Raw genomic sequence first — 72089 nt, forward strand, 5'->3', positions numbered from 1 at the left:
ACAATTTCAGACAAAATACTTTTCAACTTTTATTGATAAGAAAACAGTGGCATCAATATTAACAAACTACAAAGTCAAAAAGAAAAAAGGATGTTCAACTTTCCATTACAAATTATGGCAGAGTGTGCAATTTAAAGTCTAAACATAATTGCCCAGTTGAAAACGTATAGATTCTTACATTTTTTACAATTCAAAGACGTAAATGACAATCTACATATTTTTTGCTATCCAAGGCAATCTACATACATTTCAGAAAATTGTTAAGTAGATTCCTGATCAATTTCATCCAAAAAATTTTCTTGTTTGATGGAAAATATTGAATATAAATATATACCGAAGACAGCACCAGCTAAACATACACCAGTAATAATATTATTTTTCCGTATGCGTTTCAATTTCATAACTCTTTCAGCATTTTCCTTTTCTATCCTCTTCATATAAAGTTGCTGCGCAGGGTGTAAATCTGAAGTCACATTATTGTTATTGGTCGAAGCATATAATTTATGCTGCTTAAATGTGCACAACAGCTGAGAAAATGGTTTAATATTATACTTATTTAGTATAAACATTTTAATTTTTGTAAACTAATGTCTGTGTATTTACTAACATTAAATATTATCTCAGTACAAACCGTTTCTGCCTATCTATTTCTTCTTAGTGAAGAACCTAAAAATATTTTGAATAAATGACAAAATATTGCTATATATATATATGCAATCATTATTTTAAACAAATTTTTATTTAAAATAGATGGAAAATGTTCCAATTTAAAATTTTTAAACTGTAATACAAAATTAAAAGAAAAAGTATATGCAAGCTGAATAAAGTATGAAAGTGAAAGAAATAGGTCACTCGAAACGTTATATCAACTCAACTACAACTTCAACTACGCCGATGTAAACTTTTGGTTTTGACGTGACGAGTCATAGCTTTGGCTAGTTAATGTAAATTTTCATTTGTAATTTATACTTTTATTGGATACAATGGGGGCTAGCGCAACCGATGTTCTTTCAACTTTTTTCAAAGATTACAGAAATAGCACTCCTCAAAAGATAAAGATTATAGATGCGTATCTCTTCTACATTCTCTTAACCGGCATCGTTCAATTTGGATACTGTTGTCTAGTTGGCACTTTCCCATTTAATTCCTTCTTATCAGGTTTCATATCATGTGTTGCATCATTCGTATTGGGTGGTAAGTACCGAATAAAGTTTAGTTGGATAAAAATACTCTATGAGATTTTTTATCATAAAGAATTTAAAATAAAAAAATTGGTTCCTATGTGCCGGATATTAGTTAAAATCTCATCCTATGTCCTAGTGCCTTTACACTACGTGTAAAAAATAGAAAAAAATTCACAGATTTTGTACTGTGGTGACTATGAGTTATAGTCTTCGTATTGGTTCCCAAGTAATTTTTAGTGTACCGTTGACCACTGTCCTTTAGTCACGAAATCATGTCGACTGCCTAGGCGCATGTAGCTTTATGACAAATATTTCTATTTGTCAGGCAATATTTCTAATTTCCAAAAGAACAAATTATTAATTGGAGGGGAATATTTCTGTATTGTGATTCCACCAATTCCAACCATTGTCCACTTTTTCTGTAATACAGTGTGGCAAATGCAATGAGATGAAAATATGTCAGTCAGGGGATATTTTTGTGTTGGTGCCTGTTGGGAGATTTCCGTATCGAGATCTGTGGCAGAATAATCGCCAAATCTTGGTGACTCACAGGCCCACAAGAAACTAAAAAAGAAAAGAAAAAAAATAACAGAAAGGGACCAGCTCAACTGGTATAACTCCTAGTCTCCTCTGGGCAAACATATACCTTTTTTTCTTTCCAAAAAAAATTGCAAGTTTAAAACCTATTTGGCACCATGGTGATCGTAGTTTGCATGACAGATCACAATACGGAAATATCCCATACCTGTTCATGCAAACTACAGTCGCCAAAAGATTTTAATCTTGCAAAAGAATTTTCATTATTATTTTACTTAACTGAATATAATTAAGAAAAGAAAAAAAATCAGCTTTACAAAACTCATGGTACAGTATAAAGTAAGCTAGTTTCAAATTTTGCTTTTCCATGTGTCTTTTCGAACAAAAATTAACAAGTTGTAGAAGCTGTAAAACCTATTTCTAATAAAAAAAATGTTTTTAGCTTATTCTTTTTTAAAATACCCCCTAAAATTTGCCAAATATTTGACCAACTGAATATTCCACTAAAGAACCAAGTAAAGGCCAAATATTCATTTCATCCCTACTCAAAAATACTGTTCATGTATTTGCATTTTTGTTTAATGGTTGCATTAAGTATTAAAATATTAACTACCTACTGCTTTAGTGTTTATTTAATATATCTGTCTTATTTAATTTTTGTGGTTACAATTTAACAGCTCTACTTGCATAAAATTTCAGCTGAATTTGGTTTATTAATTGAATGTTTAACTTTTTTACTGTGAATAACACATTTGACCCAGTTCTCTGAAAAATAGCCCAGTATGACTATGATGAGTTAGTTCTTTATTTTGCCGCTAACAAAGCCATAAATGCTGGTTTCCAAGATTTAACAAATTTCGCCAGTCCCTGTTAATGCCTATAATAGCATGACAGCTTGTTTAATAATTCTATTTAATTTCCAATGTATGTTGATTTTGCTGTTAATTTTTCTTTTTTAGTTTGTCTTCGATTGCAAGTAAATTCTCAAAACAGCAGTCATTTTGGCAACATCACTCCAGAAAGAGCTTTTGCTGATTTCATATTTGGCCATGTTGTTCTTCACCTTGTTGTCATGAACTTTATTGGATAAAAGACGAATTGTAATTTGGAATTTACGTTTTGGATGTAAGAAGTTGGTTCTAACATGGTATTGTCCTTGCATTATATATGAAATAAATGCTTTTTCTACTTATATTTCTATTACTTTTTTTTGGTCTCTTTTATTTTATTATTCAAGGTTGATATAGTTTAAATCACTTTTACATAAATGCCAACTGTACTAGATTTTTTAATAGACTGGATTTTGCCGGTTTCTCCTGGTTTTTGTACATTTTAGAAAATTCCCTAAAATTGAGTAAGTTGCCTTAAAAAATACCTCTTCAAATGAAATTTTTTTGGAGATTATCGCTTGCTTGAATATTTTATTAATATTAAAGTGTCACTAATACATAGTAAAGAGAGCCTCATTTATAAAATTCAGTTAACTAGCTTTGATGAACTAAGTGCCTATTACTAATCAAAATTAGGATTAGACATAATATATAACATTCCAAGATTATTTAATGTGAAATCATAACTGGAAAATATTGCTGTTTTTCTATTTTGATGACTATAAAAATCCCTAACATTCTCTTAGAGTAAAATATTTAGCATATTTTGGAACAATTATCATGAAATTTATGTTATTTCGTAAAATCTACTGGATTTTTTCCCTATCCGTTTTGGCAGCTATCCTTTTATTTTTTTAAAAAAAATGTCATGAATTTGAAAATATTTTTTTATAATATACTCTTATGTGTATATATATATTTTATTAACTGTGATTTTCCTCCAAAGCCCAATTTTTTTTAATGTTAAAGGGGTTTCATTTACTTAAGAGTTTCATATATGTAAATTATTATTTAAAATTTAAAACTAATAAATTTCAAGTTAAAACAGAAATATATTTCAATTTATTTTAGTTATGATTTTAGTTAATTTGTTTGTTGAACATATTGCAACTATACCCACTTAGTTTTATGTTTATTTAAATACCAGTGCTTTTAAAACTTTAAATNATTTGGCCATGTTGTTCTTCACCTTGTTGTCATGAACTTTATTGGATAAAAGACGATGAATTGTAATTTGGAATTTACATTTTGGATATAAGAAGTTGGTTCTAACATGGTATTGTCCTTGCATTATAAATGAAATAAATGCTTTTTCTACTTATATTTCTATTACTTTTTTTTGGTCTCTTTTATTTTATTATTCAAGGTTGATATAGTTTAAATCACTTTTATATAGCTGCCAACTGTACTAGATTTTTCAATAGACTGGATTTTGCCAGTTTCTCCTGGTTTTTGTACATTTTAAAAAATTCTCTAAAATTGATTAAGTTGCCTTAAAAAATCCCTCTTCGAATAAAATGCGTAGATCATCGCTTGCTTGAATATTTTATTAATAATAAAGTGTCACTAATAAATATTTAAATATTTAGTTAAATAATAAATATTTAGTTAGGAGTTTCATATATGTAAATTGTTATTTAAAGTTAAAACAGAAGAATTTTTCAATTTATTTCAGTTATTATTTTAGTTAATTTGTTTGTTGAACATATTGCAACTATACCCACTTAGTTTCAGACCAGTGCTTTTAAAACTTTAAATGCAGCTTATGTGTAATTAAGAATGATTTGTTCGGCCAAAAGTAATTTTGAATAATTTTTTTTCTTAGATTTTTAAATAATTTTTTTAATTATGATTTTGTCTGCTCTGTTTTTATTTTAATGCCATGCAATGCTGGCTTTTATAAGAAATTTTCTAAATAATAACACTTTGAACTCTTTCTTTGTGGATCTTGAGAATAATTCATTGAAAATGAAAACTAAGTACATTGCTAACAACCAATTTTTTGTTTCTTATTTTTTTACTTTAAATTTTTGCCAGCACTTTTGCATTTTCTAATAGACTGTTGGATTTCTTTATCTTATCTTCTTTTATATATATTTTATAAAAGTTATTTAGTAATAAGTTCTTTTTTTTTATTAAAAGAGCTTCAATTTTCTTGTGTGATATATATATAACATTGAATTTTCTTTTATTTCTTATAAAAATTAAGCTTTTATTTTCTAAAAAGTCTTGTGCAAAATTTATTTTTTAAGTTTTGCTAAAATAATTTCTGGATGACTATGTAGTCCAACAAATATTTTTGTTCCACAGTTTGTTTGACAAATGACTTCATTTTAATGCTTGTTTGTTCAATTTATGTGTTGTAGAAATTCTTTTTTCATGATGAAAAGCACATAAAAATGTATAAATAATTTACAAAATTAAACTTTCTGTGTTTGGTACAACTTTAAGAAAAAGAGTGTCTTATTATAACGCTTAGATAATTATAAACGCAATATCGCTATTGTTGTGCAAAAATGTAATTTTTTTCTCACTTTTTTAAGTTGCATAAAGTTATTGTAATAAAAGTATTAGGTTTGCAATTATACACTGAAATAAAATTTGCCTAATATTTATTTGAGTAAAAAAAGTCAAAGTGAACCATTCTTTTAATATAAATCCTTATTAGTTAAGAATATTTGAGAGTTCCCATTTAAAAATACATAAAGGCTTTTATAGATTTTTACATTTATCTCTTATTTATTATGTTTTATAATAAGTTATTTAAATTTAATTTTCAAAACATTTTTCTAATGATTTTATTTTGAACTCATAATTTTCAGTTTTCTGACCTCTCTGTCTCCGTAACATTAATTTCTCTTCCATCTTTAAAAGATGGATTGCAATTGAAAGCCTTGTTTGATTGCAATCAAGCAAGGCCTCGAAACTATCGTGACCATCGAACGAGCGTGACCATCGAGACCTTTTGATTCTTTCAGATTGTCTTTGACACCTTAATAACTGGATTAAAAAAGTTGGAGATAAAACTAGCTTTTCCATCCTTTTTAAACTTGTTTCAAAGCTCATGTCGGCATTTATGGCAATGGGCAAGCAGATCGCTTTGCCAATGAGAGTTGTAGTCACTCCTTTCGCCTTTTACCTACTCGGAGCATCAATCTGAAATTTTAAAGGAGTGTGAGTCCTTTTGTCACCACTGGTATGAGCTGGGCTCTTCATTTGTTCTCGACTGTTACGGAGCCTCACGAACAGCATTTTCAAGATTGGTAGTTTGATGCACAAAGTCTCTCCCTCTCTGAGGGCAAGAGAATCTTTGCAGTATGCTCTAAATGTCAAGTTCTGCAGAACTCTACACTCTTACAGTCACTCTACACTCTTATCTACAGTCTACACTCTTCTCTTCGTCTCTTACCTACTCAGAGCATCAATCTAAGATTAAATCTGAAATTTCAAAGTAGTGTGAGGCCTCTTCCTGTCACCACTGGTATTCAGGTAAGGAGCTGGGCTCTTCAACTTCTGACAGAGCCTCACAAACACAGCGAGACTGACAAGTGAACTCATCGTCTCTCGCTCTTTGAGGGCAAGAGGATTTTTGCAGTCTGCTCTAAATGTCAAGATCAGCAAAACAAGTCCTGGACTGCTTAGGTCTTTCCAGGAAAGACTTATATGCTTCTTTCTGCTTCTCGATTTTCTGAGGGTTAACTGTCTAAAGGATCTTGTCCAACTTCGTTGGATAACAGGCCGCAATAACAACAATTTTGACACTGTGCTGACTATGTCAAAATACCCCCGTCCACAATAACATCCTTGATTTTTTTTTTGTTGTCAAATTTACTTTCTGACACCTTATTTTATTCCAAACAATGAAGTAACCTTAAGATCGCTTCTCCACTTTTATCTATAATTTGTAAAAGAAGACTTTTGTCACTAAAATTATGAAAGTTTTCGTCTGGCTTTTGTTACTAACAAACTGAGTAACAAAATTTGTGAAACATTTCAAATATAATTTGTATACTCTGTGACGCCTAGCCATATAATTTAAAACTGCTTTTGTAAAGCATGGTCGCATGGAGTGCTTTTTTGCAAATAATATGCTATTTTCATAACTGATATAAGTTTGAAACATCTACTCGTGACCGTTAGATCAAGTTTAGCCTATTTTTAGCCAGTGCCCTCTGTGTTTACTCTGAAAAAGGTGCAAAGCATTAATGTGGCAAAAAGTCACAGTTTTGAGATAAAGAGTTTGTGATCTAATTTTCTAATATTTAGAACTTTACTCCAATGCTGCATTACTTAGGTTCATAGAAATTTGCAAAAACAGGGAATAAATCATAGATTTTGATAATTTTCATCTTGGTGTAAAAATGTTGCCTAGTTAGTGATTTTTAAAGAAGTTAAATAACTTTTGAAATATTTAATTTTTGTTTGTTCAAAAATCCAGATAATTCTTGACAGTAAATTGGCACACACAGTTTAAAATTATGGTTTTGTTTCAAGTGTAAGGCATATAAACTATGGCTTTTTTATTTTCCTTGTGAGAGAGCCATTTCCTTCGAAAAACCTTGTTAATGTCAAAAATGTGAAAACTATTTCTGAAAAAAATGCAATCTAGAGCTTTATAATTTAATGAGGATTAATAACTATATTGCAATCAGAAGTATATAAAATTTAGGAGCTTTAATATTTGAAAGAGATTTATTTGGGTTCACAGTAGGGAGATTTACTAGTGGTGTCCAAGAAATAATTGAGCTGAAAGGGTGGTTTGACAGCATGGAATCCCATCCTGTTCGTGAATGGAGTGTCTTTGCAGAGTCCAGCCTTAAATCCTTCATAGGAGAAGCATGCGTATGAAGTGTACTGACAAGTACTGATGGAAGACTGAAAATTGTCCAGAGCTCGATCGTGGCTGCACGGATTTGGAATTGTCTTTTTATTATGTTTGCCTTTAACTGAAATAACAGAATAGTTAATTACAAAATAGTTAAGTTTTTGAGTTCACCAGTGCAAAATGTTTAGATACATATTTATTTAGGGCATAATTCAAGATTTTAAGAGAATGCTATATCACGGAAGGGACTGGATTAATAGTTGTCCGATATTCCTGATGGAAAAATATTTTGTCCTGATATTTTTGATTCCTTGTGTGTGTTCAGTATATCCTATTTTCAAAGGCGAGTTTTTAACATATAGATTTGAATTTTGGATCCAATTTTTTATTTTAATATCTGTAGAAATTGTAAGATTCGGCAATCCCAATTAAGGGGTGTCCTCTAATTATATTCAGACTGTCTTATCCGCAGGATTCATTGCTTAAAAAATTTTGGGAGTTCAGTTCAGTCAAAAAACTTCAATTAACAATTTTTAAGTCGTCAAATTTTTTATGGTGATGAATTCAGAGGTCATATGCTTATTTATAATTTTTAACAAACCTAGTAACACCTCCTGCAGGATTTACTTTTATAGTTCCACAGTTATTGATTTGTTTATAATATTTGTCTATGTGGTTTGGTTTAAAAATATAGATTCTTAACAAAATAGCGTCATATCATAGAATTTTTGAATTATGAATTGATTGATCATTCTCTAAAATTTTGTACAGTATTTAAAGTGACATATTCATTGTATTATCGCTCTAGCATAATTGCGGCGACATTGTCGCAGAGCTTTAGAGTTTTTGCAGAAAAATTTTCTTTCTGCGTAATTTCTCGAAAAAAAAATTTTTTTTGCGGAATTTTTTTTCAAAGATGTCTATCTTGCGCCTCAGAGAAGAAAAAAATAATTGTGATTTTTCTATTTTCATTGAAGATTTTAAAAAATATCAGTAATGTCCGAATTCAGCTAGAATTTCAAATTAATAATATAAAATACAAAATTCAGAAATCACGAAAGCTTAAAAGATAGTTTGTTCTTGAAACTGTGCTCTTCCTTTCATTTTTTTCCCATTAAAGAACACCATGTTTTACATACTTATTTAAGTTTCTCTTTTTTTTTATACAGTATCATTCGCGCGATTTTGTCGTCGATCTTTCTTTTGGGAGTTACTGCACGGATTTTACGAATTTTAATTTGTAATAATTTACAAAATTCGAAAGAAGAAATAATTAGTACATTCCCCCCCCCCACAAAATGCAAGAATATCGCACATAATATGAGAAAGAATTCTTTTTTAAAATTTTTATTCTGTACTATCTGCTGTAAACACATTTCTGTTACTTTAAATTAGTAATTGTTATAATTAAAAGTATCTTAAAGTTATATATATATATTAGCGCTGGGGATGTTAGTCGCAGAAAGCCCCGAAACATTCTGCCACAGAGTGTATTATCATTTCAAGATTATTGAAACTCTACTTTAAAATTATTTAATTAAGGAAATTTTGAACTAAATTGCAAATTTTAAGAATATCAACAATATACTATGAATACTTAAGAACTAATATACTAAAGAAAATATCAACTAATTAATACTGTTTTTTTCTTTCTTCTTTTTAACGAAACAGAGTTATTAAATTTTTCCATGCATTGGTTTGACACTATCATGCGTTGTTCAGTATGGATAAAATTCTGCGGGAAACTTACAGAACTTTTTGTTCTAAACTAAGTAATCCTAAAATTAAAAATAGTATATTTTATTTTTGCATAGTATATTTTCTATTTCCTTTTGTGATTAAATTTGCTTTTATTATATATTATATTATTACAGGCACATTATAATTTTTTTAGTTTGAAATTTTTGAAAGTAGTTTATTGCATGTATGATACTGTGCCTGGCCGAAATTGGAGGTTGGTGAATTTCACCAGGGAATGTTGACAGTCACATAGTCGCTTTGGTAAATGTCTGAAATATATACTAGGTCAAATTAAGTGCTCCTACTCTGTATACATTTTCCCGGTGTGCCCTACATCAATGTTCTTTTAAAGTCAAGTGCCACTGCCGAGTATGCATTTGCCGGTACTCCGAACACTGACGTTTCTCCTAATCTATCCACATCAGATATTAAAATATTGAATAAATATAATAATATCAACAAATAAATTAATATCAAATCGGATATAACAAATATTTCGGACATTCACCAGAGCAACTATGTGATTGTTGACATTTTCTTGATTTTTGACATTTACGGTAGCCTGTGTACTATTCCAAAAAGTTCCGGATTTTTTCTTTTGCCCCCTTGCAAAACTGGGTGAATGCTGAAATAATACTTCCATGCTGAATTGAATGCTGAAATAATGAAATGCAATCGTGGCAGAATTATGCAGTTGGGAAGTAACTCTGCAATAATTAGTTTGCATTTTGATATTTTGTAAACATTTCATCAGCATTTGAAACTTTCTGGTTTCTCTTGGTATAGCTGAATTCACTTTCTTTTAAATTTTAAAATGCCAATGGTCGTTAAACAATCTTTGCCATGAAAAAAGTTTCCCCACGATATAGTCCAAACCCTCTTTGAACATCACACCCAATTTTTGGGTTTACGGCTACTAATATTGAACTCCGTAACCTTGTGATTTTGAGCGCAATCCAAAAGACAAGAGAACTCCTAGATCAAGTATTGGCAGAAAATTGCCGTCGTGGAGGACTTTTTGATGCACCTAATTCGCATTTGTGTTACACGGAGAGGGAAACCACAAAAACCTCCCACGGTTAGGCTGATGGCTAGGGCACTCTAAACCCATGATCCGTCCACCACTCAGCATATTTTCCTTCAGCACTGTGGTTCGTGCGAGCGGAATTTAGTATGGACCAGCCATCTCTGGGATTCGAATTCGGTTCACCTCATTGCGAGGCGAACGCTCTATCCACTGAGCCACCAAGACTAAGTAGTATCCTAAAACCCGTTGTGAAGGTATTTTGTTCATAGAGCACAAGATCACGTGTCATCCCTCCTAAAAAAAACTTTGCAGACGTGAACTTTCGCAATCGAGATTTGGATTCCATTCCAACGGGCTAACAACAGTAAGAGAATATGCAGCCGACTTAGTAAGCTCAAATGTAATTGAACCAAATTTAATGTTTAGGTAAAAAGATAAATGATTTTATAATTTGATGATAGCGGCTGTGGGTGCTCAGGGGAAAGAGCACTCGCTTCCCTATAAAGCGAACAGGGTTTGAATCCCAGTGATGGCTGATCTATTTGAATTCTGCACCCGGCTCGCCCCGACCATAGTGCTGACGTAAAATATCATTGTTTATGGGTTAGCCTTCCCTTGCAGTCAGGCGAACCGAGGGAGGTTTCTGTGGTGTTTTTCCTCCATGTTACGCAAATGCTAGTTAGTTCCATCAAAGGAAAAAAAAATCTCAATGAAGGCAAATTTTTTCCAATACTTGTTCTAGGAGTACTTTTTACTTCCAGATTGGGTTCAAAATCACAAGGCAATGGAGTTGATCATAAATAGTTGATGGTGGTCGTAAACTCAAAAATGCGTCGGCTGTTCAACGACGATTTCAAAATTTGATATTAGCTTCTACTTTTAACCATATTGTCCAGTTGCTTCAATTTTAAATTAATATTTGGCGATCGAAATGGGCTACAGGTGGCGCAGCACGAAACTATCTATCTGAGGCAACACTTCGCATGCTTTCACCATTATATTAGTGTGTGGACTTTCACAGGAAAAGGAAGAATGTAAGTTCTGTCTTTATTTTGAAATAGATTAAAAACTTTTTAGAGCTTAAAACTACATTAAACGTAGGTCTTAACACTAGATTGTCTGAGGAAGTCATTTTGACTGTTTTCTAATATCAATTGGAGAAACAATGATGAAAATGACACAATATCTTAGAATTTTGTGACTTTTTGCACAACATAGAATTTTTTTTATTGTTAATATTTACTAATAACTTGTTATATAACTGTAAATAATGTAAAAAATTAATTTCAAACAAATTTCTTTACACATTGGTTATTCTTTCACAATCTAGTCATTTTGACTGCTTTTGGGCAATATAGGGATAGACTAAATTTCCGTCTTTCTAGTGTTAAAGAGAATATCTTGGAAATTTTAGAAAATATTTTAGACAGTTAAATATGAAAGAGAAAAATGCACTACAATCCCATACAACTGAGGAGAGGAGGAAGGGTCAAGACATGGAACTGATCTCTCCAGGGCATCGTATTCGACTGTTGCTATCGCGAATTGTGATTTTAGTAAATTGCTGAAATTCTAACCAAGTTTTAAAGAACCATTCTCATTACCGGCGGTCCCGCAGTGGACTGATCGATAAGACACGGTTCCCAGCAGATCACCGAAGTCAAGTTCACTGGCTGCGGTGGGTGACCACATGGATCAGCCTGCTTAGGGACCGAGGGTGTGCGGTATTGGTCCTCGTTAAACTGTGCTACCGTAAAGTGCTCGACTTCGCGCGCAGGTCGTCGGGCTACCGAAGCGGGGGTGCCATCCCCTCCGCAGAGGATCAAAATTGTGATGGCATGTCTTCGGATCATCCTCCGGAATGTTTCCCAGACCGTCGCCAATAGCCCATTGCGCAGCTCTAGTGCGACGTAAATTAACAACAACAACACTTTGAAATTGGCTCCCATGATCAGAGTTAGCATGCGAGTGAAAACCAGCAGTTTAGGGGAAATTATTTACCCTTAAAAAATTCGTCAGATTCATTTTCACAAGCGATATTTTACGCATACGAAAAAATCTTATCCAGTGAGAATGGTTTAGTAGGCGCGGTAACTGTAGTCAGGAATGGGCGATCGAAATGTGCTGCAGGTGGCACCTCTCTACCAATGGCAACATTTCGCATGCTTTCCCCATTAGCGTGTGGAGACTCACAGAGGGAGGAAGTACGTTAGTTTCTCTCTTGATTTTCGTATAGATTAAAATCTTTTAAGTTGGAAAACTATATGGAACNCATGTGAAATACTGCAAAAGATATGATGCAATAATATGATGGCGCGTTTTTTCAATCTGCGGCGTAAAAATATATCGGAAGCAGTAACCCGGAAGTCTTGAAAGAGCAAATTTACCTTTCAATCTAGCGCCACTACCCTTAGCTTTACACGATCACCCATCCATACAACTGAAAAGAGGAGGAGATGGGCCAAAGGCACGAAACCGGTCTCTCCCCAGATGGCGTATTTGAGCGTTGTGATCGCCAATACGGCTATTGCGTCAAAAATGCGTTCATCACTGATTTGTTAGTGTAAGGTACTTTTATTTACGCCGCACTAAAGCTGCGCAATGGGCTATTGGCATTGGTCTGGGAAACAGAACTGAGGATGATCCGGAGACAAGGATGATCCGTCACATCCTGTTTTACAGGGAGAACACATTCACACACCATCCATCCGCAGACCGTAAATTTGACCTGGACCAGAGCACGATCAGTCTCCCATACAGTACTCCTAGAGGTATTGATTTGTTATGAGAACTTGGAGTACTTTGTCACCTTGACAGATTCAGTGTGCACCAGTAACTAGTTAGAAGGGGCTGTAATGAAATGAAAACTTACGTTTAATGACAGATTTGTAGTCGCAGCCAGGTTGATGACGACCACCGTTGATCGAGAAGACAGCATGCCCAACAACCGGACCTACACCAATGCCTTAAAGAGATAATTTAAAGGAATTTATTTCATGGATTCGAGTGAAATTTTGGAAAATGAGTTTTAGTTTTCCTCTTTTAACGGGATGCTATGGTATAGTTCAATCTTTATTATAACAGCTATTGATCAAATCATAAACAGTTTTCTGATCGAGGTAAGTTTTTTCCGGAAAATTTTCTGGGACATTTTCTAAGCTATTAAATTAATAAGGTATTCTAAAATTAAACTCTCCTTCATTGGAGGCTACAAGTAAGCACAACTGGAGTATTTTCTTCTAAAGCCCTGGATACTTTGAAGTATACTTAAAGGATGCTTGGAAGTATCCAGAACTTTATTTTCATCTACTCTGAACGTGATGATCTTTGATAATTTTTCCCTTCCATACGAGGGAAAAAAATATTGATGCGTAGAAAATGTGATTTAAAAGTTTTTAGTCGTATTTTAAGGTGATATGTTAAAATATATTTCCTGATTGACTATTATGCATAGATGTCTTAACAATAAAATTTCTGTATTGAATCTATGAATTTACTAAATTGATCTGAGAATATCTAAATTAGTAACAAAATATGTAGAAATAATTGCGTATTTCTCAACAAAGAAATAAAATAAATATTGTGCAAAATATTTTAAGTTCTAAATTGATCATGAATGTTTGAAATGAGATCATAATATATTTCTAAAATAACTGCATATTTTGCTATAAAAAGTAAAATGAAATTTTTATTTTTATAAACGACGCATTTCATGAAAAGCGATACGATCATTTATACAATAAAAAACTTGTGATAAAAAAAAGTAAGTATAATACGATATTTGATCTCTAAACACTTTTCTTATCGTGTCAGTATCAAGATTATTTGACATTGATCCTCCAATTATCTGAGTCATAGTCACTCTCAGTCATAGTCACTCATTGGAGAGGTTAAATAAATCAGAGTTGCTGCCACTATAAGTGAGGATTCTGGGTAGAAATTCCTTCCATACTTGACAATACTTTTACTTTCATTACTTGTAACGAAAGTTACTTGTTTTTTCTGTTACTTTTTTAAAGGAACAAGTATTTGTTACGAACATGTCAAATAAAAACTGAAAAATTTTAAAACTTTTCTTTAAGAAAAGTATTTTTAGAACTGTTTTAATTTATAAACTTAATGCATTACAAATTCTAGTTAACTTCTTTTTCCAAACACATTTAAGTATTGCAATTTCTTGAAAGGAAGAGAAGTGGATCTTTTGAACACTCATTTTTTTCTTCTTTTTTTTTGCAAAAGTCACTTCAAATTACGAAAGAGATAACAAAATTTCCATAGACTTGGTAGTTTTAAAATTAACATAATTCAGAACCTTTTAAAATTAATTAAAAAGTCTTTTAACTATCTTTGACGAATTATAGCCTATTAATATTCAAAATTATGAGTAAACATGATAAATATCATTTCTAGTTTATTCAATGTCAGTCATAACCGGAAAATATTGCAGGAAAATATTGTTATTTTGATGACCATAAAAATCCCTAAAATTCCCTGAGTAAAATGTTTAGTACATTATGCAGTAATTATCATGAAATTTATCTTTCGTGAAATCTACAGATTTTTTTCCTGCTCGTGTTGGTAGCTATGCATTGTGATCGCTTTTCACTTGACAGAAAAGAATGATTTTTATCAATCTAATGCGATTAACAGAAGGAGAGTTTCCTTTATAACTGCAGTAGCTACTACAATGGCGCCATCTTCTCTTTCTAACTTAAACAGATAGTGCAATGGTGCTATCTTCTTCCCTTATTAACTGCAGCAGCTAGTGCTAAATTGCTTAACTTCAGCAGCTAGTTCAATGGTGCTATCGTCTTCCCTTCATAACTGCAGTAACTAGTGCAATGGCGCCATCTTCCCTTTGTAACTGAAGCAGATAGTGCAATGGTGCTATCTTCTTCCCCTCATAACTGCAGCAGCTTGTGCAATGGTGCTTAACTGCAGCAGCTAGTACATTGGTACTATCTTCTTCCCTTCATAACTGCACCAGCTAGTGCAATGGTGTTATCTTTTTCCCTTCATAACTGCGGCAGCTAGTGCAATGGTGCTATCTTCTTCCCCTCATAACTGCACCAGCTAGTGCAATGGTGTTATCTTTTTCCCTTTATAACTGCACCAGCTAGTGCAATGGTGCTATCTTCTTCCCCTCATAACTGCAGCAGCTAGTGCAATGGTGCTATCTTCCTCCCCTCATAACTGCAGCAGCTAGTGCAATGGTGTTATCTTTTTCCCTTCATAACTGCACCAGCTAGTGCAATGGTGTTATCTTTTCTCCTTCATAACTGCAGCAGCTAGTGCAATGGTGATATCTTCTTCCCCTCATAACTGCAGCAGCTAGTGCAATGGTGTTATCTTTTTCACTTCATAACTGTACCAGCTAGTGCAATGGTGCTATCGTCTTCCCTTTATAACTGCAGTAACTAGTACAATGGTGCTTAACTGCATCAGCTGTTATAAAGGTGCTATCTTCTCTCCTTCGTAACTGCAGCATCTTGTACAATGGTACTGTTTTCTTTCTTCTGCCATTATCTTATTATTTTGTTTATCAACAAAGAGAAGTGAGTGATTAATTTTCTGAGATTCTCTTTTATTTTGGAAAAGGATAAAAAAAATTGACTTGTTATGAGTTGCAAACTAAACAATATGACAAATCTTAAGCAATAAATAGTCAAACCTAAGAGCCATTAAAAAGAAAAAATCTGGCAAATCAGGCAAGGTTGGATACTTAACATTTTTGATTTTGTTGAAATTTTCAGGATGTGTTTTTTTTACGTAAAACTATTATTTGCACGTAACTTCTTAAGGAATTTTTACATGACCTCCTGATGCAAAGGTCCACTGAAAGTATTTCCGTCTCAATATTTAGATTGGAAGCAGTAGTCGAATACAAAATAATGGTCAGTATCGTATTTCACTCATTTCCCGAACAGTGGGGTACCTCATGTAAATAAAGAAATTTTCTGTTCCTTATAATTCTAGAACATCTTAAGTTTTGATCCGCTACTCCAAAAAATTTTTTTTTCGTAAAAGAAAGAAAAAAAAAACCGATTCGAATACTTTTGTATATATAAAACAAACATATCCTATAAATTTTCATCAAAATCACAAATGTCAAATATTAAATAAAAAATGCATAAAGTGCAATTATATCTGATAAAAATATACCAAAAAAACTGATTTGTGACATTTCAAATTTTCGAAAAAAACACAGTGGAATTTTTTCCTCCGAAAATTTCTTTCCTCTCATAAAATTTTTTCTCTCTCATAAAACTATTGAAGTAAAATGTGAGTAAAAAAAAGGTAAAGCAAAATTACTTTTCTATTCAAAATAAAATGACAAAATCAGGAATAAAGAATTATGTTTCTCTCATTCTCAACATTTAATCGAGTTCTTTGTCGAAAACCATGATATTTTATTTATTTTTAATAAATGACACCAAATTCTGAGCGAGACTACGTACCACTCTAGTCTTGCAAATTCAATTGCTTGACATATCATCGTATCATTTTAAAAGTTTTATTGATAGGACGATGATAGAGAAAAGTTTCATTTTTCACATTAATTATTATCAAAATAACTAGTGTTCTTTGTTTGGTTAGTACGTACACTGCCTCTAATAAATTTTATATATTAACTTAGAGTTCACCCCCGAAAATGTTCTTTTATTTAGGGTTCCGATGCCGTAAAAAATTGAAATAGAACACGCAAGCTAAATAAATAAATTACACAGAAGAATAATTACACAGAAAAATAAATTTTTTTTCCTGTTGCGTGAGATTTCTTAACGGATTTTGGATATTTTCACGTCACTGATTTCAAATCTGCAATCGGCTTCTCTTCCCAATCTACAGTTTTTTTAAATGATATTTATTTTCATACCGTCGTAAAATAGTCGACCAAATTTTTTGGGGATACGACTACTAATGTTCAAATCCATAGCCTTGTAATTTTGAACCCAATCCAGAAGACAAGGGAACTCCTGGATAAAGTATTGGGAGAAATTTGCCCTCGTTCAGGACTTCGTGGAGAAAATGCGGGTTAGTTTTATCAAAAAAGCCCTCCATGTTAACACTCTACGCTCCAAACTACGGAGTTGAACAATGAATTGCAACGGCTGTTCAACGACGGTTATAAAATAAAATCTCCAATTCAGTACCCCCTGAGGTATGATTTGTTTTGGGAACATGGAGGAATTTGTGGCTCCACCGATCTAACTTGCACCAGTCACCATTTACTACTTCGGCTGGCGGGGTTCGAACTCACGGCCTCTTGGACATGGGACCGACGCTATACCAACTTGGCTGTCCCGTCCCTAGGTTTGGCGTAATATAGCCGGTTCCAGCCTCTGTGTCATTTAACTTTATATTCAATTGGAGGAATTTATGGTTGGACGGAAAAGGGGAACCCTTTTAGGAAGATTTAAGAATTCTCGGTTGGAACATCTGCTGAGTATGATGTGAGGGTATGATGCTTACCTGTATAAGCACTATATCCATAGTTCGTCTGTAAAACATCAACAAAGATAGCATCACTTCTATCTAAACAGACTTCATTGGGTGCATTGTCAAAGTATGGACCTCCTGGATCCAAGGCTAAAAAATAAAGAAAAACAAGTAACGAAATTTTATGTATGTGCGCGAACTTACCAATTTTTATAAAAGTGTAAGAGTTAATGATATTTTAATAAAGGGTATGAACTTATTAAACTTCATTAAAATATGAAAGTTTATGTATTTATCAAATTTTTTTAACAAAAATATACGAGCTTGTTAGATTATATTAAAGTGCACAGAACTTTTCAAACTTTATAAAATTGAATAAATACAATAAATAAGTATCTCATTAAACTTTATGAATGTTGAGAACGTTTAAATTTTTTTAAAGTGAACGAACTTATCAAATTTAAGAAAAGAGTATGAACTTATCAAATTTTATAAAATGGTATGAAATTATCAATTTTCATTAAGTGTAAGAAACTATCAAATTGTATAAGCAGTGAACATTTTATAAAGGTGTAGAACTTATCAAATTATATAGCATGTCAAAGCTTATAAAATTTTATTAAAATGTACCAATACTCACTAATTATTATAAAAGTTTATGAACTTATCAAGTTTCATAAAAAAGTATGAGCTCATGATGCGACCCTGCACCGTTTCATAAACATTTTTCAAAGAGTAAGAACTTATCAAAATTTATAAAAGTGTTTCAATGAAATCTAATAATAATGTGCAAACACTTATCAAATTTTTGATTAAATTAGTTAAACTGTCAAAATATTTCATACTTGTACAAGCTCAATCGAAACTATTTTAATTTACATAAAACAATATTTTTTAATGCCAATAACCAACCAATGATCTTTTTTTTTTCTTTCAAAAAAACATTTATTCAAATTCGATTTTTATAGAAGTGGTGACAAGGTTTTAGTATACGTGTAGTAGCTATGTCTTGTCCAATTAAAAAAAGAAGAATAAAAAAGAGAAAAGAATGGAAATTGGTTAGAAATCATCTTATTATTCTTTTCTGCTGCTACTTTTCAAACATAGGCACTCCAGTCGAAAAGTGTAAGAACTTATCGAAAAAAAGCAGTAGTAGTACTTTATTTACGATGCTCTAGAGCTGCATGATTGGTTATTAGTGACGGTCTAGGAAACATCATTGAGGATGATTCGAAAACATCCCACTCACAATTTTTACCCTCTGCGGAAGAGATGCATCCCCTACTTTAGTAGCCCGACGATCTGCGTGCGAAGCCAAGCACTTTATGGTAGAACAATTTATCAAGGACCGATAGCGCACACCTTCGGTTCCAAAGCAAGCTGATCAAAAAGATGACCCATCCACTCACTGACCGCTGCCAGTGATTCTTAACTGGTTTCTACTGGGTAGGTAGATATTTTATTTACGCCACACTAAAGCTGTACAATGGGCAGTTGGCGACGGTCTGGGAAGCATTCCTGAGGATGATCCGAAGATATGCTTTTTGATCCTCTGCTGAGGGGATGCCTGCTCTACTTTAGTAGCCCAACGACATGCTTTCGAAGTGGAGCACTTTCCGCTTTAACGAGGACCGCGATCCCTTTGTCCCTACGTAGGTTGATCAAAGTGGTCACCCACCTGCTTACTGACTGCCGCAGCCAGTGATGCTTGACTTCGGTGTTCTACTGGAAACCGTGTCTTTGCGATCAGTTGACTACTAGATTGTTCTACTGGGAACCGTATCTTTACAATCAGTTCACTGCTAGACTGTTCTACTGGGTACCGTGTCTTTACGATCAGTTCACTGCTAGACTGTTCTACTGGGAACCGTGTCTTTACGATCAGTTCACTGCTAGACTGTTCTACTGGAAACCGCGTCTTTACGATCAGTCCAGTGCGGGACTGCTCTACTCGGATTCGTGTCTACGGTCAGACTACTGTGGGACTCAAAAAAATGCATCGAACTAGTTTTGATCCCTTCCGATGCAACTTTTAATTACATACCTGTGATTCTGCCCAAGTTGTGAATTCTTTCTCCGACATAACCAACAAGTTGTCCTCCGAGGCTGTGTCCAATGAGATGAATGTCTTCTGCTTTCAATCCAGTTTGAGACTATAAATAAATATGTATGAACCTGACTGAAAAAACTATGATTTCCAATTATTAAGCCAATAAATTAGCCAACTATCAAAATTGTTAGTCAAATTTTAAAATTCTTAGCCCTATGGCAAATCTTAACATTTTTTAATGATTGTTTTTTTCCCGTAGAAAACTTCGTATCAAAATACAAATTTACTACAAATTGAATTATTTTATAAATTGCAAATTCAAATCAAGAGTCCTTTTTTAACAAAAATATACGAGCTTGTTAGATTATATTAAAGTGCACAGAACTTTTCAAACTTTATAAAATTGAATAAATACAATAAATAAGTATCTCATTAAACTTTAGGAATGTTGAGAACGTTTAAATTTTTTTAAAGTGAACGAACTTATCAAATTTTAGAAAAGAGTATGAACTTATCAAATTTTATAAAATGGTATGAAATTATCAATTTTCATAAAGTGTAAGAAACTATCAAATAGTAAAAGCAGTGAAAATTTTATAAAGGTGTAGAACTTATCAAATTATATAGCATGTCAAAGCTTATAAAATTTTATTAAAATGTATTAGTTGGGAAAAAATAAATGAACCATGACTTTGAAAGAGGATGAAAAATGTAGATGTTTTATTGTCTTTGATGAAAAGAAATACATAGGAATAGAGAGGATAGGGTTAGTTTTTGATAACTCATTAGAGCAGCAATGTAATGATAAACTTGAATAAACATTACGTTGTTGTCGTGTTATTGTACATGTTATGGTCACGAGAAAACCTATTTTATGCAAAAATAATTCTATGATAATATGCACTTTGCTTTAACTTAATCTTTTTTATTGGCACAAACTCTGGGAAAGAATTTCATGACATATTGTGTGATCCAGCAACGAACGTGGTAATTTGTATTTTACGTTAGTTTGTCTCTCGCTTACGTAACCCCTCTTGTTGCTATGCTTAAATTATCTGTAATAAATATAATTCGAATTGGTTATGCGACATATCTAACGGAAATTACTGAATTCGAATAAAAACTGTTGGATTTGTTCAAAATTTTTTTTCTTGAACGTTTGTTTTCCCGAGGAACGAGAGAAATATATATTTTTCTTAAAATGTTTTCGCCGAAGCACAATATTTTTCGCCTAATTTACGATTTTATTGCATTCAACGAGGTGGCGAATGCTTAGCGAGAGTTCGTATCGCAGAGTTCGTGGGTTCGATCCCCGCCGGCCTAAGACTCCACGTGTAGTAAATGGTGACTGATGCTCGTTAAATCTGTCGAGTCGCAAAGTCCTCCATGTTCCCATTACAAATCAACACCTCTGGGGTTACTGATCCAGGAGTTTCCTTGACTTCTGGATTGGTTCAAAATTACAGGGCTACGTAGTTGAACATTAGTTGTCGAAAAAATAAAATTGGGTCATTTCCAGACTTAGTATATTTGTTTTCTTTACTTTTTCAAAGGCAGGTCTCTCAAATTTCAGCCTNATATATATATATATTCATATATATATATATTCATATATATATTCATATATATATATATATATATTCCGTTTTGTCTGAAAACTCAGTCACTGAAATAAAATAATTATATCTATTTCCGATTTGATTATAATATATCGAAAGATATATAGAAAATTCAAACTACGTAGCTGCCAACCCTTCCGCATACTGCTTATTTCAGCTATTAGCTTTTAAGAGCAGAAAATAAGATTTTTCTCATTTTTACCCGTTCCCTAGTTAGCTCGTATTTACCTGATTTTTATTCACGCAATTTCAATATCGTTCATTACAGTTCTTATTTACGAGATTTAAAAATCCAATATCGCGATTTGTATTGGCATTTTTAAAATTCTATGCAACGATTCGATTTAAAATGCAACGAGCGATTTAAAATCCAAAATAGCTATTTGTATTCACGCAATTTTAAAATCCTTTATCGCGATTCTTGTAAAAGGTAAGTTTTTTTTCTTGAATTAGTTATATTATAAATGCGGCAGTTTTTCTATCGATGATTCTTGCTATATATAGGCATTACAACATCAGCGAAACTGGATGAGAGTATGTTACTGATAGTTTTGCTATAAATCATGTAAGATTTACTGGCGTGAAAATTTAGCTTTTTTGCCATTTGGCCAATCTCATCCCTGAGCTTCATTGAGAAAACACATTACTATTTGAAGACTAAACTGAATTAATTATCGCTCTATTCTTTCGTCTACTCGGAAATAAGAATGATTTCCAAAATACTATTTAATTGTTCTGTTTCAAATTATTTTTCAATTAGAAATCTTTGCAAAATAACTAAATTTAAATGTAAAAAGTTGAAAGTGTGGAAAATGTTTAATTTATACTAAACCATTATGAAACGAAGAAGTTTAGCTATATAAGCTCCGGTCAATCTGGCGTTGGCAACTGCTTGATGTAAAGGGTCTTTGTTATCACGTGACCAGTCAACAACGATTAGGTTGAAGGAGAAGTTCTTCAGCAACTCTTTTACTATTCCCTGGTGGGAAGAAAAAAGATGAATGAAAGGTTTTTTATAATCTGTCTGTGGAAAGAACCACCTTCGCCATTTTTCTGGAGCAGTGTCGGTACCTAGGTTACGAGACCTATTTCAGGTAAGTGTTGGGTTAATATTCAAGACAGGTTTTGACTCGAGTTGGCGAGGGAGCAAGAATCGGGAAGAAAGAAGCTACATGGACTATTTCTTGCTTTCCATCACAGCTGATGGCTTTAGACTTGGTGTCGAAGGTAGTTCTTACTGTAGACAAATTGTACACTATAAAGGGAAGACATTTAATGTGTCCTTTAGAGTTTTTACTATTGTAAACAGTCGCTACAGACGAGGACAATGTTGTCTGCGAGTAAAGCGTATGAATGACTACGCTGTTTTTATACCTTTATATTCTATTTCCAATGGCAAAGTATGGTACAAATATAAAAAGAAATGCAAACACAAAAGGAAATGAAGGAATAAAATATAATTAAAAGTGACATAAAACATTGCCTTAAAAATTCTCCATCACGCGGTAAAGAGCTGTCTCAGAACCACATTGAAGTTATGCGTATCGACGGATATGGTGCCTTTAAGATTCAAGATTTTCTACCGAGAAGCCAAGTCCAATCAAAAGGGAAGGGGGGGTCGGGATAGCCTGGTAGGTAGGGCGTTGGACTCGTGCTCGTGAGAATTGAATTGAATGTAGGGTTTAATGCTCAAAGTCCACAGAAGGACACGCTGCACCAAACAAAGGGTTTCAAAATAAACCCTAGGTAAATGTATATTATAAAATTTTTCTAACTACATACGAAATGGGGTTCAAAATGTATAATTTTTTTAATATAAATCAGTATGGCACAAGGTGTGGCTATTCATTTTCTCGATGCAATAGCTCCTGAAAATATTATGTGAATTATGTACTAATTTAACATGTTTCGTAGTAATCTTCACCTAATATGTGATGCACTTTTATAATCTGCTGCAAAAATGTTTCAGTAAACGACTTTTAAAGTCCTCTTTTCGTATGCTCTAATGTTCTTAAAGTTTTTAACGTTCCTGAAAACATTATGTGAGTTAGATACTCTTTTAATATGTTTCGCAGTAATCTTGCTCTTTTAAAGATTTTAGATTCGGCCACAAAAAGTTTGCATCAGACTTTCCGGAAGAATATAGGGTGAGTGAATTCTCTCCATAACCTCTGAAACTAAAACGGAATTCTAAAGGTACGAAGCTTTAACATTTTGCTATCGTATCAAAATTCAGCAAAATATTTTTTAAGTTGTATTTAAATGTCATTAACAAAATTCCCCCTCATTATTTTGTACATTATGTTCTTCCAATTGATTCCATGTACTATGGCAACTATGTACAATGCGCAAAAAAATATACTAACCACCCTACATAACTTTTAATCTAATGATTGGATCTGCACGCTCTAAAACTCAATCTTAATGGTTCAAGGGGGTGACCTAAAATATGCTAATTAGTTCAGACGATATTTAAGTTACGAAATTAGAAACAAAACTATGCATTCTCTAAATAAACATACCTTTTCTTCAATGGATTTGAATTTATGACTCTCGAAGTATGGTCCTAATAGTTTGAATAGGAGAGGGGTTCTAAGTTAACCCCTTAATTTTAGGGGACCTGTTAATGTTAATTTTACATTTTGTATGTATCACCATATCTCGAGAATCTTTAAAACGAATTGAAAAATTTTTGCTCGCAATTATAAAGTTTATTGCAATTAACTCCATGCAAAATGTAACTTTTAGTAAGTTTTAATTATTTTATTTAATAAAAGTCGAAAAAATTTTGAATTGCTTAATATCATTTTTATTTTTACATAATTTTAAAGAATGCAATTCTGAATAACTAAATCCAAAATTTAAGCTAAATCGGTCAAACAGTTTCAGTAAAATCGAATTTCGAAAAAGTCATATTTTTATATTTCAGTCATATAAAGTAATTCAGGTCGATCAGTTTTTTTTATTTTGCTCACTGTATAAACTTAATACGGTGCAGATTCTGAAGTCATTAAAAAGCCCCAACGTTTAAATTTAAAAGTATTCCAAAAGAAGATTTCTGTTTGTTCTGTATGTCATAAAGAAGTTTTCTTTTCTGAAACTTTTATATCAAAGTGCATTACGGCAAGTAGTTATATAATAATAGTAGTATATAATTATAGTTATATAATATATATAATAATTATATAATAATTATATAATAAATATATTATATATATAATAATTATATAATATAATTCACACAATATTTTCAATAGTTCAGTCTTGGAAATTTATACCCGCACCTAGTATTTTCCCTTAGGAAAATTTGCCAGAGGTTTGGCACAAAAATTACCATAGGATATACCTATGGGGTTTCGCCTACGGTAAAATTTTACCATAAACGTATGAAAATTTTTTGTCATACGTTTGGCAAATGGCAAATATTTTCCATACGCGTTTGGTAAGTTTTTCCCATGCATATATAGGTAAAGTGTATGGTAAAATTTTACCATAGATGAAACCAAATTGGGACATTATATGGTATTTTTTTTATACAGTGGAGTTATAGTGTCTTATAGTCTTGATTAAATTTTTCCATAGGCTATTTCAACATTTCTTCACAGGCCTACGGAAGTTTCATACAACTATACGTGGATAATTTTATAAATAGAGCAATATTGAATACATAGATCAAATTTGAATAAATAATTTTTTTTAACTATCTTACTGTAAACACAATTGTATTTTCTTCTTATCCATGAATGAAAACTTTTAAAGTTGTTAAGATAATAAATAAATAATAAAGATAAAAAATAAGATAATAAATAAGATTGTAAATCTGTCAAGATAATACAAACAATGAGACCTTTATAGTTTCCTTACTGAAAAATCTGTTGGATCACCTAAATATCCGTGAATGAGTACTTTTGTTTGTGAATTATCTTTGAAAGGAGACTTTGACAGTGATTTTGGTGTTGGTTTCAGATGGTAGGGCTTCTTTTTATTGGAGCGTGTATACAGCAAAAACTTTGTGTGCAGTTCTTGCGGCGGTACAGTTACTGGTCTGTACAGAGGATGATACCAGGGTGGACCGGTATAGAAACAACCCAAGTCACCAAAACATTTTGTCGTGAAGTTCACTGTGGGAAAAACGGGCCATTAGAAAGACGCCAATTCACTTTTTCACATTGCACATGTTCTTGTTTTGATAAGAATTATAACAATAAGTAATTATTTTCAAATATTATGCTTGCAAAAGAGAATTATATAGAAAGTTCTCTATAAAAAATAAAAGTCAACTCTACAGATAAAAAAAAAAAAGCATAATTTTTGCAGAAAAAAAAACTGTTTAAAGATAAATCTAAATTTTTTCTGTTTTTTATCGCTATCCGTGTTTTGCGAAAAAATTCCCTTTTTATTTAATTTATATATTTTTTTACAGACTTTCTTCGTATATTTACCGATTTGAAGCTGTTTTTTTTTTACGAAATTCTATTTTTCGCTTTTATTATAACCGAATTTAAACTATCAATTCAAATTATAGTTTTTCCCATATAGTTCTGCCGTAAGATAACTTAATCTTTTTTTATTTATGTATCATTTTACGATTAGTTTCTATACTTGTTTTTAATTATTGTATATTTTTGAATATCGTATAACTAAAATTGTAATTCAACTTCACTGTTAAATTGATATTCTACCTGATTATTATTTGCCTTTAGATATTATTTTTCTCTAAGTTAAATTGTCAGACGTTTTTATAAGGGTAGGGCAATATAGTTTTAAACTTATTTATTGACTTAATTGACTAAACGTGTTGACTAAGCGCATTGATTGACTTAAATATGATTTAATACGTAAGATTTTTAAGATAAAAACAGTTTAAGATTTTTCTTCTTAATCAAACAAAGCTGTCGTGGGCTCAGGAGATAGAGTACTCGCTTCCCAGTGAGGTGACCCAGATTCGAATCCCGACGTTGACTGGGCGTCATTGATAGTTTTTTTCCCTGTAAATTTAACAGATGTTTTTTTACAGGATGTTCTTGTCTACAGAGTAGCTGACCCTTGGTATACTGGTATAAATATGGGTACATTAAAATACAATTAATATGAATTTACATTCAAAAAAGGAATTTGGCCTTGTAAAAGTTTAAATTAGGTATGAATTTTGCAGACCAACAAGGTATCTAACTTTTTTTATATTTCAATCGCCGATATCACCCGTACAGAAATCAGTTCAAATATCGGTAAGGTGTAAATTGAGGGATTTTGTTTTACGACTCGTTCTTACTGCAGTACTGAAGCGTACAGTTATATCAATTAATGGTGACACTTTTCGAACAATAACATATCAAAATACGATTCTCAAGTTATGGCTCGAGAGGTGCGTGAGGAAGTAGTGCAGTACGCAATAGAGCATTAAGATTTTTATTTATTTATTTATTATTTTAATTTTATCTTATCTCGTGACAGAGTTGGCAATAATTTCAATACTTTTGTTGTCTATAATACTGATGTTTTAATACTGCGCAATCGGCTTGGTTACTATTAAAGTTTATGTGTTGTACAAGATAATTTCGAAAGGGGACTAATCAGGTCGCCAAGGGCTATTTATGCTTGCTTATTTGCTTTTGCTAAAGATAATATTTTTACAAGGTAAAAATATATATTTTTTGGTCAAAAATTAGTTTCACAGTTAAATTTTTTCAAAATTGTTAACAGCTGTTTTTCTTCTTAAATCACGATAAAAAAAAATATAAGTTCTGGCTATTATTTAAGCAGAAATAAACCACTACAAAAATTTTTCATAATTTTTCTCTTTAAATTTTCTCTATCATTTTTTTTTGTAATATCTAGAAAACATTAACTTAAAAATCTATGAATAATAATACTATTCTGGTAATATATATGGTTCATCTACACTTTTTCAAAATTTACTAATTTACTTACTGTGATTATTCGCATCGTCTGGATACAGACTAGTTAAGTTATCCGGATAACTATAACTTAAAACTATATTAACTAATGCGGCTGCAAACGATGCCGTCAGCCACATTTTAACACTTGAAACTAAACTTAAAAGAATATTGTTTGCAAGCTAACCTAATGGAAATGTTCACCAGAATAAAATAAATTATTTTTTATATATTTTAAAGAAAAAACTGTACTGTCATGAATTTAAATGAATTTCAATTATTTTTAAATTTATACATATTTAATCATTTTATGTTTTACTTAATGTTGGCTAGTTAAATAAATGATGCTTGATACTTATCTGATGTCATATTAGTTTAAAGTGCAATGTAACGAAAACTAATCTGGCTTATAGTTTATACGAGATCCGGTTCAAAGATAATTCACGATAATATGCACCTGTCTATACAACTACACTTGTAGTTTATTGTATCGAAATCTGCAAGTAAATTATCCAGTAAGTTCTGTTAGCAAAGGACAATATGTTTTAAATGAGAAAAATTTGATAATTAATGATAAGATGCACCTATGTATACAACTATACTTGTAGTTTATTGGATCGTAATCTGTAAATAAGTTAGTCAGTAACTTCTGTAAGCAAAGGACAATATGTTTTAAATAAGTAATATGTAAATTTTCGGATAAAATATAAGGTTAAATAACTTCTGGTTCCCTCTGTTAATTTAATAACAGGTTAAAAAAAATTTGAGCAAAAAAAGAAGAAAAAAATTAAAAACTTGTTATAAATTAAAATTAAGTACCGATTTAGACAAACTAGTGTTTCAGTTTTCTAAATTAAAACCTCCTTCACTTTCTAACCGTAACTTTACTCAGTGTTCCTGTTTCGAAAACTGAAACTATAGTACAACCATTTCTTCACTTTATTTGCACTTAATATACATTTTTCCTTTAGTCTACGTAATACAAGCTATAAAATATCCTTGTTTTGGATTGGGGAAAAACTCATTTTATATCCTATATAAGTATATTAAATTTAATCGAGAATCTATATTTGAAAAGACTTTTTTAATACGTTTTTTTTGAAAGCTTACATATTTAAAATATAAGTTGGATGCAGATTTTAAAATACTAATGATTTATTAAATCGTTACTTTAGTTATATATCGCAGAAAAAGAAACAAACACTAAAAATAATTATTTTTTAAACGAGCAAAAACTATCGTTATTTAAAAAATGTAAAGGTTTAAGTTTTAAAACTTTTTTAAAGTTTCAGTTTTAAAAATATTTCTGCAGTTTTTATTGATTTACATGTCCGATAATTATCTTCCGAATTTAAGTTTTGATAACGTTTTGAGCTTTCATCTATTTTCTTTTTCCTTTTTTTTTTCTTTCTTTCTTTCTTTAGTGAACGGTCGCTTGTTATGGATTTAAAGACTTAATTCCGAAAGTTCCTCTTTCTTGAACTGTGGCTCATAAGAAATCCATGACTAAGTTATAAGTCGATCTTGGTGAAAATCCTCGATATTTTTTTAAATGTGAAAATTAAAGTCTAGTTAATTTTCACTCTTGTAGAATGAAAAAGGTAATGAGATAATTTTAGAGACTTTACACTCATTTGAAAGTTTTTCAGACCGCGCTTTTAAATGTGATTTTATTTGTCTTCAATTCGATCATTCCTAATTTTAGAATTTAGTTGTTCTTTTGATAATATCAGTTTGTACAATAGTAGAATTTTTTAGGATACTATTTTTGCTCCCACGTCCGCTGCCCTCGTTAGCCGGATTAACCGTTGCCCGGGCGATACCACGTGGAGGTGAGGGTCAGCAAAGATGTTGTTTTGTGGGAGCTTTACGAGTGTCTTCCAGCGAAATAGTTTNTTTTTTTTTTTTTTAATTACAGACTTATTTTAATATACAATTCAATAAGTCCTTTTTAATGTCATAGTCATTTTAATATCAGACATTTTTCAGTCATTTTAAATGTCATAGTCAATTTTACTGTCTGTCATTTTCGAAAATCGCTTCGATGTCAGCCATTTTTTTCTCAAAATCACACCATGGAGATACACATCCTTGAAGGAGCTATGCAAGTGCTTCCAATTCGATTAGAAAGCTTTGGCTCCTCTCCTTTACCAAAATCACTGGTTTTGGCTACATCAAACTTTTTTTCTCCATCAACATTCGCACAATACATTTTGGAGTGATCTATGCGAGCACTGCCAATTCTATAACAAAGCTTTGGCTCCAACTCGTCGCTATAATCACTGCCTTTGTCTCCACCAAATTTTTTGGCTTCATCCATATCCACACAGTTCATTTTAGAAGGAACTATGCGCGCACTTCCAATTCTATAAACACATTTTGGCTCCTCCTCCCCGCCAAAATCACTATTTTTGGCATAATCAAAGTTTTGTTCTACATCCATATCAAAACTATACAATTCCGAAGGAGCTATGCGTGCACTGCCAATTCTAACACAAAAATCTGTCTCCACCTCACCGCCAAAATCACTATGTTTGGCTCCATCAAAGTTTTTATCTCCATCCATATCAAAGCAACACAACTCGGAAGGAGTTATGAGTGCACTTCCAATTCTAACACAAATCTCTGGCTCCTCCTCCAGTATTATTTTAAAATAAATTCGTCTTACAATAACAATTTATTTCTGCAGAAACAACAACAGCAATAGATATTTAAATGGTTTATGGTGTCTATATTCCTTTTTAATATTTAGGACACGATTTTAATGAAAAACAAACCATATTTGCAATTAGTTATAACAGAGTAATGATACATATATATTTAAAAATAGTACATCAACGTTTAAAACAATACCGCATTAAAATAAATTTCTTCTAAAATAAGTAAGTTTAAGCTAGTACCAATAACATTTTGTGGAGCTTTGATGATAATTAACGGCGATGGGAGATGCTTAACTTAATGTTCTAAATTTTTATCCTGCAGAAATAATTCAGTTCTTTTATGAAAAATTAAAACTGGACTGACGTATTGTATGTGCAGCATTAAGTAGATTTAAGCTTGAAATTATAAATACAATGCTTTTTTTAGATGACTAAATTGAATAAATAAAATAGATGTTACTTACAGTTTTTTACGAATGTACCTGAAAAATCTCGAGAAAAATCTCGCCATAATCAATATAAATTGAATCGCAAAGAGCAGTTGAATAAAAATCGCCCAACTCACTCAGAAGCTTTTTACAAAGTGAAGTTTTTCATTGTTACGTGCCTTATGTATATTTCTTGCATTGTTTAGTTTCTTAAAAATTTTTATTCATTGTTAAGAGTATGACACAACAAACAAAATTTTAATTGTTTAGAGCCTTTTGAAACAAACCACTCTGTTAAAGTTGGATAGTTGTTTTAACAATAAGCACACCAACATAATTCTTTTAATATATATATATATATATATATATATAGTACCTCCTTAGACCATTTGGCAGACTGTTTTATTTATTTAATATTTTTTATTTCTCCTAGAACTTTACCAGNTTTTGACTTACAAAAGAATTCTGTGGCTATATATATATATATATATTCTTTACAAAAAATACAATATGTGCATTATACTTCTTAAATAAAATACATTTAAGAAAATGTATAGAATATTTAAAAAAACAAACAAAAACAATAGTATTATATCATAGTGCCCTTAGAACAATTCACCTAGATGAAAATAAAACAAATACTTTTTTTGTTGCTTTACATGCATACTATTTCGTTCAAAATCAGTATTAAATTTTCAAAATCAGTATTAAATAGTATTTGTTTTTATTTTTGAAAATTTTTAAAAAATAATCTTGCATAATCAATACATTGATCGCTGCTGAACAAATGTGCTTTCATTCGCATATTATAAAAAAAAAGAAATTTTTTTGTGGTAGTGTGCAATATTGAAGAAAAAAAAAATAACGAAGGCACAGATGTACTATTCAGTGGAAATTTTTAAAAATTTTTGAACGCTTATGCTGTGCATATAAGTATTCTTTGCCGATTTTTAAAAAATTCATGTCAAAGCTTGAACTTTAAAAGGAGAAAGTCTTTGGGTATTCAAGTAACATGCAAACAACAAGAAATCCCTTATTTATCTATCGTCTATATAAATCATCTATATGAAAAACTCTTCAGTTTTCTAACTCAATTTTATGTATGATCCAGTCTTGATAGTTGGAGAGCCTCATTTGAAATATTCCAATCAATTAGTGGAGATGATATTTACGTATAACTATCTCTGAAGAAATTTATTTTTTCTAATTATTCGAATTTCTTACCTTCAAAATAGGGTCATACTCGCAATCTGAGAAATAGGTTCCGAATATTTTGCTAAGAAGAGTGGTCAAAAAATTCATCCACTTCATGTTAATTTAATTTGTTTTGCATATTTAGCAATCTGAAAGAAGTCGTATTTTTAAAATTTCATATCTCATGAGTTGATCTACCTTATAAGTTTGGTTTATGTCATTTAAAACTTCTTAGATTAAATTGCTGTAAAATTAAGATAAATTATTTTTGCTCAATATAAAGTGAGCAATAAAAAAATTATAAAAAATAAGTAATTTTAATCCATTATTTTTCAAGCAGAATTATTGGATAAGGTCTTTTATAATCGTATTCAAACATTTCTTAGATCACTACATTAGTTCCGGAGCATCATTAATTATCAGAAAATGGAACGAAATTCTCACGGATCAAAATTAACCCTAAGATGAACCCAATTTTTCGATCGATCTCTGACTTAACCATTGGAAACCTGTTTTCTTAATTGCGGCTATTTTAAGGGTCATACATTCAAAATATGATCGAAAGCATGTTTACTTAGAAAAGTACAATTTTGCCATGTAAAATATCGTCATCACTAATTTCTCAACATATTTAAAGTTAGATTCTGGAACTATTAAGATTGAGTAATAGTGAGTGAAAATTCTATCATTAGGTCACACATTATATTCAAGTAATTAACTTTTTTTTCAGCACTGTTTCATTTATTTAGTGAGCTACGTGTATAATTATGTCATCTTTTTCATTTTGGCTCTTTAGTTAGTAAGGTTTTCCTATTTTTCTTTTCAAATACATATCCACTTAACATTTTATTTTAAAAATGCTTCACGCTCTGCTGCATTTCCTATAATCTAATTTCACAGTAAAAAAGAAAACTTAGTATCTCAAAACGTTAAGGAAGTATCTCAGAAATGATGAATTTCTTTACAGTAATGCATAACTGAGAGATAGAGCTACGCAATTCGAATAGTGTTTTGAATCATTGGCGATTGCATAAGATCACAATGAAACCATTGATCTACATTTTAATTCCTAGATCAGGAACTGTAGAAACTGCGAACATACAGTAAAAGCTCGATATAACGAATACGGCATAGTACAAGATCTCCGCTATTGCGACATATTTTCAAATAACCGTCAAAATTTTAAGGTGAAATATAAAAAAAATATATGTTTATGTTTAACACGAGTTAAAAATTACTATTCTTTCCCAATTGAGATAATTGTTTGTGAGGAAAGTGCATTATTTATGGTGTTTGATTGAGCTACATACAAAAAATGTTTTAATGGAAAACATTTTTATTTATTTATAAATTTAATAATACACAGTGGTGGCCAAAAGTGTGGACACTTTTTGAAAGTTTCATGTTTTTCAACTTTGTGTGCTTGTAGAATATATTAATTTTCACTTAAAAACAACCGTTTACATATCAAATTAAAGGTAATTTAATGTAAAATTTAATAATAAATACAGTATTACAATATCTGTATTACAAAAAAAGTTATGCAATTAATAGTAAGATCTATCTTAGATTTGCATTTTTTTGAAGTGATACTTACACAATCAATACTTAGTAGAATAGCCCTTAATTTTTAAGACAGCTTCACAGCGCCTTTTCATCGAGTGAACGAGTGTTTGGAGTTCATCTTTCGTAATCACATGGTGCCAAGAATCAATTATAGCTTCACTTAGTTGTCTTTTATTGAATGGACGTTTTTTTCGTACAAGAATTTTCAAACGTTACCACAAATTTTCAATTGGATTGAGATCAGGGCTGTTTCCTGGCCATGGTAATATATCTATGCCTTTATTTTGAAAGCATGCTTTGCATACTTTTGCTGTGTGGCATGGAGCTGTGTGGCATGGTTCTTGAACTTACTGCAATACCAGCTGCATTCATTTCACATCTAATGGCATCTGATGACATTTTTCTATCTTGAAGGCATAGCCATTTAATTTTTCTATCGGTAGTAGCACTTGTGCATCTTTTTCGACCTGATTTGGCATCCTGAATGCCAAAAAATACATCGAAACTGTCCTGAAACCAAAATTGATACCTTTCATCAGGGATCTCTTCCTCAACAACGAACCATTTATTTTTCAGCAGGATTCAGCTCCATGCCACACAGCAAAAGTATGCAAAGCATGCTTTCAAAATAAAGGCATAGATATATTACCATGGCCAGGAAACAGCCCTGATCTCAATCCAATTGAAAATTTGTGGCGACGTTTGAAAATTCCTGTACGAAAAAAACGTCCATTCAATAAAAGACAACTAAGTGAAGTTAAAATTGGTTCTTGGCACCATGTGAATACGAAAGACGAACTCCAAACACTCGTTCACTCGATGAAAAGACGCTGTGAAGCTGTCTTAAAAATTAAGGGTTATCCTACTAAGTATTGATTGTGTTAGTATCACTTTAAAAAAAATGCAACTCTAAGATAGATCTTACTATTAATTGCATAACTTTTTTTGTAATACAGATACTGTATTACTGTATTATTAAATTCTACATTAAATTACCTTTAATTTGATATGTAAACGTTTGTAAAGTGAAAATTAATATATTCTACAAGCACACAAAGTTGAAAAACATGAAACTTTCAAAAAGTGTCCACACTTTTGGCCACCACTGTAAGTGAAAAACGAACATCATTTTCTTCTTACAGTTTTAACCTTACATTAATATGAAGCACTTGGAAAACGACCCCTTTTAAAATATCATCTAAAATAGAAATTCGTTCGCTATTTTAAGTAAACCTGCTGTGGACACATATCTAACTCGCAACCCTTTATTACCCTTCTTCGCAACTTACTATTAATCCAACAGTCAATTATTATCAAGGACGTCAAAAGGTCACCTCATTTCCTTTTCTTTTGGCAGAACTTGTCACGAATTGGAAACATGTTCAAACATTTCTTCCGAGAACTCTTGTGCCTTCCCTTAGAAAAATACCATAGGATATCCGGATGGAATTTTGTTTAAGATAAAATTCTACCACACGCTTTTGCCATAAACAAACGCATATCAAAATTTCGCTATAAGCGTCTCGCATATGCTTGTTACACGTATATGATATAACTTTACACTTGGTAAAACCCTATTGGGAAACCCAATAGTAATTTTTTGTAGCAATTTTAGTCATAAAGTTATGATATGCTAGAGTCATGATTGCTTTTTTTCCATAGTCTATGGAAACATTTTTTACAGCTTTACCGAACTTTATCATGAAACCAATAAATAGGAGAATTTATGCATAGGCAACAATATTCAAGGGCCATTGAATTAGGGTGAGATGTTGGAACTTTTCAAAAGATTGATTATAATAACAAAAGGTAAGGGGAGATATTTAGTAATTAAACATATATATGAGAAATATATATGAACATATATATTAATATATATGAGAAGACAGTAATTATGTAAGAAACCAAAGAACACTTCCAGGACAATACCCGGATAATTCAAATCTTTGCGACGAAAATTATTTGGAAAATACGTAATAAGAAATAAAAAATAAATTATAATGGATTTACAGATTTCTGTTGGATCCTTATTGTTCATGAATTTAAAAATTAATCAGAACATCGAAGATTGAGCAGAATATTGTGGAAGGTAACAAAATATAACATTTGGTATTCACATAATTCACATAATACTGTTGTAGCTAATACGAAATTCACATAATATTGTTGTAGCTAAGAGGGCAAATTTGGTTCTACATTCTTCTAAAATCACTTGAATCGAAAATCAAGTTGCTGAAATTTTTAAAACCGTTGTCTAAACTAGTAGGACACCGATAAATTTCAAGAAGTTTTAAAACTCGATTTAGTCGGAAATTTTATTAAAATAAAATGACACAGTGCAAAAATTAAATTTAAAAAAAAGTCTTCCAAGTCGTTTTTTTTCCCGGATAGTAATCCGTCCGGCTATCCGCTTTACGCTTGGTGGCTGTCGTCCTGACAAGCAGTAGAAATTGCTAAGCTGAAATGCTTTTTTTTCGTTGATATAAACAAAAAGAATTTTAAATAACTATAAGTTTCTATAGAGTGAGTAAAATATACTAAAGAATTCTTTTGATTTTTTTTATCTATTAGTTTAATTAACGCCGGATCTGGTTTGTGGGAGTTGCCCACCATGGCTACTCTCCCATATGAATGATGCATGCGTAGAGAATGTGTCTACGAATTTATGTATTCCCATTTATCTATGATATTTTTCATAAACTTACCATTTTGTTATGATGTCCCACTATATTATACCATAAAAATTTCCATAGTAATCATAGGCTTATAGTTTCTTGCCATGCAAATGCCATACAAATTTCCATAGTTACAAAACGCTTCTGGTGTCTTCTCCTCTATAAGTTATCTAAGTTTCTATGATTAGTATAGATTAGCATAAGTGTGCCTATGGCAAACTTTGATAAGGTATACAGCCCCGGACCTGTAGCACGAAAGCGCATAGCGCTACCCCCGAGCCACCAGATCTCATATTTTGCAGCTATATTAAAATATTTAAATACCTATCGAAACTGCACCAATTACATTAAATTGGGAAGAAAAATTACCAAAATTAATCATCATTGGCATTAAATTTTTTTTACTTATTTCCTAAATAAATTAATCCCATTTGTCCATTAACTTTGATTTTAAGTACATAGATAACTTTTTTTTTGTCTGAGTTTGTACTTATTGCCAAATATAATTAAGAATCACTGGCGTCATCATCTGTTCATTCATGAAATTTCCTTTTTAGAACATAACTTATTATTTTTTTAATTATTATCTACTATTCAGTCAATTACCAAAATTGATAAAGCATCATTGTGGTTAATTAATATTTTTTTGCGGTTGTCTTAGAAAAATTTCACCATAAATTTAGTTTTCCTTTACATAGCTTCTTTTTAATTAGTACCTTTTAGCATAAGTAATTAAGCATTGGCATCAATAATAGAAGGACGAAAAGTAATTTTTCAAAATAATTTTGTGACTTTTTTCATTAGGTTTCTCCCTTTAGCTTATTTTGTTTATTTCAATTTAAATTCATTCCCAAAATTATTAAGCATCATTGATGTACTGTGATATACTGCTATACGACTATATCATCATGATATACTGCTACTACAATTAATTGACTTATCAGTCTATTGAGGCAATTCATTGACTTAAAAGTCAGTTACCAGAGAGTACCCTCTGGTACACTCTATACCTCTTAATTCTGGGCTTTAAACTTTCAGCTCTTAATTTCAACTTTTTTTTGTCCTCCTCAACCTCTTCCAACCATCTTTTCCTTCGAATTCCACATGATCCAGAGCTTCCATATTTTGACTCAAAGACCTGTCTCACAACTCTGTTGGTGTTCATCCGATGAATATGATCCAATTACTTTTTTCTGCTTATCTTTAAATCAGTGACTGTATCAATGTCTTTATACTTTCTCAAATATTCAGGCGTTCATGTACTCCGGAACTGAGAAGAAACTGATCAAAAATTGGCTCTAGGTTGTTTTAAAAATAAAGAAAATACCCTCATTACCAAAAACTCTTTTCCTAACAGTTTTACAAGTGTACAAGTGTTTTACAAGTGTATTTACAAGTGAGATCTCTTTCAGCTCTAATTTTTTTTAAAATGGATTGAAGAAGTTGTCCCATTAATTATAAAATTTTCACCATAATTTACTTTCTTCTGGATAAGAAACAGTCTGGTATACATGTCGAAACTTTTAATCACTCTTCGTAAGCTGGGATATTTTTTGGGATATTTTATAATTTTAATTTGCTATTTCGTTTCATAATTGCTACAATTATAGGCTGCATAAATAAAATGAAATCAAACTATTTTCAATTAACTTATTTTTTTAATAAAATTCAATATTTGTATATATTTTACAGTACCTAAAAAATTAATCCTAAAAAAATGATCCCGCAACTATTCCTGGAAAATGAAATTAACATTCTTGTTTAATTTATTTAATAAATAACATAGGTTATAACTCAGTTCTTAAAAGCTTCTATGATAACATTCTAGTAACTAAATTGTGACGACAATTCTCAATTAAAATGTATTTTCTCTTTTTTATAGTTTCATAGTTTTAGATAAGTCTAGTTGCAAACCTTTTCGCAAATAAGCAGATGGTTATAAATGTAAAAACACACAAGCTTTTCACACAGACTTCAAAAAGCTGCCAAAAATTGCCTTTCGTAATAGGTTAATGGACAGAATTTTAATGGTATCGTTTACAATCGTTGGGAGGTGCTGATATGCCACATGATTCTGTTTTGTTGAAAATAATGTTTGCATCTATTTTTTTAAGGTATTTTTCCGATACGAGATAATGCTAAAAATTAAATTGGTGTTCATATATAATGGATAAAAGTTGTAAAGCATTAACATTTCAGAGATAAAGAAATAAAAAAATAAAAAAGTGTTGCTGTCAGTTGCATTGATACTAGTCAGCCATAAAAAAGATCCTTGAATAACAGAGAACATGGAATACGATTCTTTAATTTCATTCGCATCTATAATCAGTAAAACACAAACTATAAAATTGATTTAAGAATTTAATTTCACTCTAAAGTCATAGCGTTTTAGAAAAGCAAATAAAAAAACTATGACAGTGATGCTCCTTCAAGATATTTACAAATTATTTTCAAGTTTTTCAAATTAACTTACCAAAGATAACTCTTGGCAGCCATAAAGGTACTAGGAAGAAAATTTGTTTCACTCTCTTTCTCATGCAAATTATCTAAGGTGCCAACCCTTAAGCAACAACTTCAAATGCTATTTAAAGCGATATAACAGATTAAGGTTAACTCAATCTTGTCCACATTGTGTAATCCGCTGCATGAAGAACCGCGTAAAAATATTTTCGACAAGAGGGTATATCAGGGCTAAAGAGAAGATACAGAAATGCTGGTTCATTCCATACTCAAATCTGAAGCTATGATACCACACCTCATGACGTCACGCTGCACACAGATCTCAAAAATCAGAACTAGAGGATATGAAAACTTTACTGCTTATACTTTCAGTAAGAAATGAGTTGAATGATCAACGCTTTTCTGAGCTTCAACGCTGATAATAGCTGTCAAACTTTACACTGCTAACAAGTTATTTCTTTTCAAAAATATAGTATTCATAAGTTTTCTTGGTATTCCTTACAGCATTAAGAAAAATTTTTTGAATTTTGAGAAATATCTCTATGGTTGCTGTCATCGTTTTTTTTAATCAGTTTGTAATTTTAGTTTTTAACTTTTACTGTAAAATAAATGAAAGCATCTAAGAACACTTTTATAGAAACACATTGTCCAAGAATAATATGTACAACTATAAAAGTATCTTTATGTTTTATTAATTTAATATTTTATTAATTAATATTTATTATATTACTCTTGCTCATATATATTTAAAATTAAGGCTTTATAATTAAAACACATATTTTGAATAATGACATTAAAAAATATCTTATTAAATTTAAAGAATTTTTAAGCGTTAATAACTTTTATTTTTGAAGTTCAGGATTTTCTTTTTTCGACCTAGTAGATTTTTTTCTTCTTTTCTGTTTCAAGTTAAGAGACAGTATAGTTTTCAATGGCGAAATTAAAAGTTCTTAAACGCCTAAACGAAAAAACATGAAACTTAATGATTTTATTCACAGCAGGATAAATTCTTTTAGTACATTTTCTAATTTTTTTGATGTCACTTTTCTAATTTCTGATATAAAACATGGAAAATTGCTTTTTCTCATTTTGTGTTTCATAAAATTATAACTATGTTTCACGTGTTCATGTGCAAGGCACTTAAACTTTTTTTAGAAATTTTTTAATTGCCTACAGAACACTTTCATGATTCTTTTTAATTTTAAAAGTTGCCAAATTGAGCATTAAAAAGTAATATATGACAAAGCCATGTCCTGAAGGGGTTTATGTCGATCACAAATATTAAATATTAATTTTTTTTGACGAAACTTGAATTTACTAGTCAGTGTAATATATATACAACATTGAATTTTCCTTTCTTTTATTTCTTATTAAAATTTCGTTTTTTTTTTCTGAAAAGTTTTGCGGAAAATTTGTATTTGAAGCTATTGCTAAAATTAATTCTGCTTGACTATGTAGCTCAACAAACATTTTTGTTGCACAGTTTGGTTGACAAATAATTTCATTTTAAGATTGTTTGTTCAATTTATGTGTTGTAGAATTTCATATTTCATGATGAAAAGCACATAAAAATGTGGAAATAATTAACAAAATTAAACGTTTTGTGTTTGGTACAACTATAGAAAAAAAGAGTGTCTTATTATTATTTTGGATAATTGCAAATGCAATATCGCTATTGCGCTGACTGTATTTTAATTGCAAATATGTAATTTTTTCCCACTTTTTAGGTTGCATTAAGTTATTGCAATAAAAGTATTAAGTTTGCAATTATACACTGAAATAAAGTTTGCCGAATATTTACTTGAGTAAAAAAAGTTAAAGTGAACCAGTTTTTTTAATATAAATCTTTAATAGTCAAGAATATTTGTGCGTACCCATTTAAAAATCTTTCAAGGATTTTATGGATTATTATATTTATCTCTTATGATAAATTATTTAAATTTTATTTTCAAAGCATTTATATAAAAAATTTATTTTGTACTAAAAATTTTGAGTTTTGGGACCTATTTTTTTCCGTAACCCAAATTTCTCTTCAGTTTTTAAAAGAGAACTTATGGCAATTAAACAAGACCTTGAAACTATTTTCAACTTGTGTGACTTTCGAGTGTTGGATTCTTTAGTAGCAGATCCCTTCGCAGTCGCAGATCCGTTCAGAGTCGCAGATCCCTTCAACACCTTAACAACTGGATTGTAGTTAGAGATAAAACTAGATTTTCCCTTCTTCTTTAAATGTATTTCAAGGTTCTACAATGTTAATTTTCAGTGGATTCCATCTCTTGTTGACATTTATGGCAAAGAGCAAGCGGATTGCTAAGCCAAGGAGGGCTGTAGACACTCTGCACATTCCTTTTCCGCCCTTACCTACTCAGAGCATCAATCTAAGGTTAAATATGAAATTTCGAAGTAGTGTGAGACCTCTTCCTGTCACTACTGGTATGCAGGTAAGGAACTGAGCTCTTCATTTGTTCTCAACTTCTGACAGAGCCTCACGAACGGCGAGACTAGCAAGTGAACACATAAAGTCTCTCTCTCTTTGAGGCCAGGAGGATTTTTGCAGTCTGCTCTATACGTCAAGAACAGTAGAACACATCTTGGACTGCTTGGGTCCTTCCAGGGAAGACTTATATGCTTCTCCCCTTCTGGTTCTCGATTTTCGGAGGATTAACGGTCTAAAAGATCTTGTCTCCCTTCGTCAGACAGTTGGAGAATAGGCCGCAATAACAACAGTTTTGACACTGTGCTGACTAAGCCGAAATGCCCCTGTCCACAATTTATTTATTTCAAATGGCAGAGGTGAATTGACAGGTTAAAAAGCAAAAACACAGGAACAAAACAAGAAAGTAAAAAGTCATTTCCTCAGGAGTGCTCTTGCTTCCCAATATCGCTCGGTAGACGACGACTCGCGGAGGGCCCTGCAGCACAGGATGTGGCCGCCATCCAAAACAGCTTGGCTCTTACACAGAGAACAATAGGGATCAGGTGCCAACCCTAAACGAACCAGGTGCGCTGCTAAGCATTCATGTCCGGTATATAGTCGAAACTGAGCCAACGCTTCTCGGCGCGGCCCGTCTGGAATGGTGTTTAGTCAAAGATCTCTCCACACTTTGGTTTTTACCCTTTCTGATAATTGGTGATGGAAATCCTCATTGATTTTTGATCTAACAATCCTTTTTAAAGTTGAGAAGGGGACTGGGCTACTAAGAGTCTTGTGCCTCTCTTTGCCAAAACATCAACCTTCTCATTTACTGCAATATCACAGTGCCCTGTCCATAATAACATCCTAGATTTTTTTTGTTGTCTAATTTAGTTTCTGACACTTTGTTTTATTCCCAACAATTAAGTGACCTTAAGATCTCTACTCCATTTCTATCTATAATTTGTAATAGAAGACTTTTGTTACTAAAATTATGAAAGTTTTTGTTTGGCTTTTGTTACTAACAAACTAGCTAATAAAATTTTTTAGACATTTAAAATATAATTAGTAAATTGGTAAATTTGTAATTTGACTGTTTATCAAAGCTTCATGGTCACATGAGATGCTTTTTGCAAATAATTTGCTATTTTTGTACTGATATAAGTTTGAAACAGCTACTCAAGACCGTTCGGTCAACTTTAGCTTATTTTTAGCCAGTACCCTCTGTGTTTTCTCTGAAAACGGTGCAAAGCGTTAATATGGCCAAAAGCCACAGTTTTGACATAAAGAGTTTGTGGTCTAATTTTCTATTATTTAGAAACCTACTCCAATGATGCATTAAGTTAAATTACTTTTAAAATATTTTACTTTTCAGTTCACTGAAAAGCCCAGACAATTCTTTGCAGCAAAATGGCACAAACAGTTTAAAATTATGGTTTTGTTTCAAGTGTAAGGCATATAAACTATGGCCTTTTTACTTTTCTTGTTGTAGGAGCTTTGAAAAACCTTGTTAATGAAGAATATAAAAACTATTTCTTAAATAAATGCAATCTAGACCTTTATAATTTAATCAGGATTAATAATTATATTGTAATCAGAAGTATATAAAATTAAGGAGCTTTAATATTTGAAGGAGAAGCTTATTTGGGTTCACAGTAGGGAGCTTTACTGGTGGTGTCCAAGAAATAATTGAGTTGATAGGGTGGTTTGACAGCGTGATATCCCATCCTGTTCGTGAATGGAGTATCCTTGCAGAGTCCAGCCTTAAATCCTTCATAGGAGAAACACGCGTATGAAGTGTACTGACAAGTACTGATGGAAGACTGAAAATTATCCAGAACTCGCAGATGGCTGCACTGATTTGGAATTGTCTTCTTATTATATTTGCCTAAAACTGAAATAACAAAATAGTTAATTACAAAATAGTTAAGTTTTTGAGTTAATTACACCAGTGAAAAATGTGTAGATACATATTTATTTAAAGCATAATTCAAGATTTTAATAGGATGCTATATCACGTAAGGGACTGGATTAATAGTGTCCCAATATTCCTGATGGAAAAATATTTTGTCCTGATATTTATGATTCGCGTGTGTGTTCAGGATATCCTATTTTCAAAGGCGAGTTTTTGAAATTTTGGATTCAATTTTATATTTTAATGTTTGTAGAAATTGTAAAATTCGATAATTCCATTTTAGGGAGGGTCTGCTAATTATATTCAAACATGCAATCTCTTCCGCAAGAATTATTGCTCAAGCAATTTTTGGGCTTCTGACTTCTAATGTTGAACTCCGTAACCCTGTAATTTGAGCCCAATACAGAAAACAAGGGAGCTCCTGGATCAAGTAATGGGAGAAATTTCCCTTCGCAGAGGAATTTTGGTTGAATTAACTTGCATTTGTGCTAAACGGAGAACAAAACCACCTTCTCGCCAGACATCGTATTCGACTGTTGCGATCGCGAATTGTGATTTTAGTAAATTTTTGAAATTCTAATCAAGTTTTAAAGAACCATTTTCATTATCGGCGATTTTTTAGCATATGAATGAAAACCTGGTTGGGGGAAATTATTTACCCGCATAAAACTTGGCAGATTCTCGGTCACATGCGATTTTTTACGCATGCGAAAAAATCGTATTCAGTGAGAACAGTCCTTTAGGCTCGGTATGTGTAGTCAGGAATATGGCTATTGCGTCAAAAAGTTTCACCACTAATTTTTTAAGGTACGGTACTTTTATTTACGCTGCTATATGGACTATTGGCATTGGTCTGGGAAGCGTAACTGAGGATGATGTGGAGACAACATGCATACGTCACATCCTGTTTTACAGGGAGGACACATTCACACACCATCCACCTGCAGACCGTAATTTTGACTTGGACCAGAGCACGATCAGTCTCCCATCCAGTACTCCCAGAGGTACTGATTTGTTATGGGAATTTGAAGGACTTGGTGACCCTGACAGATTTAGTGTGCGCCTATAACTCTTTAAAAGCGGCTGTAATGAAATACCTACGTTTAATGGCAGGTTTGTAGTCGCAGCCGGGTTGATGACGACCACCGTTGATCGAGAAGACAGCATGCCCAATAACCGGACCTTCACCAATGCCTGAAAGAGATAATTTAAAGGAATTTATTTCATAAATCTCGAGTGAAAATCTGGAAAAAAAGTTTTTTTCCCTTCTTTAACTGGTTGCTACGGTGTTGCTCTATCTTTATTATAACAGCTATAGATCAAATCATAAGTAGCTACCCCATAGAGATATATATTTTTTTTTCTGAAAATTATAAAATGGAAAATTTTCTGGGGTACTATCTAAGCTATTAAATTAATAAGATATTCTAAAGTTAAGCTCTCATTCATTGGAGGCTACAAGTAAGCACAACAGGAGTATTTTCCTCTTAAGCCCTGGATACTTTGAAGCATACTTAAAAGATACTTGAAAGTATCTGAGTATCCAGGATTTTATTTTGATGTACTCTGATATATTCAGGCATAGAATCTGTAATTTAAAAGTCTTTAATCTTATTTTAAGGTGAAAAGTTTAAATATAATTTTTGATTGACTATTATGCATAGATGTTTTAATAAAAAAATCTAAATTGAATCTATGAACTTACTATATTAATCTGCGAATATCTAAATTGAAAACAAAATATGTAGAAATAACTGCATATTTCTCAACAAATAAATAAATAAATATTTTAAGTTATTAAATGACCTATGAATATTTGAAATGAAAACGTGAAAAACTGTATATTTCTCAATAAAAAGTAAAATGAATTTTTTATTTTGATAAACGATGCTGACGCATTTCGTGAAGAGCGAAGAATGCGATAGGATCAATTTATTGAATCCAAAACTTGTGATAAAAAAGAAATAATAATACGATATTGATCGCAATTTTTCTCTAAACACTTTTCTTATCCTGTCAGCATCAAGATTATTTGATATATATATACATTATAATGCTCTAATTATCTGGAAATTTCGGAATTTGTAGAAACAAATTCCGAAAGAAAAAGCAAAATTTCCTATGATTTGTTATTTATAAAATTAACATAATTTGAAACTCATAAAACATAAGAATAAAAGGGAAGGGGACATTTGTGAACATTGAATTTTAATTTCTGGTTTTGTGTTTAAATAATTTCAACGTTCACTTTTTCTATGAATTTTGTAAATTTTTTTTTGCCTTCTAAAGTTTTATAAATTTAAATTGATATTTATTGCGTTTTAAATTCTTAAAAAAATTTTTTTTGTTACATTTTTTATGAAATTTAGGGTTAATCTGAATTTTCGATTCCTTCGAAATTTACTTCGAAATTGTTACTTTTTTTGTCTTGTACTTGTACTTTTTACTCGTTATTTTTTAAAATCAAGACTTTTTAATTTTTAATCGTTACTTTTGCTTAAAGTGCTTGTACTTTTACTTGTTACTTTTAAAAAGTAACGTTCCAATGTTTGGTTCCTTTACTAGGAGCTTTCTTAGATGCATCCTTAACTAGATGCTTCCTATGTTCAGAATCAGAATTGGTAGTATAACATTGTCATACCAGCCTACTCAACTGGATTTTCCAGTAGACTACTGGATTTTGCCGGCTTCTCCCGGTTTTAGTGCATATTTAGAAAATTCCCTAATTTGAATAAGTTTCCTAAAAAAACTATTGAAATAGCATTTTTGCACAGATTATTGCTTGTTTGAATATTTAAATACGTATTACTAATACACAATGAAACGAGCCTCATTCATAGAAATCAGTTTAAAACTTTTTTTGTTCTAAATTGTTCAGTTTTTTTTAATTGTTCAAAACTCCTTTTTTAAATGAATTAAAAAAGTCTTTTTTACCTATCTTTGACGAATTATGCCTATTTATTAAATCATGAGTAAACAGAATACATAGCATTTCAAAGTCTGTCATAACTGGAAAATATTGCATTTTTTTTAATGACCATAAAAATCCCTAAATTTACCCATGAGTAAAATATTTAGTACATTACGCAACAGTTATCATGAAATTTATATTTCATGAAATCTACAAGATTTTTTGCCTGTCTGTGTTGGCAGCTATGCATTGTGATTGCTTATCACTTGACAGAAAATATTTTTTTTTCAATCTAATGCCATTAACAGGAGGAGTTTCCTTTATAAATGCAGCAACTAGTACAATGGTGCTATCTTCTTCCCTTTCTAACTGCCGCAGTTACTTCAATGGAGCCATCTTCTTCTCTTTGTAACTGCAATGGTGCTATCTTCTTCCCTTCATAACTGCATCAGCTAGTACAATTGTGCTATCTTCTCCCCTTCATAAGTGCAGCAGCTAGAACAATGGTACTATCTTCTTTCTTCTGCCATTATCTTATTATTTTGTTTATGAATGAAATGAGTTTATTTTCTGAGATTCTCTTTTATTGTGAAATAGGATAAAGAAAATTGACTTTTTATAAGTTGCAAACTAAGCAATATGACAAATCTTAAGCAATATAGAGTCAAACTTAAGAGCCATTTAAAAAAAATCTAGCAAATCAGGCAAGGTTGGATACTTAACGTTTTTGATTTTGCTGAAATTTTTAGGATGTGTTTTTTACGTAAAACTATTATTTGCACTTACCCTCTTAAAGAATTTTTGAATGACCTGTGCTACAAAGGTCTACTGAAAGTATTTCTGTCTTAATATTTAGTTTGAAAGCAGTAATGCCACAATGGTACCGTATGTAATTAGATGAATTTTTTTCTTCAAAAAACTAGAACATCTTCAGTTTTGAGCCTCTTCTCCCCAAATTTTTTTTCTTCGTAAAATGAAGAAATGAAGCATGATTAGAATACTTTTGCATAAAAAAACACATCCTACAAATTTTCATCAAAATCAAAAATATCAAATATCCAACTGACTCTTTAAAAAAAGGCTATTAATTTTACCTCTGTGCTAAGTTAAGACTATAAAGCCTGTAGTTTTTATTAAAATGCTATTGAAATCGACAAATAAAAAATACATAAAGTGCAATTATGTCAGATTAAAATATACCAAAAAATTTTCCGAAAAAACACAGTGGAAAACTTTCCGGGGAAAATTTCGTTCCTCACATAGATAATATATTCGAAGGATTAGCTAGGGTTCCATGGAAAAGTGATAGGGGTTCCAAGAGTTTAAACTTTTTTAAGTCAGTAATGATTTTGGAAAACTGTCATTATGCTTATATCTAAACGATAAATCATAATTTATTTGATATTTTGGTAATTTTTATAAAATTATTTAAGTAAAATGTCAGTTAAAAAAGATAAAGCAAAATTACTTTTCCGAATTTCCTATTCAAAATAAAATGACCCATTCAGGAACAACGAATTATGTTCCTCTGATCACTATTCTCAACTTTTAATACAAATCTTTTTCAAAAACCATAATATTTTATTTATTTTCAATAAATGCATGCACCAAAAGCGAATTCTGAGCTAGACTACATTTGCGAGGCTTGCGAATTCAACTGTTTGACATATAATCATATCATTTAAAAAGTTTTATTGATAAGACGATGATTGAGAACAATTTTATTCCTCACGTTAAATATTATCAAAATAACTACTATTCTTTGTTTGGTTAGTAAGTTCACTGCCTCTAATAAATTTTATATATTAACTTGAGTTCACCCCCGAAAATGCTCTTTCATTTAGGGTTCCGATGCCGTAAAAAATTGAAATAGAATATGCAAACCAAGTTGAATGACGCAGAAGAATAATTTTTTTTAAATGTTTGTTTTCTATTGCGTGAAATTTCTTAACGGATTTAGGTATTTTCACGTCTCTGATTTCAAATCTGCAATCGGCTTCTCTTCCCAAACTACAGGGTATCTTTAAAATGATATGTTTTTTAATAACAGTCGTTGAATAGTCCACCAATTTTTTGGGTTTACGACTACTAATGTTCAAACCCGTAACCTTGTAGTTTTGAATCCAATCCAGAAGACAAGGGAACTCCTGGATCAAGTATTGTGAACAATTTGTCCGCATTTTCTCCTCAATGTCCTGCACGAAGGCAAATTTCTCCCAATACTTTATCTCCCAATACGTTTATTTGTTTTCTGTTGTGTGAAATATCTCAACGTATTTTGAGTTTTTTCACGTCACTGTTTTCAAATCTGTATTCGGCTTCTCTTTCCAAGCTTTAAATGATTTTTTTAATAACCGTCGTTGAATAGTCGACTCAATTTTTTGGGTTTACGAATACTAATGTTCAAACCAGTAGCCTTGTAATTATGAACCCAATTCAGAAGACAAGGGAACTCCTAGATCAAGTATTGGGACAAATTTGCCCTCGCGGAGGATTTTTTTGATGGAACTAACCCGCTTTTCTCTACGAAGGCCAATTTCTCCCAATACTTAATCCAAGAGTTCCCTTGTCTTCTGGTTTAGGTTTAAAATTACAAGGCTACTGTGTTGAACAATATGTGACGGCTGTTCAACGACGGTTATGAAATAAAAATCTCCAATTCAGTACCCCCTGAGGTATGATTTGTTTTGGGAACATGGAGGAATTTGTGATGTAACGTGCATCAGTCACCATTTACTACTTCTGCCGGTGGGGTTCGAACTCACGGCCTTTTGGGCATGGAGCCAACGTCTTCCCAATTTGGCTATCCCGTCCTTAGGTTTTGCGTAATATAGCTGATTCCAGCACCTGTGTCATTTAACCCTATATTCAATTGGAGGAATTTATGGTTGGATGGAAAAAGAGAACCCTTTTAGGAAGATTTAAGAATTCGGTCTCGGAACTCTGTTGGAGCATATCTGCAGCCTATGAAAGTCTGCAGAGTATGATGTGAGGGTATGGTTCTTACCAGTATAAGCACTATATCCAGAGTTCGTCTGTAAAACATCAACAAAGATAGCATCACTCCTATCTAAACAGACTTCATTGGGTGCATTGTCAAAGTATGGACCTCCTGGATCCAAGGCTAAAAAATAAATTAAAACGAGTTACAAAATTTTATGTATGTGCTCGAAATTATCAATTTTTATAAAAGTGTAAGAGTTTGTCAAATTTTAATAAGGGGTATGAACTTATCAAACTTCAGTAAAATATGAAAGTGTTTGAATTTATCAATTTTTTTAAAAGAAAAATGTGCGAACTTACTAAATTATATTCAAGTACTTATTCAAATTTTATAAAATTGTATAAATACAATAAATAAATAGCTTATTAAACTTTATAAAAGTTAAGAACTTATAAATATTCTTAAAGTTAGGAAACGTATCAAATTTTCGAAAAGCGTATAAGCTTATCAAATTTTATTAAATGGTATGAAACTATCAACTTTCATAAAAGTGTAAGAAATAATCAAATTGTAAAAGCATTGAAAATTTTATAATGGTGTAGAACTTATGAAACTATGCAACAGTGTAAAAACACATGAAATTTTATTAAAAAATATATATAAACACTCATTAATTATTATAAAAGTTTATAAACTTATCAAGTTTCATGAAAAAATAAGACCTCCTGATGCGTCCGTGAACCGTTTAATGAAATTATCAAATTTTATAAAAGTATTTCAATGAAATCTAATTGAGATGTACAAACACTTATCAAATGTTATAAAAGTTTATGAACTTATGAAATTTCATTAAAAATATGTAATCATCAAATTATATAAAGGTGTAAGAACTTATCAAATTTTTAAAAAATTTTCAATGAAATCTAATAAAAATATACAAACACTTATCAAATATTATAAAAGTTTATGAGCTTACATGAAGTTTCATAAAAAAGTATGAAATTATCAAATTTTATAAAAGTGTTTCAATGAAATCTACTAAAAATGTACAAACACTTATCAAACTGGCAATAAATTTCATACTTGTACTAGCTGACTTTCTGGCGAAACAAGAGACTAATCTTTATTCCATTTGTGATATGAGTCCCCCAAAATCTTTTTTTAGACTTGCAGCCAGGCATAAAGTTCAAACTGTGAGGAATGAACAATATTAAGCTTTTACAAATGCTTCACTGACTAAACTCTTCTTTCCATCTGTTAATCAAAGACTTAAAAACCAAAATTTTTTCTGCCACTTTCACGTGACGCAATTTCTCACAGGACACGGCAACTTCAAGGCATATTTGAAAAGATTTGGCTTAAGTTCCAGTGATCTATGTGATTGCAATATTGGAGGTACACAAGACGTTGAGCATTTCATTGTAAAATGCTCACATTTTGAGAAAAATAGAAAAAACTTAATAATTGCCTTAAAGTCGCTCAATATTAACTTTCCTCCCCCTCTTCGCACTTTTATGGGAAGCAGAATCATCTTCAAACTTTTCTGCAAATTCATTGATTCAGTTTTGAATGCAAATTTATAAATCACTTTGTTTTGTGTACTATTTTGATTTTTCTTTTTTCTCATCCTTTTTGTAAATGCTTTTTTTTAATTATTATTATTATTTTTCTTTTCTAAATTTTACATGCCCTCTTAGTATGTACTTCTGTTTAAATATCCTACATTGTCTGCAACCATACTTACGCCTGTAAGCCTCGTGTTGTACTTTTTCAGTGGTGCACGAGGAATCATTTTGTTCATGAATAAAAAAAATAATAAAATACTAGCTCTATCGAAACTATTTTAATTTACGCACAAAAAAAATATATTTTATGATAATAACCAACCAATGATCTTTTTTTCGCCCTAAAAACATCAATTCAAATTCGATTCTTTGAAAAATGATGACAAGGCTTAAACATATGTGTAGTAGCTATGTTTTGTCAAAAAGAAAAAAAAAAAAAGAAGAAGAAAAAAAACTCAATGGAAATTGGTTAGAAATCATCTTATTATTTTACTTCGAATTTAGGCACTCTAGTTGAAAAGTATAAGAACTTATCATATCGAAAAAAAAAATAGCACTAGTACTTTATTTTCATTGTATTTAGAGCTGCATGGTGGGTTATTAGTGGCGGTCTATGAAGCATCCCTGAGGATGATCCGAAAACATGGCAATCACAATTTTGATCCTCTAAGGAAGGGATGACTCCCCAGCCGAACAACCTGAGAGCGAAGTAAAGTACTTTACGGTAGAACAACTTAAGGACCCATACCGGACACCCTCGGTCCCAATGCAAGCTGATCAAAGAGGTGATCATCCGCTCACTGACCGCTACCAGTGATGCTTGACTTTGGTCAAGGAATAAACATATGGGAAGAAGACTAGCTTTCGTAGACATAATGCAAACCTGTCCCCCAAGGTTTGGCGTGGTCCTTGCGTGTAAAGGAAAAAACAACATTTAGGGGCACAGCAGCTGAAGTTCTTGAAACAGGTTTCAAACCTTCTCTCCTCTCCCCCACTACTGGTATTAGGGAGAAGAAGAAAAGAATTTCTTTCTATTTATGGATGGTGTTTTCAGTATAAATGTAAACAATAACAATCTCGAGCTGTATGCCTGCTCTAGTTCCGGCTAGGAAGTTTGCAGCAGCTTACTACATGTTATTCTGCGAGGCGATATTTTCAAACGGATAATTTTTTTTTCAATAAAAGAAATAAATTAGATAATTTCTGAGCTCAAATCTGCCGTATTTCATAAGATATTAATGTTATTATGTAATTCTGGCGAGTTTGAAGTGAAAATTTGTTTTAGTTATTTAGAAATATATTGTTAAAAAAGGTGACATGGTTGCTAGATTTTGAATCACTTGCTTTTTTGGCAGTCTTGATTTGGCCTCTTTCCGTTTGTTTATTACTGTTTGTTCGTGTTGCAAGCTGTGCACCATCTTACGTTAGTGTTAGCATATTGTTCGAGGAGCAAGATCAAGTTTATACATTAAAATTCAGGTTTAAATTTGAAAGTTGGCATACATCATTCACAAGGTGGGAAGTGTTTTATGACGATTTTTTTTTCATATGTTAGGTTTACATATTTATTATTGATCAAACGACATGTTACTACTACTTAACACTACTATTATATGACACAACAAGAGCCACTTCGAATTCATTGTGAATTAATAAATAAGTAATCAAATACCACGTTTGCAAGAATCTTAAAACACAATGATCACGTTGTGAGCCTACACCGGCTTTGAAATACACCGGAAACAGTAACCAGGAAGTATAAGCGGTATACAGCTTGCAGCGCTCCCTATTGTCGGAAACACCATGCATTGTTGGTCAGCTCTACATTTTTACTCTATTTATAAACTGTGCTGTACTGTTAATAAATATATTCCTTTGCGAAACCATTTATATCATCCATGTTGATCAGATCTGCTAACACATTTTGACATAAAAAGAAGGAATAAAACGGCCGTTGGCGGGAAGCAGTGCACCTAATCATGCATTTAGAGTTGCCCAACAACCGGTCCACAGATGACGCATCTTTTGACAGTCACTTATGCGCATGCCCTGGATCTTAGTACATATGATGCTCTGTTGAATCTGAGTCTGTTGCTCACTCTGTAAGTTGTTTTCTTGGTATAGCATACAGCACCAAGCAGTTCTCCGAATTAGTTACATATTTAAAGAGCTGGACTTTTCTCTTTTCTATATTCTTTGCTTTGGTGTTCTACTGGGAACAGTGACTTCACTGTGGGACTCGGAAAAAAAAGCATCGAATTGGCTCTGTAACCAGAAAATTCTTCCGATGCAACTTTTAATTACATACCTGTGATTCTGCCCAAGTTGTGAACTCTTTCACCAACAAAACCAACAAGTTGACCTCCGACGCTGTGTCCAATGACATGAATGTCTTCTGCTTTCAATCCAGTTTGAGACTACGAATAAAAATGGATGAACTTGACTAAAAGAACTAGTTGAGTAAGAAGAACAAGTATCTTAAGAGTTTTTGCGTTCCTTATACAATGCCCCATGCTATGGACTTCCAATTATTAATCCAGTAAATTAGCCAATTATCAAAATTATTAGCCAAATTTCAAAAATCTCAGCCAAGGGCAAGTCTTAACAATTTTTAATGACTGTTTTTTCCCCGTAGGAAACTTCGTATCAAAATATAAATGTTTCTATAAATTGAATTATTTTATAAATTGCAAATCCAAATCAAAAGTCATTTTATTAGTTGGGAAGAGATAAATGAACAATGAATGGGAAAGAGGATGAAAAATGTAGATATTTTATCGTCTTTGATGTATAGAATAGATGGGGATAGGTTAGGATTAATTTTTGATAATTTATTGGAGCAGTAATATAAGGATATTATGTAAGGACAAAGCAACATAATATAAGGACAAAGCAACATTATGTTGTCGTGTTTTTGTATATCTAATTGTCAGGAGAAAACCTATTTTCTGCAAAAATAGTGAGATGATAAGATGTATCTTACTATCACTTAATCTGTTTTATTGGCACAAACTCTAGGCACTAATTTCATTGCGCGATATTGCGTGATCCGGCAACGAACGTGTTAATTTATATTTTACGGTAGTTTATCTAATGCTTACATAATCTTTCTTGTTGCTATGCTTAAATTATCTGTAATAAATATAATTCTAATTGGTTACGCGTCATATCTAGCGGAAATTACTGAATTCGAATAAAAAATGCTGGATTTGTTCAATAGACCGGAACGAGGGTAATATATTTTTTTCATCTTGGCAGAAAAATCTTTCTCCAAAAAAATATTTTACGCCTAATTTATGATTTTATCGCATTTGGTAAGGTGGCGAGTTCTTAGCGCTGGCCCTGTGTATACATAAACGTGTGTCTCACTTACAATAGTTTATTAACAATATTTTCTTCTTTTTTCGCAAACGTTCCAGACTTAGTTTATAATGCCTTTTGTTTTCTTTATCATTTCAAAGGAGCACTTCCTTTGAAAAAATTCTTATAACGATTTAAAAAGAATAATAAAATAAAACTGTTAACAATGCTATGGTTTCGTAAGAAATAAGGTTCTTGCATTAAACAAAACATTATATAAAAATTAATATCTATTTATAAAGATAACGTGTTTCATAATATAAAATTAAAGTTTAATTTTGACTTTTTGCTTTCGATGCAGCATATAAAATATTACATTAGAATGAAATATTATTATGATTGTATTATATTATTATACATTATAATATTGTATAGTATTATTTTATACTATAATATTGTATATTATTATATTATTATTATACATTATAATATTGTATATTATTATATTATTATTATATATTACATATTACTAGAACTTATCATTCCACCAAATCCTTAAGAAAATTGGCTTTATAAGAATAGACGCAAGAAAATGTGGATTACACAGCATATTTTCTTACAGTTACATTGGAAAAACACATTACTATTTGAAGACTAAACTGAATTAGTTATTGCTCTATGCTTTCAACCACACGGAAATGTGAGAATGATTTGTAAAATATTACTTAGTTGTTCTTTTACAAATTCTTTTCCCAATTAGAAATCTTTGCGAAATAAATACATTTAAATGTAAAAAGTTAAAAGGGTGGAAGATGTTTAATTTATACTAAACCATTATGAAATGAAGAAGTTTTGCTGTATACGCTCCGACCAATCTGGCGTTGGCAACTGCTTGATGTAAAGGTGGTTTGTTATCACGTGACCAGTCAACAAGGATTAGGTTGAAGGAGGAGTACTTCAGGAACTCTTTTACTATTCCCTGATGGGAAGAAAAAAGATGAATTAAGGGCTTTTTATAATCTGTCTATGGAAAGAACTACCTTCGCTACTTTTCTGAATCAGTGTCAGTACCTAGGTTACGAGACCTATTTCAAGTAGAGGTGTTGGGTTAATATGCAAGACAGGTTTTGACTGGAGTCGGCGAGAGAACAGGAATCAGAGGAGAAAGAAGCTCCTTTCTTTCAAATGGGCTCTTTCTTGTTTTCGATAACAGATAACTGCTTTAGACTTAGTGGTGGAGGGAGTTCTTACTATAGACAAACTGTACACCATAGAGGGAAGACAGTTAATGTGTCCTTTGGAGTTTTTACTGTTGTAAACAGTCGCTACAGACGATGTAAGTGTTGTCTGTGAGTTAAGAGTGTGAATGACTACGCTACTTTTATACCTTTTTATTCTATTGCCAATGGCAAGGGATGGAAAAAATATTAAAAAAATACAAAAACAAAAAGAAAGGAAGAAATAAAATAATTAGAAGAAGTGACATAAATCATTGCCTTAAAAGTTCTCTATCACTCCGGTAAAGAGCTATCTCAGAGTCACATTGAAGTGATGCACATCGACGGACATGGCGCCTATTAATTGAATTTGCCAAATGGCAGTCAGGATTTCAAAAGCATTCAAGAATTTCTACCGCGTGGCCAAGTCCAAGAAAGGGTGGGGGGGGGATAGCCTAGTTGATAGGACGTTGGACTCGTGTTTGTGAGAACGGGAGTTTGAACAGCCGGCCGAAAAATCCCCGTGTATTGAATGTTGACTGGTGCACGATCGACTGGTGTTCGGGGTCACAAAGTCTTCCAAGTTCTCATAACAAATCAGTACCTCTGGGGGTACTGATCCAGGAGCTCCCTTGTCTTCTTGATTGGGATCAAAATTAAGAGGATATGAAGTTGAATATTGGTAGTCGTAAACCCAGAATTGGGTCGACTGTTCAACGACTGTTATATATATATAAAAAAAATCAAAAGGTAAAATTGGATTTAACCTTGCCTCGCAGACTGTTGGCACTTGCTAAAAGATTTTTAGCTCTCTAAAGTTTTGATTTTATTCCACATTGAATTTATAATTCATTAAATCGATCCATTAGTTGCTTGATATACGGCTTTATAGAAAGGAGCGATAGTGCCTAAAACCTCATTTGAAGTAGTCTCAAGCCCCTCTTTTCGAGGCCGTAGTGGTCATGCATCCTTTGAATTACCGCACATTTTTGACGTTATATTTCGAAAATGTCTTACTTTCAAACGTATTTCAATGCTTTTCAGCATATATAGTTCTATGAAAATGACACTATCTATTTAATATAACTAATCGATCATTAGTACTTTTATTCTGTAGTGTTGTTTCGTCTTGCTTGTCAGAAATGGTCGGAATTTCCGTTATATTCTGTTTAATGACCAAGAAATGATTAAAACTTTCATTGACATCAGACAGGGAACTTCGGTAAAGGCTGTAGCTAATCGCAAACTGGTCAAACTTTCGAATGCAAAATTAGTGAAAAAGTTGTAAAATATTAAATGTGCGTTTGAAAATGCTATGTCTTGTAGGTTAGATAATTTATCACATTTTTGTAATAGCTCTGCGATGAACAAATTATGAAGCCACCTAGCACCCCTTGAAACTGGGTATGAAGCTTTAGCTGAGATGACCAGTTGAAAAGGGGTATGATTGCTTAAATTTAGGTCCCATATGGGGTACACAATGTGGACCTACAGTTTACTATGTATGTATAACTGAAATAGTGTTCTTAGAAGCTTAAAATGAAGAAATTCGTCGTCACTTTGTATTTTTAAAACATGTCCCAATAGCAGACCTTCATATTAATCTATAATATTGCAATTGGACCAGGTATTATATTCACATGGAATAGTGTTATTACCGTAAGATTTCTTTCAACTCATGAAGGTTTTGCACTGTCCCGCACTCATCAGCTCCATGTCTTGCGTAGTTTCTATAAAGATTCAGCTTCAAGTCTTGCGTAGTTGCTATATAAATTCAACTTCAAGTCTAGCGTAGTTGCCACACATAGTCAGCTTCAAGACTAGCGTAGTTGCTATACAGATTTTGCTTCAAGCTTTGCGCAGTTTTTATACAAATTCAGCTCCAATTCCAGAGTAGTTGCTATACAGATTCAGCTCCAAGTCTAGCGTAGTTGCCATACAGATTCAGCTCTAAGTATGGCTAAAGGGATATACTCTTTCTTAGTTCTAACTATAACTTTACTGTCTCTAATAATGATTTTATACAATACCTCCATAGGCTCTTGCGTTAAAAGTTACTTCATCAACTCTCTCAGAAAAATCAGTTTAGTGTCTAACTCAATAGTTTTTAAACTTTCCCCGATCATAATAAGGTGATAAGTTTCGCTACGTTTCAGTTCAAATTGAACGAGAATATGGCGTTATCAACTTCAGGGTAGAATCGTGGAACACGGCGCCCTATTGAGGCCAAAAAATTGAATGGTGCTCGTTAAATCAGTCGGGTCACAAAGTTCTCCATGTTTCCATAACAAATTATGCCTTTGTAGGTACTGAATTAGAGATTGGTCGATCTCTGCTTTAGGTCAAAATTACGAACTGTGGATGAATGAATGGATGTATAAAAGTATCTTATAAATGTGTCTTATAAATGGGCGTGACGCACAAGCGCGGCAGAAGTCGAAATCTTGCCACTGGAAAACAAGAACAATCGCTGCCCTTGCCTTAATGGCTTACAACTACAACAGCAATAGTTTGGCAAGTTTAAACGAAATGATGGTACAACATACTCCAATATTTTTATCTAGCCGTGAGTATTCACCCTGTTAATCCAAATAAATGAGAATGGGATTGAAAATAAAAAATGTATAATTTTTGTATATAAATCAATATGGCACAAGGTGTGGCTATTCATTTCCTTGAAATATTATGTGAATTATGTACTCATTTAATATGTTTCGTAGTAATCTTCACCTAATATGTGATGCACTTTTATTATCTGCTGCAAAAATGTTTCAGTTAACAACTTATAAAGTCCTCTTTTCGTATGCTCTGCCATTCTGATGTTATTAAAGTTTGAAGCGTTCATGAAAACATTATGTGAGTTAAATACTCATTTAATATGTTTCGTAGTAATCTTGCTCTTTTAAAGATTTTAGTTTCGGCCACAAAAAGTGTGCATCCGAAGAATATATGGTGAATGAATTCTTTCCATAACCCCTGAAACTAAAACGGAACTCTAAAGGTACGAGGCTTTAACATTTTGCTGTCGTATCTATACTCTATTAAGCCAAAATTCAGCAAAATATTTTCTAAGTTGTATTTAAATGTCATGATGTCATAACAAAATTACCCCCATCATTATTCTGTATATTATGTTCTTCCAATTAATTCCATGTAGTATGAGAACTGTGTACAGTGCTTAAAAAAACTAATCACCCTGAATAACTTTTGATCTAATAATCGGATTTTCACGTTCAATCTTAATGGTTCAGGAGTTTTTTTTTACCTAAAACATGCTAATTAGTTCAGACGATATTTTAAAATACGAAATTAGAAACAAAACTATACTTTCTCTGAATAAAGATGCCTTTTTTTCAATGGATTTAGATTTATAACTCTCAAAGTATGGTCCCAATAATTTGAAAAGGAGCGCGGTCCAAAGTTAACCCCTTAATGTTAGGGGATGTCTTAATGTTAGGGGACCTCTTAATGTTAATTTTACATTTTGCGTATTTCACCATATCTCGTGAATCTTAAAATAGAGAATCTAAAAATTAACATAGGATACTCCTATGGAAAAAGTTTGCCATTATCGAATGGCGAACGTTTACCATACGCGTTTGGCAAGTTTTTCAAATGCATATATGAAAAAAGTGTAATGTAAAATTTTACTATAGATAAAACCGCATTGGGACATTATATGAAATTTTTTTTATGAAACCGATTTTTACCATAAAATTAATGTGTCTTATACCCATGATTAAATTTTTCCATTAGCTATTTCAACATTTCTTCACCGCCCTATGGACGTCTCACACAACTATACATGGAGAAATTTAAACATAGAGCAATATTGAATACATAGATCAATTTTGAATGCATCAAATTTTTGGAATTTTCTTACTGTAAACACAGTTGTATTTTCTGCATATCCATGAATGAATACTTTTAAAGTTGAATTCTCTTCGAAAGGAGACTTTGACAGTGATTCTGGTGTTGGTTTCAGATGATAGGGCTTCTTTTTATTGGAACGTGTATGCAACAGAAACTCCGTATGTAGCTCTTGTGGTGGTACAGTTATAGGCCTGTACAGAGGATGATACCAGGGAGGACCGGTATAGAAACATCCCAAGTCACCAAAACATTTCGTCGTGAAATTCACTGAGGGAAAAACGGGTCATTAGAAAGACGCCATTTTACTTTCCGACATTGCACATGTTCTTGTTTTGATAAGAATTATAACAAAAAGTAATTATTTTCAAATATTATACTTTCAAAAGTGAATTATACAGAAATTGCTCTGTAATAAATAAATGTAAACTCTACAGATAAGAAAAACATAATTTGTACAGAATTTTTTTTTTAAAGATAAACGTAATTTTTCTTCCTGTTTTTAATCTTTACGCTCGCTGTGAAAAAAAATCCCATTCTATTTAATTAATTTTTTTACAGACTTTCTCCGTATATTTAGCGGTTTAAAACTTTATANGTTATTATTTTTAAATATTATACTTTCAAAAGTGAATTATACAGAAATTGCTCTGTAATAAATAAATGTAAACTTTACAGATAAAATAAACATAATTTTTACAGAAAAAAATTGCTTAAAGACTTTTTTTTCCTGTTTTTAATCTTTACTCTCGGGCTGAAAAAAAATCCTATTTTATTTAATTAATTTTTCTTACAGACTTTCTCCGTATATTTAACGGTTTAAAACTGTTTTTTACGAAATTCTATTTTTCTCTTTTATTATAACGGATTAAAAATGTCAAACCGAATTTTAGTTTTGCCGTACAGTTTCGCGGTAAGATAAATTTATCTTTTTTCATATTATTTTACGAATATTTTCTATACTGGTTCGTACTTTTCAGGAATTATTGTACCGTTTTGAATATCGTATGAATTAAATTGTGATTCAACTTCATTGCTGAATTGATATTCTACTTGATTATCATTTGTCTTTAGATATTATTTCTCTGTAAATTAAATTGCCAGACATTTTTGTAAGGTATGGTTAAATATAGTTTTAAGCGTATTGATTGCCTTAAATACGATTTCCATACGTAAGACTTTTAAGATAAAGACGGTTTAAGATTTTTCTTCATAATCAAAGAGAGCTGCGTGGCTCACGAGACAGAGCACTCGCTTCCAAGTGAGGTGACCCAGGTTCGAATTTGGACGTTGACTGGACATAAACTGTTTTATACTGGCACACCAGCTGACGGGCTTTTCCTGTACATTTAACATATTTCTTCTAGCAATAATATATAAAAATACGATTCTCAAGGTATGGCTCTAGAGGTACATGAAGAAGTAATGCAGCCCGTAATGGAGCATTGGGATGAGTTTTTTCCCCTCTTATCTCATGACAGAAATTAAAATAATTTTAATACTTCTGCTGAGCCGTCGTGGCTCAGGGGAGAGGGCGTTCGCCTTCCCAATGAATTGAGCCGGGTTCGAATCCCAGCAATGGCTGGTCGATACGCATTTCGCACCGACCACATTGCTGATGTATAATATTCAATGGTAGACGGATCATTAGTTAGAGTACCTTGTCAGCCAGGCTAAACGTGGGAGTTTTTCGTGGTTTTCCTCTGCATGTAGTCTGTCTTTCATCAAAAAGTCCTCCACGCAGGCAAATTTATCCCAAAACTTGATCCAGGAGTTCCCTTGTCTTTTGGATTGGGTTCAAAATTACAAGGCTACGGAGCTGAACATTAGTAGTCGTAAACCCAAATTAGGGTCGGCTGTTCAACGACGGTTATAAAGTAAAATTCTTTTGCTGCCTACTATACTGAAATGTCCTGAATCGTTTGGAATTTATTATATAATTCCATTTAATATTTTATTTAATTAATGATATGGATATTTTATGGAGTTTCTGTTCCTGTTCCTGTAATGGCTAGTTTTTTATGTTTCCCAATATTTAATTATGTATTTATGAATCTTTCCTTTTCAGGACTAATTTATTTATATGAATAGTAAAATTACGGATTTCTTTATATCACACCAAATTCCAGTTTCTAGCAACTTATTTTTTGCAAACAGAAAAATATTACTTACCTTTATAGAATGTAAAACGTGTTCACTTAAATATATTCGGCAAGCAGGTACTGAGTTAAATAAACGAATTAATAATCATGGATCAGTCATAAATAACTTTCATAAACACGATATTGAATTTGTTTATTTCCAAAAGCATTCTTTTAAAGCTATTAATATTTTTATACTTAAAAATATTGATGATTTTAATTTAAGATAAGATTATAAAAACATTTTTATCTGTAAATTAAAAATTTTAAACCCCTGTAATCTAAATAGTAAATTAAATGGAGAAGGTAACTTGGATTAAATAATGTGCACATTTATAATAAATTGAGCACTTTTAATAATAATTTTTCAAGTAAATTGTGAAGATGCAGAAGTAAAAGAAAAAGTAAAGATAAAAATAAATTTTATCTGGTTCTTTTTGAAACTTTGTGATTATTGGATGTCAATGAATTTTGCATTCAAAAGATTTGGAGCTTCTTTTTAGTAAAAAAAATTAGTGTTGAAATGAATGATTAAAGAACATTTAAAAATTGTAAAATTTCCTACCCCTGAGTTTAAATACATAGTATTAGATCTTATTAAATTTAAACTTGAAGTCAGCAATTTTGATTTTTTAAAAATTTAAAAAAGAATTTTGTGTTATTAATTTTCTTGATAAAAATTTTGAAAGAGGTTTACTACCTATGACTGTTGATAAACTTATTGATTGTTTCCCAATTGTAGATAAAATCGGAGTTTCTGTTTGTTTTAGATATTGTAAGACGAAAATTTGTAATTATAATATCTGTTGTAAAACTTTAAATGATTTAGAGGATATTTGTATATCTGAGCTAGAGCATTTTAAAGATTTTGTTAATCATGATTTTAAGAACATATTCACAGGTGACCTTAACCTAATCAGAAATAAAGATTTGAAATTTCTCATGGGACTTGGGACTAAGTTTAGATCAAGGAAAAAATATCACTTAAATAGTATTCTTGCTTCAGTCAGTAAGAATTTAGATTGTTTTATTGCAAAATGCTCAAGAAAATTTAATTGGCTTATAGAGGGATTTAGTAAATGGAAATTTTGTATTTTAAATGATTTTAAAATGAAATTTTTGAACAATAATATAAAATACTCTGGTTCTTATTTGAATTCTGATATTATTTAATCCATTAAGGAATTAAAATATAATTTTATTATATGTGTTGTTGACAAAGATTCTAATAATTTTTGCTTTATTTGCAAAACATTTTTTAGACATTTAATGAGTAAAGAATATGATAACAATAATACTTTTGTCAAAATTAATAATTCTAAAGAAGAAATTGATAATCGGATATTGGAAGAAAATAGGTTTAAAAATAAATATCATTAATTGTTCTTATTTATTTCCTACAATTAAATTCCGCAAAACACCGGATAAATTTAGATTTGTAACTTGCAGTACTGGCTGTTTTAATTCCGTTTTTGGAAAAAATATTTTTTAATTATTTAAATATTATTTTAAATAAGATTATTTCAAATGATAAGCATTTTATTATTAATAACAACCAAGACGTTGTTAAATATTTGAATTACAATAATATTATTCTGTTCTTACATGTGATTTTGAAAATCTTTTTACGACTATACCAACTATAGTTTAAGGAATATTTGTTTAGAAATTTTTTATAAATATTTGAATAATAAGAACATTAATGAGGCTAACTGGATAAATTTATGTAATATAAACTTTTTTGAAAATTATCTTTTTAATGGTATTTGTTTTTACAGACATATTCAAGATATTCAAATGCATTTGCTAATATTTTCTTGCATTTTTGTGAACAAAAATTTTTACAACATAATTTATTAATTGGATTTAGATTTATTGATGATTTAATTATTTTTGATTGTAATGATTTTGATTTAATTAAGGATATTTATCCTAAGGAACTAAATTTAATTAAAACTAATTCAAATGGAAATTGTGCTTATTTTTTAGATCTTGATATCAAATTTCATAACCAAATAATTTTCATCGGATTATGCGATAAAAGAAGAGATTTCAAATTTAATGTTATTAGTTTAACGCATTTTAATTCCAACCTTTACTTTAAGATTTTTAAAAATATTTTGATTGTTCAAATTATTAGATTTAAATTTATTTGTAATAATAGAACATATTTTCTTTCAGCTATTCGAAATTTTAGGATTACATTACAGAATAATAATTTTCCTTTTAATTACTGTAATTATGATGTTTTAAATCAAAATATTTGAAAGACTTTCAAATAATTCGGCCGCTATTGATGCCAACATATGCGGTGAAATTTAGGATTTTATGCTCCAGATGGCAGCCCCTTTTTTAAATTTTTTACTCATTGAATGTTTTTCTGTTTTATTTTTTCAGATTTTCACGAAATAAATAAATGAATAAATAAATAAATAAAATAAAAAAGGGATCAGCAATTGATTTATTCCAAAGTTTTCTTAATAATTTGGCAATTTATATGTTATTCTGATGTAGCTATTCTAACTGTAACTTTATCTTTATTTATTTTTCTTATTTGTGGTCTTATTTTGTGTACTTTAAAGTCATTATTAAGACTTACTTTGTGATTGTTTGTCATTTATTTATCTTTGTATTTACACTTCAATTTTTCTAATTGCGTTTTCTTACTTGACTTTCCATTATGGGGCTTCGGGGCAGTTTTTGGTTTCAACACTAACAACAGAAAAGCTCCTGTGTGTTAGGCAGTGTGTCCCCTGATGAAGTGCTGTGCTGCTAACACACATATCTTTAAATTTTTATGTTTTTCTTTTTATGCTGGAGTTGTTTTTCTGACTTCTTAAATTAAAATAAAACAAATTTGGATTTAGCTGCTTTAAGCGCTTTTCTATTTTGATTTATTGATTTAAATGTTACTTAATTTGTCTTTTTCTGAATTTGTAAATAAGTTTCATTCTATGATCAGAAATGTCCCGAACTCGGTGATTTGCGGAATTTAATGGTCGTCAGACAGACTTTAAATTATTACTAAAACTATACATAAAAAACTTTGATGATTTCGCGTGTATCTCTGGAAAACAGTTCAAATTGAAATCAAAATACTTCCGCATAGGCAAAGCCGCGGGTAACAGCTGCATGGTAAAAAGATTAAGATTGTTTAAAACTAACTAAGGTGTTAGGATTGGAGGAGGGGTTGAAAATTTAGAATGTTTAAAAACTATGCTTGGTTAACATTAAAGTTTATATGTTGTACAAGATAATTTTGACAAGGGCACCAAGCAGGTCGCCAAGAGCGGCAAATACTTGCTTATTTGCTTTTGTTTAAGGCAATGTTTTAGCAAGGTAAAAAAAAAAATTGTCAAAAATTAGTTATGTTGTAAAAATTTTCCAAAATTGTTAACGGCTGCTTTTGTCCTTAAATCACGATAATAAAAAAAATGTAATTTCAGCCTATTATTTAAGTAGAAATAAATCACAGCAAAATTTTTTCTTTGTGATTACATTTTTCTTTGATATCAAAAAAGAATTATGATCAAGAGAAAATATTTTTTCCTAATTTTCTGCTTTCAATTCTGCCCGGGTTTTTGTTTTTGATTCATACTACTGTGCTTGGCTTCCAATAAAACTGAACGAAATTTGTCATCAACCGAAGAGGCACCCAATTTTACTCTCTAACGTAAATATTTAGATAACAATAACTTAAAAATCAATGAATAATAATGCCAATAATACTATTCGGGTGATATATATGGTCCATCTATATATTTATTCAAACATTATGAATTTACTTACTGTGATTATTCGCATCGTCTGGATACAGACTAGTTAAGTTATCTGGATAACTATAACTTAAAACTATATTAACTAATGCGGCTGCAAAAGATGCCGTCAGCCACATTTTAACACTCGAAACTAAACTTAAAAGAATATTGTTCGCAAACTAGCCTAATTGAAAAGTTGAGCGGAATAAAATAAATTCTTTTTTATATATATATTTTAAAAAAAACTGCATTGTCATGAATTTAAATGGCTGTAAATGAATTTCAAATATTTTTAAATCTATATATATATATTTAATAATTTTATGTTTCTCTTAACAATGGCTAGTTACAAAAAATGATTGAATTTGCTGGATACTTATCTGATGTCAGATTATTCTAAAGTGCAGGGTAACGAAAAATAATCCGGTTTATAGTTTAAATGAGATTCTGCTCAAAGATAATTAATGATAATATGCAACTGTGTATACAACTACACTTGTATTTTATCGAATCGTAATCTGTAAGTAAGTTAGCCAATAGCAAAGGACAATATGTTTTAAATGAGAACGAATTGGTAATTAAATGATAATTAATTAATAATTAATGATAATATGCACCTGTGTATACACTTGTAGTTTATCGGATCGTAATCTGTAAGTAAGTTAGCCAGTGAGTTCCGTAAGCAAAGGACAACATATGTTAAATGAGAACAAATTGATAATTAGTGATAATATGTACTTGTGTATACAAATATACTTGTACTTTATTGGATCGGAATCTGTAAGTAAGTTAGCCAGTAAGTTCCGTAAGCAAAGGACAACATGTGTTAAATTAGAACAAATTGATAATTAGTGATAATATGTACTTGTGTATACAACTATACTTGTACTTTATCGGATCGTAATCTGTAAGTAAGTTAGCCAGTAATTTTCCGTAAGCAAAGGACAACATGTATTAAATGAGAACAAATTGATAATTAGTGATACCTGTGTATACAATTATACTTGTAGTTTATTGGATCGGAATCTGTAAGTAAGTTAGGCAGTAAGTTCTGTAAGCAAAGGACAATATGTTTTAAATGAGAATAAAGGTTATGATATCTTTTAAAAGAAAATATTGTTAGTATATTCTCTCATATTCATAACGGATAAAATATACTTAGATCGATTAACTTTCGCACTTAAAACTTCGAATGGTATTTGTCCCTTATGGGGTGGGGATAAGGCAAACGATTGCCAGACTGTGGACGCTAGCGATTCTCAACTAATTATGGTTGAAGATACCACTGGTATTGCAGTACTAGATACTTTGTGTACTAATATAGGTCCACACTAACTAACTAATGATCGTCTGTCAGACTTGAATGCCAAGTTACGTGATAGTTCTGTTACCTAGTACACATTCCTGTTCAAGTTGGCTTTTTTCATGCAAAACATTTCTATCCATGCGTTCTATTACTTTGGCATGAACCTTATTACCCCCGTGTCCCACACTAGCAAGTAAGACACGATTCCGATTAGATCACCAAAGTCAAGCATCACTGGAAGTGGTCAGAGAGCGGATGGGTGACTACTTTGATTAGCCTGAGAAAGGAACGAGAGTGCGTGGTATCGGTCCTCGTTTAACTGGTCTACCGTAAAGAGTTCAACTTCGCGTGCACATCATCGGGCTATTAAAGTGGTGGCACCATCCTGTCTGCAAAAGATAAAAATTGTGATGTCATGCCTTCGAATAATCCTTGTTGACGGTTCGAAATGTTTCCCAGACCATCAACAGTAGTCCATTATGCATCTCTAGTTCGATGTCAATAAAGTTTTGCTGTTACTATTACTTATTACCCGTGTACTGCTTTACCTATTAGTAAAACTAAAACAGATAACAGTATGAATTTATTCTACTTTGGTAAGTACTCTCTTTAGAGACTTTTTGGTAAGCTCAGCATGTGTTTTTTTTGGATTTAAGGGCCATTCAAATATTACGTAAGCATATTTTTGGTAGTTTTGAACTGCTATAAAAATAAAGCAAATTGCAAGATGTAAAATCAAACGATGTAACTTTGCATTAAACAAAGTTTATGTTTTAATTTACTTTACGAAATTTTGAACAGAATATTATTTAAGAAACATTCGCTCCTTCTTTTTGTGCTCAAAACTCCTGCCCTCTGCAGCTCTTCAAAGAAAATTTTTTTTTCCAATATTTTCTTTCTCATAATTCTACTTTATTTTAACATTTTAAATTGTCAAAAGTATAATTTTTTTACTAATTCTTTACGTTTTTTAAGAAAACTTTGAAAATAAGGGGATTTTAATGTTTTAGGCAAGCATAGCTTATGCAACAATTTTCAACAAAAATAAGCAAATCACAAACCTCCACCCCCATTTTATACTTCATTTCCATTTCATAATATTCTAACCGTTCCTTATTGCTTTACCCAAGTTTCCTATCCTAATTTCTGGAACCTAAGATTTTAGTTATGACCGTTGTTCATTTTATCGATTTATTTTCTCGTCAGACATAGTTTATGACACTGTTTGTAACAATACCCCGAGCATGTGATTTTAGTTAAGTTTGATGCAGCACAGACTCGCAAAATTTGCACTTTCATCCAATATTGTTTTTGTTCATTATCTGATTTTATTTTCACCTTTCTTTTGCGCTAGGTGCAGTTCTTAATACTTTTGATTTTTCAAAAGTTGAGTTGGTTGATTTTTATGTTTGGAGCAGTATATTCGCACCTACCTTTTGTACTTTCAAATCAATCCAATTATTTTACTTACTCATTATTGACTTTTTGATGGTACTGACACTTGGTGAAAACCTCTCAAGGTGAGCCGGGCTGCAAGCGGACTCTAACCCATGATTCGTCTACCACTGAGGATATTTTACGTCAGCACTGTGGGCGATTGGAACCGGTTGCGTAATTGCTATGGACCAACTGTCGCTAGGATTTGAACCTGGTTCACCTCATTGAGAGGTGAGCGCTTTATCCCCTGAACAACTACGGCTCCAATCAAATTATTTGATAGATACGGGTTTAGGCAACACCTCCTAGAAGAAGAAAGGCCTCAGCACGGATTCAAATTAGTAGTCCGATGTGACGAAGTTAACTGCGCAGTTGATGAAAAATAAGAAAGATGTCATTACGTTCGGGGTACTAAGCTGCGCAGTTGTTGAAAATACGAGATATGTCATTACGTTTGGACTACTAAACGATATTTATGGTAACCCGTGCAGAGGCCCTCTCTTTTCTAGAGGGTGTTGGTTTAGGTTGTACGATCCCTAGACATTCATTCCTAGGAATCTTTTGCAGTAATAGTGCACCGAAGGAGAAAACGTAAACTGTGCATTGGGGGTTAATAAGAAAGAAGTCACAAGCTTCGGACTACCTTACAGAGCAGTTGGCGAAAAAATAAGGAAGTTGTCATATCGTTCGGACTACTAAAGTTTCGGATTTCTTGTTAATGGTTACCCATGCGTAGGTCTTCTTCTTCTAGGTGGTCTTGATTGGAGGTAAGTAGGTACTTTATTTACGTCACACTAGAGCTGCTCAATAGGCTCCATTCGAAGACATACCATCGCTATTTTGATCCTCTGTAGAGGGGATGACTCCCTAGCTTTGGTAGCATGACGACCTGGCCTCGAAGTCGAGCATTTTGATGTTGATTGAAAGGCAAGAGAAACTTATGGTGTCGTAATCAATCTTCTGCACATTTGTACTAAATAAATAAATACATTTCTCTTGTTTATTTCACACAAAATAGCATGGCCGAAAAGAAATACACTTAGATTTTTCTTTATATATAATCGGTACGGTTTAAAATTAGCCATATTTGAGGATGTTAAGGCATTAAGGTAACATTTGGACTTTGAAAATTATCACTAGTTGGTATTTTAAAAGACTTATGGTTAGTTAGTTACGGTAAGAAAAACTATGTAAACAGAAATTCATGATTAAATTCATTCCGTTTATTGAACTCTAGCTCACGAGGGGACTGATGTTCATATAATTTAATGTACTTAATATAGTGAAATGACCACTGGTTATTGTCTCTGGTATATGACGGTTATCTTCTCCTGACCACTAAGCAGCCTAGATATTATAGCGAGATTTTTAATATTGAAGATAAACCTTTTAACAGCGCCGTCAGTTAACAAGATGTAAAAGAAAGTATGACTTGCAAAACCAATTATTTGACAACTATTTAATTAACTACTAAGTTAACTACTTGTAAGAAAAGTTCCTTAAAGTTACCACTTTTGGAGCGTGAAAAATCAGGTTATTGTTTTATTTTGCTGTGACCTTATTAGGATCTCAAAAAGAACTTTAATATCTTAAGTATGATCTTCTGTCCCACACTTCAAATGGAAATGCCTTTTATTTTTGAACTACCTTATTCTGATACGTTTTTGAGAGCTCCGTTTTTAAGAGACCTAGAGTGTTTATATCCATTTTTGAGAGCTAGTTATTAAGATCAGTATTATTAATGTTATCAAAAACTATTTTACATTATTATAATTCAGTCTTTTTAATGCTGTTTCAGTATTAAATAGACTCATTTGTTTAGGCAGTGTTTCCCAAAGTGTGGTACGCGTAAGCCCAGGGGTACAGCAACAGGGGATTGTACGCGCTCTTATGCGAAATATCCTGCAACAAACGAAAATTTCAAAGAATCTTATTTGAAAACAAAGCTAGCCATGAAAATTTACGATTGCATATTTTTCAATTGGATATTTTTTTGCCGAGTTAACAGTTAACAGTTACTGGTGTCGACAGCCAGTTGTGATTTTTAACTTTTGTGCAATTTTTTTTAATCACAGCAGCTGTTATCACAGCAAAAACAATATCATCCTTCTCACTGATGCAAATAAGCTTATTAACGAAACGTTCTACCAAAAAAGAAAAAAAAAACATATTTTTAAAAATTTACATTCATTTTTTTATTAGTAGTACACAGCGTTACGAAAATTTAGAATGGGTACACAAAAGTTGTAAGTTTAAGGAAAACACTGGCTTAAGAGGTCAAGCTTGCAATCACGACATTTCCATTTGTTATTGAGGATTACCGTTATAACGGACTTTTATTGCAATTAACAAATCAATTCAATCGAGTTTAGAACGAAACTTTCAAACTACACAGATCGAAAACCAGAGAATCAAATAATTTCAAAGCATATTTAATTTTTTTAATACCCAAAACATTTTTAAATCACTAAATGTGTTAATAAATTTTTATTTTGAACGCGCAGCTTATTTATTTGAAGCATTTACGTAATATGTATCAAATGTGCGTCCAACATAAGGTGGAAAAAGTATACGCATTTGGCATTACTAATTTGCAATCAAGAAAGGAAAGAAAAAAACGACACTGGAAATTAAGCAAATTACTACTGACTAAGGCGGGATTAAAAATTTTAAAACCTGTTGGATGGATAGGAGAAACGAAAGATGTTGAACGGTGGATTTAGAAACATCGCTATCTAACTGTTTTTTTTTGTCTTGTTTCATATCTTCCTCTATTCACCTTTGATTTATTAAACTTTGATAACGCTTTTAATTTTTTTTTGATTAAAGATTAATTTACTTTTTCTTATGTGTATACTTTTTTAATTCCGGTTTTGACAGCAACTCTAAATTAAAAGAGATGATTACGAAACAATGAGCATAACATTTACATTCATTTAAAGGTACAACCAAGCATTGAAAGTCTGTAAGAATTAATACAAATTCATAATTTTATTTATGCATCAAATTTACTAGGTTAAAAGCAATAAGATAATAAAATCAATTTAATTGTGATTCTGACTCGCTGCTTTTTAATTTTTTAAACTAATTCTGTAATATTTCAATCGATATTCACATTAAAAAATTATGATAAAGTATCGATTGAAAAATTGTTTTGAGAGAATTTTCGTAACATTATAAATGGAATATGAATTCAAGTATTTTATTACTCTATTTGAATCAAAATCATATCATTTTAAATGCAACACAAAAGAGACAAATTGCAGCAATAATGAAATACATAAATATAATTTTGCGTGCAGTGGTGATAGTTAATGCTTAACAATGAAGTCGATTTATGCTTATCAATAGCTTACTAACAATCTTTAATTTTATATCATTACTAACATTTTCACTTAAATTTTTTTAATGTTTTGCCAACAATAAGTGCATACGTAGAATTTTAAATTTTCCCGTTAGGAATAACTCCCTTTTGCAAGTTGAGTATTTATTAAAGTTGTGTTTGTTGCAAAGAGTTGAAAATGGAAGATCTTCAGAAGTGTTAAAATATTATACGTATAAAAAATTAGATATGGGTAAAAAGCTCAATTTTTAATTGAAGCGATTGTAATTGAATTGACGCTTCCAATTAAAAAATTCATTTTAAATTTTTTTTATTTATCTGTTTTAAAAATAAGTGAATAACCATGTTTAAATGCTTCAATCCAACAGAATAAAGTAGGTCAATTTTTGCATATTTTAATTTATGAGGATAGATGATGGATAATAGGATGGATAACTATTTTGAAGAATTTAATGGAATGGATAAGTATTTTATGTAATTAAAACAGGAGGAAAATTTCAATTCAAATTTAAGAAAAGGATATTTAAAAGACAAACACGAGCCTTTGATTGGAAAAATAAAAGTCAAATGTGTGAGATATTAAACCACGCTTCTAGCTCTGTGTTATCAGAATGGAAAGTATTACTGCATGAATTCGATTAACTTTCACGCATTTTAATTTATTAAGACAGATAATTATGATGGACTGCATAACTATTTTACAAAATTTAATGAAATGGATAAGCATTTTACATAATTAAGATAAGTTACATAATTTCGATTCAAATTTGAGAAAAGAATATTTAGAAGGTAAACACGAATCTTAGAAAAGAAAAATAATGGTCACGTGTGTGAGACATTCCACTTTAAACCAAGCTTCTAGCTCTATATTATTAGAATGGAAAGTATTATTTTTTATTCTACGGTGTTTTGGATTATATGGAATTGATCATAATGATTCCAAGTTTCGGAAAAAAACAAAGAACATACTGCAGTTAGGACTTTATATTTTATGGACAACAATGGCTGCTTGCAACCTCATAATGGTGTCCATAAGTCTTCGCGTCGCTTTGAAATATATGCGTTTCATTGACTTTACATTGGTACTTCTTATTAGTATCGTACTGAAGCAAAAAATGAAAGAGTTGGTTTATACCACTCGCCAAGTTAAAGAAATCCTCAACAAGCTGAAAGCAACCATACCATCTAAAACAGCATTCCAAATCGTATTTTTCTTGCACAGTCTTACACTTTTATTCATAAGTTTGGCAAGAACTTTTTTAAAACGACAAAACGAACGTTTTTTCGATCCCGTCATTGAAATTCTAAGTATCGAACCTCCTTCATCGATAACGAAACAGTTTATCAATATCTTTGCAATATTTTTCATACTGTTCAATTATATGTTTATTCAATTTATACCGCCTCTGAGTATTGCCGTTTGTTATCGGATATTGCTTGAAAACTATTACGTGATTCACTTTTTCAGCCAATCTTTAACTGTTGGATCAAGAATCTCGCCAAGAAAGTTGTTTGAAATCAACTGCACGTTGTCGAAGGTAACGCGTGTTTTGAAATCAGCCAACAACGTCATATCTCCTGTACTATTCCTCCTATTTAGTTGTTGGGTAATAAAAACATGCTACGCTGTTGGAGTTTTATTGAAAGAAGTACGCTCGTCCTTAAAAACTGCTTACTACTTGCTTTATTTCGGAATTTTTTCTTTTTACTTCGTCACGTTGATCAATACCGCTGTTAAAACGAGTCATAGAATTCTGGAAATCGAACGAAAAGTAAT

General features: G+C 31.4%; 3 protein-coding genes and 1 long non-coding RNA gene across 4 annotated transcripts; 1 reads left to right on the top strand and 3 right to left on the bottom strand.

Moving 5' to 3' along the window:
• The first annotated feature begins 875 nt into the window (after positions 1-875).
• LOC107452294 (dolichyl-diphosphooligosaccharide--protein glycosyltransferase subunit) lies at positions 876-2913 on the top strand. Its single transcript, XM_043047802.2, has 2 exons — positions 876-1194; positions 2681-2913. Exons 1-2 carry the CDS (start codon positions 984-986, stop codon positions 2809-2811), a joined length of 342 nt encoding a protein of 113 aa, XP_042903736.1. The 5' UTR covers positions 876-983; the 3' UTR covers positions 2812-2913.
• On the bottom strand, positions 2692-3920 carry LOC122270450 (uncharacterized). Its single transcript, XR_006225806.2, has 2 exons — positions 3801-3920; positions 2692-2784 (listed from the first exon to the last, which is right to left on the bottom strand). It is a non-coding gene; the product is annotated as an uncharacterized lncRNA (long non-coding RNA).
• A 3213-nt stretch (positions 3921-7133) lies between these two features.
• Positions 7134-27400, bottom strand: LOC107452278 (pancreatic lipase-related protein 2-like). The gene is made up of 7 exons (XM_043047821.2): positions 27244-27400; positions 25177-25433; positions 22145-22291; positions 19688-19796; positions 17677-17793; positions 13076-13168; positions 7134-7557 (listed from the first exon to the last, which is right to left on the bottom strand). The coding sequence occupies exons 1-7, from the start codon at positions 27347-27349 to the stop codon at positions 7304-7306; spliced, it is 1083 nt and encodes a 360-aa protein (XP_042903755.1). The 5' UTR covers positions 27350-27400; the 3' UTR covers positions 7134-7303.
• Positions 27401-42171: 14771 nt separating this feature from the next.
• LOC107445563 (pancreatic lipase-related protein 2-like) lies at positions 42172-64424 on the bottom strand. The gene is made up of 7 exons (XM_043047800.2): positions 64258-64424; positions 58341-58597; positions 54073-54219; positions 52249-52357; positions 48439-48555; positions 43622-43714; positions 42172-42499 (listed from the first exon to the last, which is right to left on the bottom strand). Exons 1-7 carry the CDS (start codon positions 64361-64363, stop codon positions 42246-42248), a joined length of 1083 nt encoding a protein of 360 aa, XP_042903734.1. The 5' UTR covers positions 64364-64424; the 3' UTR covers positions 42172-42245.
• Between the last annotated feature and the right edge of the window lie 7665 nt (positions 64425-72089).

The sequence above is a fragment of the Parasteatoda tepidariorum genome, chromosome 10, assembly GCF_043381705.1.
Source record: "Parasteatoda tepidariorum isolate YZ-2023 chromosome 10, CAS_Ptep_4.0, whole genome shotgun sequence".
NCBI lineage: Eukaryota > Metazoa > Arthropoda > Arachnida > Araneae > Theridiidae > Parasteatoda > Parasteatoda tepidariorum.

What these genes read in the sequence shown, in the direction of transcription:
- LOC107452278 (XM_043047821.2), bottom strand. Translation starts at nt 27,349, where the DNA reads ATGTGGCTGACGGCATCGTTTGCAGCCGCATTAGTTAATATAGTTTTA. An exon ending in TGGATATAGTGCTTATACAG is followed by an intron (nt 13,169 to 17,676) that starts GTAAGCATCATA and finishes TATCTCTTTAAG; the next exon opens with GCATTGGTGTAGGTCCGGTT. An exon ending in CTACAAATCTGTCATTAAAC is followed by an intron (nt 7,558 to 13,075) that starts GTAAGTTTTCAT and finishes CTGTTATTTCAG; the next exon opens with TTAAAGGCAAACATAATAAA.
- LOC107445563 (XM_043047800.2), bottom strand. Translation starts at nt 64,363, where the DNA reads ATGTGGCTGACGGCATCTTTTGCAGCCGCATTAGTTAATATAGTTTTA. An exon ending in AAAATACAACTGTGTTTACA is followed by an intron (nt 54,220 to 58,340) that starts GTAAGAAAATTC and finishes TCTTCCCATCAG; the next exon opens with GGAATAGTAAAAGAGTTCCT. An exon ending in AACTTCTTCATTTCATAATG is followed by an intron (nt 52,358 to 54,072) that starts GTTTAGTATAAA and finishes TTTTATTCGTAG; the next exon opens with TCTCAAACTGGATTGAAAGC.
- LOC107452294 (XM_043047802.2), top strand. Translation starts at nt 984, where the DNA reads ATGGGGGCTAGCGCAACCGATGTTCTTTCAACTTTTTTCAAAGATTAC. An exon ending in TGCATCATTCGTATTGGGTG is followed by an intron (nt 1,195 to 2,680) that starts GTAAGTACCGAA and finishes TTTCTTTTTTAG; the next exon opens with TTTGTCTTCGATTGCAAGTA.